Raw genomic sequence first — 68,636 nt, 5'->3', positions numbered from 1 at the left:
CACATATTTACATACTTTAAGCACAAGCAGAAACCCCAAACCTTCTTTTCATCTAACATTTTTTCTTCTTCAGGTTTGTCAAACACAAATTTTATTATTTTTCATACATATACTTTGATATATATATATATATATATATATATATATATATATATATATATATATATATATATATATATATATATATATTTCAACTACTTTCTTCCCTTTCAATCGATTTTTCTGTAATATCCTACTCGTCAGCTAATGGAATATTACCAGTCGAACGTGCCAGAGGATTAATGTTATGGAAAGTAATTATGATGGAAAATTTTTATTTATAACATCAGTCAAGCGCGAGTTAAGTATCAGTGTCGGTATAAACATGTTTAAGATGAAGGGTATTATGGTAACTTGGCCACAAAGGGGTATTTAAGTGAATTGGCCCAAAATTATTCATTTGTTATTGCTCTTTCTCTCTCTATGTTGAAAATTTTTAGAACTCTCTCCTCCTTCTCTCTACCCATCGATCTCTCCCTCTCCTTTGGCACCAAATCAACATTGCAAGGCAAATCAAGGTAGTACAAGCTTAAGGGTGGTGATGGTGATTGTAGGCTAGCAAGATCAAAGCATGGATGAAAGTTAAGACAAACAAGAAGCTAGGGTTTGGTTTGCTTGAGCTTGGAACTTGGAGCAATCACAAGAATCATGCTAGGTGAGTTCTTAGATAGTTTACCCACCTTTGGGTTGTGTGAATTTTTATGTAAGAAATCATGGTTTTGTTAAGTTATGAATTAGGGTTTATAGTACCCCCTTGTGCCATAGATTGTCCAAAACATGTTAATGATGTCATGCATTCCATTTCTAATTGTTTTTATGTGTTCTGTAAGTGCCAGGTACCTTATGATGCTTGAAATTGAGGTTTTTATGCAAAATCATGTTTTCTGCAAAATCATGTTGAGCTGGGGATCAGTGCTCTCTGGAGTAGCTCGCCATTAGCTTGCCATGGCGAGAAAACTGCTCGCCATGGCGAGAAGACAGTTGGCCAGGCCAAATTGACTGCACAGCATGTGTTATCAATTCGTTTTGTGGCCAGCATGGGCTATCCGAGGCCCGTTCTTGCAGTACCTTATTAAACTATGAAACCCCTCAATTCCAAGTGTTTAAAGTACAATTTCAAACAAGGTTTTAAACAAGTGAAAGGCATGACAAATCATTAACAATGGTTATTGATAAATGATACGCAAGAGTGATATGATATGCAATATGTCCGGGTAGTGATAAACTAAGGAATGGAATGAACATAGAGCCTTGACCTAGCTTGCCGAGAATTAGAATGCTAAGCATGAGTCTTAAGTAAGTTAAGACACGAAGTGTTAGTGTATTCTCTTCGCATATGAATAAGAACGACCATGCAAACATGTTAAGCCGTGATTAGATAAGTTAATCCCTACACTCTGTATGAATACGAATATGTAGGTAGTTTGCCGTTAAACGGGTAGATCACGGACCCGTGGTAACGAGCAAGTATGTATAGGATTAACCTTTTACGTATGTATGACTAAGACTATGATATATGTGTAGTTTATCACAATAGGATCGTTTAAGGATCCGTGGTAGATGAGTAAGTAAATGTAGGTGTCGTGAGAACAGGATAAGATCCCCAAGGGGAGGGCCCGCACGATATTGAGGGAGTCTGATGCTACCTTAGATAGGTCTTCATCGGTTATGTATGGGATTGTGCTCGGGATTACTCCACCCCAGAGCTCTCCGTAAAATGAATTAAGATAATATGTTTGTTCAACGCTAACATTTATGTATGATTATGATATGATGCTAGACGCGCATAAGTATACGGAATAGAGCAAGATATGAATGTTATGTCGATGACGATCTTAGGTTTCCTTAATCGTCTGGTTTAGGACCGTGTCATGAATATGTTAAGTTTAGGCCTCGAATGCATTTAGCGATTCTTGGCATAGCGGTATTAGGTTCCCTTTAACTTCCATGACACGTATGATGATAGTAAGACCTATGACAATAAGATGAATCTATGACGGCCCTAGTATGCATGACCGTCTAAGTATGCAAGTCCCCACACACGTATAATCAACCGCCAGGTTGTATTGTAGGCACGTGGTGACTGTAGGTTTCCCCGAGGTTACCTATAGCCTAGGGTTAGGTGAAACTCACTGAGACATTATGTCTCATCCCAATCCTTATTTGTTTCAGATAAACAGGTTGGTATGGCAAGCTAGTAGCTAGATGGACGTTCTAGCAAGTGCACGTTCGTACCCGCTGCAGGATGATATGGATTCAAGGATGCATTTATTATGTTTAGACAAGTTATGTTATACCTTTGTTGTACGAACGCTTATGGATGTATAATATATTCATTCGGAGTTTTATTGTTGTAAATCTTTAATGCATCCAGTATTAAAAGATAACGAACATGCTAAATGTAACGCCCGTTTCGATTATTTAATTATTTTAAATGAGTTTTAGAATATATTTATATGATTAGTGTGATTTATAAGATTTATGTGATTTATATGATTTTAGAGAAATTTATGAGACATTGTGACTTATTTTATTGTTTAATAAAATAAGATTCGAAAATAAAATAAATATTAAGTTGTGGGGTTATTTTGTGTAGAAATATATTTGTTATTTGATGTAGAGATATATTTGTTATTTTGTGTAGAAATATATTTGTTATTTGATGTAAAGATATATTTGTTATTTTGTGTAGAAATATATATGTTATTTGGTGTAGAAATATATTTGTTATTTTGTGTAGAAATATATATTTTATTTAGTGTAGAAATATATTTGTTATTTTGTGTGGAAATATATCTGGTGTAGAAATATATTTGTTATTCAGTGAAGAGGTATATTTGTTATTTGCTGTATTAATATTATTAAGTGGGAGAGATATATATTTAATTTAGAAATAAATAAGATTATGAGGAAAAAAGTAATTTTGAGGTGTAAGAGAAATTAGATGATGGGTTATAAATAAGAGAAGTTAGGTTTAGAAAGACATAGAACGTACGATCAGTTTTTGGAGAAAACAAGGTTTAGAGAGTAATTTTGAGGTGTAAGAGAAATTAGATGATGGGTTATAAATAAGAGAAGTTAGGTTTAGAAAGACACAGAACGTACGATCAGTTTTTGGAGAAAACAAGGTTTAGAGAGGAGAGAAGAGAAGAGAAGAGAAGACAAAGAGAAGAGAGAAGGGCTGCCAATCGATAATTCTAAGGTAAGGGTGAGAATAACTTTCAGTGATATTAAGTCTATAATTCTGATAATTAGATTTAACATGTTGTAGGTTGAGTTTATGAGAATTTGAGAATTAGGGTTTTGAGAGAGATTTGATGATTAGATGATGAAAACTTGTTTAATTGATGTATAAATTGTGTACAGACCTTAGATAATCCATAGGATGAATATTGGAAGTAGTTTTGAGGTTAAAACCATGAGATTAGGTGAAACTTGGAGAAAATCTACATTCTGCCCGAATTTTGATATTAAAACTGGTATTGATCGGTGCGGAATTGGTCTTAAGTGTAAACACGAAAGTTGTAGGTATGGATGTTAGCTTTCTAATGCCGTTGGTCTCACGTCAAAACGGTTTATAGAACTTGAATTATGGTCAAATTACTGCACGTAGGTCACAGTGAATTTTTATGGACTCTCAGCACAACTTTTCCGAATTTAAAATGAAAACTGGTATTGATCGGTACAAATTTGGTCTTAGGCGTAAACATGAAAGTTTTAGAGAATTTTGTTAGCTTTCTAGTGGCTTTGGTTTGACGTGAAAATGATGTTTGGTCTTTGAGTTATGATGAAAATACTACAGGGAGGTCTCAGCGAAATTGCACAGTGACATCATTCTCTGTTTCATGTTTTTGCGTTTTGTTCATATGTTTCTGTTTTGAATTAATCTTTGTTGTAAACATGAAAGTTGTTGATATTTGTGATACATTTCCAGTAGCTTTGGTTTGACATGAAAATATGTTGTGGATAATTTATTATGTTTTTACAAAGATACATAGTGAATTATTGTTGATGTTTAAATACGATGTTATATGATGTTGCTTATGATTGATGAATATGATGTTTTAAGATGTTGTTTATTATCATTTGATATTGTTATATTATGATATGACATGAATTATTTATGTGATTCATATGTTGTCAAGATGCTAAGATGTTAAGATGTTAAGACGTTAAGATGATAAGAGTTGTTAAGTCGTCGAGTCGTTATGAAGTCATCAAGTCGTTAAGATGTTATGTTGTCAAGATGTTAAGATGTCATAGATGTTCATGAAGTTTCTAAGACGTAAGATGTTGAGTCCATGCATTCTCATTTAAAGATGAGGGCTTATGCCCTGGAGCTTTTGCTCAACCACGACGATGGAGCCTTTGCTCAACCACGACGATGAGGGCTTATGCCCTAGGAGTATATTTATGCTCAACCACAACGATGAGGGCTTATGCCCTAGAATGGTACCACATGCATTTGCATTTGTCAAGATGATTTGAGAAGTTGAAGTTGCATAGTCGAGTCGAAGTTGTTAAGATGTTAAGATGTCAAGTTGTCGAGTTGTTAAGATGTTAAGATGTCAAGTTGTCGAGTTGTTAAGATGTTAAGACGTCAAGTTGATGAGCTATTAATGAAGTGCTTATGATGCTTATGATGATTGATTATGAAGTTGTTTATGATAAGATGCTATGTGATTTATGATATGATGCTATGTGATTTATGATAAGATGCTACATGTTTACTAATGATGATATGTGATGATGTTCGTGATATTTATGAGGATATATATGAAGTTATGATTAAGGTGATATATGATGTCATGATTAAGATGATATATGATGTTTATGATTATTTATTATGATAATATAAGATGAAGTTTATGACTAATGTAGTAAGATTAATGATAATAGTTAATGAAGTTTAAGTTGTTAAATGTGATTGATGAATTATATGCTTAATATTGTTGTTGATGAAATCTCACCCCTTTGCTTGAAAATGTTGATCTTCGTATAGGTAACTTGCAGGTAACCAAGATTAGTTGCGGTCGTGAGTGGACTCCTCACAAGTATGTCTTAGGTGCTCTGATACGTAACAGGATGAGATTATGTCTTTACTCTGTTCCTTACGTATTACTTTATGAATCTTTCAAGAATTGATGTTGAACTAAGTTTTATGAGATTTTATATTGAGGCCCTTGGGCCAAAGATTATTTAAGTTGTTGAAATTATTCCGCTGCGAAGTTTAAAATAATATGATATTGGATTTTGAGGGATAAATATTTATTTATTCAGTTTATGTTTTTAGAAAAAGAATGTGACATTCCGTTTAAGTTGAATTACTCTGATTTTTATTATGAAATTTTTATGTTGGGAAAACAGGGTGTTACAATTGGTATCAGAGCAGGTCGGTCCGTCCCGCCAGTCGTTGTGTTTTCTATTTAATGGTTATGTTTTATTATGTGATCATGTTTGACTGACTAAACTTAATGTGGTTTTTGTGTAATGTTTGAAGTTACTATTTTGTTTAAGATATTTAAGAAATAATTAAATTCATTTTTCTCTTGTGCTTTGAATTTCGAGGACGAAATTCTTTTAAGGGGGTAGAGTTGTCACGCCCGTTTCAATTATTTAATTATTTTAAATGAGTTTTAGAATATATTTATATGATTAGTGTGATTTAAATAAGGATAATAATGTAATGAAACAATAACGATGTAATCGATAACAACGTTATGTAAACGATGGAATAATGGATTAGTAATAAGGTTATTACAAGTAGTGAAAAAAGTTGTTACAAGGAAAAGTTGTTAATAATTGTTAGTAATATGGAATAAAAGTTGGTTATAAGGATAATAATAATAATAATAATAATAATAATAATAATAATAATAATAATAATAATAATAAATATTGTTATAAGGATAATATTGAAATTTTAAATTAATCTAAGAATAATTTTGGCAGTGCAATAAAGTTTGCTCCACTCCTCTTCCCTTCTAAATATTGAAACAAACACTTCAAATTAAAAATATTTCATCCCCTCCCCCCTCCCCTCCAAAACTCTCGAACCAAACAGACCTTTAAACCCACAACACATGTACTGAAAACCACGCTGTCAAAACCATTCAAGTTGTGGAGTTTTTGAACTTTTCTTTCTTCCATGTCCACAACTCTGGCGGTTATGCATTCACATTTAACAACTTGTCGTTGAAATTAACAGCGACGAAAGGTTATCTGATTGTGACATTGTCGTCAAACTCTGAAAACTCCGGTGAGCTTGTTTGTGTTGTGACGTTAGAGATCGCCACCCCCAAACTGTTGGTTTCCTCTGCGGTTTAATCCCTGCTCCCATCGAAAAATCTTTCCACTTTTTTCATTCTTGTCTTCTCCCAAACTTGCCAACGTCCCTCTCTCTCAATATTCAATTAATTTGTTTTTTATTCGTATTCTAGGTTTTGAAATTGTTACAAAGATTGAAATGGGTAGAGGTGGTTGTGTGTTGTGTCACGGTTGAAACAATTTGTGACTGCTAAAATCCAGATCCGACTATGGTGGTTTTCACCCTTTATATTTTCACTCTTTATTACTCTGTAGTGGGTTTTAAGCGGAAAAGTTAGAGAATGATGAATCTGCACCGTTGATTAGGTCAGATGGCTATCTATTGCTTGACTGTGTGACTTTGTCAATTTTCTGACTGCAGTGAATCACAATCCCAAATCTAAAAATATGACTGGTTAAAATCCGGATCCGAATTTTAATTGGTTTGAATATCCAACCCGTTTAAAATGGGTTGGTTGGTAACCATTTACAAAAAAATCCATATATTTTAAAGTGGATCTGGATATGGTTATGGGCTTACGTCTCAAACTGGTTATTATGCACACCCCTAAAAGTGACTAATGTTGAGAAGATTATAACTCACATGCAAATCAAGTAAGTAAAACATGAAAACAATGAGATGAATCCTCCATGCTAATTATATGAACAAATAAGGAATAATACAGAATGTTAAAATAAACATAGTAATAATCATACATAATAGGAAGAAAAATGGAAGAAAAAAATATTAATCGGAGAAATCGATGAAAGAAAGGAGACCTGATTGTTGATTGGATAGGATGATTTGGAAGAGAGAGGTGATTGTTAGGTCATAAAATAAGCGAAAGAATGTGAGAGATAAGCGTTTAAGGTTTTCTGATAATAGAATAATGAAGTTCTCTATGAGTTTGTGTTATGTTGCATGAATGAAATCGAGTGACAAGTGAAAACAATGTTGTGTTCCATTTGCTCCCTCGTGCATCGTAGGTTTGTTTAGGATGTACACGGGTGTGGGTCGACCCACGAACCAAGTCACTCAAACCGATCCAAACTAACTCTTATCTGCAGGGTAAAAGATCCTCTCATTTATAAAAATAAATGGAAGATGCAATTTGAAAAGAGATAAACACAAAAAATAAGTGGTGGGTCATATTACTAAGTGACCCCACCATCATTAATTAATTTTTACTTTTTATGTGTCTTTATCTTTTCAAATGGAACAAATGGAGAAATTTATAAATGGAGATGATCTTAACACCCACCCCAAAACACTAAGGTGTTACAAGCTACACCCACTTATATTTTACTAAAACACCATTTTATTTCTATTCTAATTAATTAATTTTAAATAAAATGGAAGTTTTGTAACTAGCTTAAGGAAATAAATGTTTTCCTATTTTTTCGGCTGAATTTCCGTGACTTCCAATTACCCATGTGTTTTTTTTTTGACAAAACTTGGATAAAGTTCCATACCTGATATTCCTATTGTTATCCAATTAAAACATAACACGTCATAATTTTTTTTACACGTTGATGTGTTAACACGTGAAAACACTGCATTTTCCTGTCTCTTCTTCGATGAAAACAACTTATTTTCAGGGACCATCATCTTGCCACCACCACTGCCCATGGTTTTTTTGTCCTTTACTCCGGTGAAAACACAAGCTTTATCGGCGAAAAACCACTCCTCTCGTCAGCCTAGTCCTTAAAACAGCACGCAACGTGAGTTAACCCATACAAATTTAAAACTAGCGTGAGTCAACTCACGCAGGGACATCTTAGTCTTTTCAGTTAGGAGCGAGTAAAACGTGTTGGGTAAAGAGCATAATTCTTTTGTTGAAATTACAAGCCAAACCCATATCAAATCGACAAAACCCATAAACTATTCCAAAAAGCCCAACACTTCAAACTATACATTGCTTTTTCAACATTGACAAAAACACCCTTTGTGATAATTTATTTCAAAATCAATTGCATTCATTAAATCAATATATATGTTAAAAACATAGAAACTTAGAGGGTCACTTAACCTACTAATCTCAACCATTGAAAATCTTCAAATTACATCCAATGGTTCACATCCCTTTTGCAACAAAAAAAAAAAAATTCAGGTCATATGCACTGGTAGGACACTCGTAGCCTTTACCTTGTTTGTGATTCAATTGGGTTTAGAATTGTGTAAAGAGGGGGCGTTGAAGTATTTTAAATTGAATTATACCATTGGTTCAAAGAACATTTGAAAACTTAATTTTAAAATTCTGTCAAAAAAAAACTTAATTTTAAAATCTTATTTATGAAACACACTAGAGCTGTCGAAACGGGAGGCCCGTCCCGTTTAGGGCCGGCCCTGACGGGCTTCAGGCTTTATCGGGCCGGGCCAAAAAGTCCGGTTGGAAATATACTACCCGAGCCCGGCCCTACACGGGCCGCGAGCTAAACGGGCTGGCCCGTATTAAAAATTACATTTTTTTATTTTAAAAAAGTACTATAAAAACTCCTATAAATATTTTTATAAATAATATTTTTAATATGTTTATATAATGCCTAACACAAAAATAAATTGTAAACATTTTTGTACAAACGTCGTAAACTAAAATGGCGAGGAAAGCAATTTTAAATAAATTAGATATGTTATGGTTATAGATATTTATATATTCGATCTTTAAAATTATAAATAACAAAACAAGCAAATATAATTTTATATTACATTTATATTTGTGTTAATTCATTGAATTTTCACTTTTATTTTTTACTTTGATAATCAACTAAGTAAAGAATTATTTGAAAAATATATATAATTTATAGAATTTTTTTTGTTATGCGGGCTAACAGCTACCTGCGGCCCGTTCGGGCTAGCCCTAACGGGTACCGGGCTTTTCAAGCCGGGTTAAAAAACCTATTAAAATTTGGGCTCAATATTTAAGGCCCAACCCCTATAATTATTCGGGCTAAATGCGCCGGCCCATGCGGCCCGACCCATTTTGACAGCTCTAAAATACACACACTCTTTTAATTTTTTTTTTTTTGATTTTGTCCTCAAATATTAATCGAAGATGATTTTATTTGTCAAAATTCACAATAAATAGTCAACTTCTTCTTTTTTTTGAGCAAAATAAATAGTCAACATTCCTAATCCATATCCATTAACATTAACAACACGAAGTAATCCACTAAGCTACTTAATTTTGTGTAATTGCTATTGCATAATAAGTTACTCTTTACTACATAAATAATACTCCAGTGACAACCTAGTACATAGCATTAAATTTGTTTCATAGAACTTGATATATACTCTTGGTAAAATCAAGTATTGAGATGATTGAAAAATGAAAGAACAGAATTATACACCATGTCTTTTGCATTGAACCCCATAATGTAATCAGCACGAGCATAGTCTTTGACAAATTGAATACTTCTATTAATTATCAACATCATTGAACTTAAGCCTATCAAGTAAATTTTCAACGTCACGATCATCAGAAAGTGAATCTGGTCTTACATAATTGATTTTTGCTAGAACCCCACGTCTAACAAGTAACAACTGCATAGTTAAAAAAAATATCACAATAAAAGCTTCCTTAGTCAGTAATACCAATAATAGAATTTGAGTCTTAACTATTACAATTACTATGCAACTTTGATCTTATGCTCTAATTGCTTGAATTGAGAATCCAAATATCTCAAATGTTAGTACCATCAATACCTTCTTTTCCTTCCAATCGGTTGAATTTTTGTGGAGGGAGTTAGGACATATCGATTGGTTTGAACCGATTGAAAGAAAAAACACCAACATATAGAGACCCAATTGTGATTGGAATATTTAAAGGATGTAGTCTTTTTGTTTTGGTAGTGTTGAAAGGATTTAGTCTATATACATAGTAAGTATAAAGAGTTTTTACAAGTAAATGTAAAGTGTTTTTACACTATCAATTATAATCGTTAGATCATCACTAATATTTGACTCTTATTATAATCACTAGGTATATAACCCGTGTGTTGCACGAGTTTGATTATTAAAATAGCACTTACAATGTATATTTTTACAAATGAGAAAATCAAATTGTGATAAGTATGATCATATACAATTCAATGATTTATAATATTTTTGAAATATAGTGATATTTTTATGGTTAATACTAATTTATAATAAATATAAATGTTGTTTCAACATAAGAGAATTTGTATTGATTTATATATCATGTTTATGTAAATATTTTAAGGACAATGAATATAGTTTTTGGTTGATCTTATAATAATTGATAAGTTTAGAGACATATGTCATAACCATGCTTGTTGTCAATATTGCTCATAAAAAAACGTTGAAATAGTCATGGTTGTCCTGGGCTTTTCATCTTTTGATCATGTTCTTGGAAAATAGGCAATGTAACCACTTACTTTTACTTTCTTATATTTTATTTAAGTTCTCTCATAATTATTAAAATAACAATTCGTATGTTGATAAATTAGCATCTTTTAAAGTTTTCTATCAAATCTCCACTGTTTGAATTCTACTCCAACTTTTATTGGTTCGGATATATTTAGTCAACGGTTTGGCTGGCTTACTTGTGACTTTGCGTAATTTTTATTTTTATTTTACATTTGCATTCGATAACCATATACATAAAGACCAACATAACCCACTCATCTTATTATTAAATAAAATCAGAGTATATCTGATCTTCCAATTCCAACATTGGATGTGAATGGTAAATTATATGTACATAAAGACCAACATAACCCGCTCATCTTATCTTAGTGTTATATATTCAAGACCTTTAAATTTTGAAACTATTTAGATAGAATAAGAAATAGTGAGAAGTGTTTTTTTAAGTGTACCACATCAACACAACGTTTGACAAAGAATCATTTTAGGTTTAGTGCCACGTAAGCATAATGCATGCACATGGTTAACTCAATTTACTTTAGATATAGAATATAGATCACAATGTTTGACAAAGAATGACCTAAGTTTAGTGCCATTTAAGCATAATGCATGCATACGGTTAAGTGTAAGTTTATTTTAGATATAGAATATAGATAGATAGATATTGATATAGATAGGTTTAGATACAATTGAAAGTTACACCGTTGGTTCCGATTTCATCGAGCATGAAGTCCCAAACACCAATCTAACGGATTAAAAGTACATCTCTTGTGCATAAAAAGTACACGGACATGCAAATGCTAACATTACATATTAAAAGTAGTAGACAACTACAACTACTTTAAAGCAAAATAGATTATGAAGGGTAAATTGTAGTAGATCATGAAATCTATATTTCTATTGAGAAGTTATATTTCTGAAGGCACTCTACTTATTATAATAGATTTGAGTGGAAAACACATTGTCCTATCAAGAGGTTGATAAATAGGAGAATGAGGATACAAAATAGGTAGTTGTGAAATGCGGGTCTTACATAAAATGCTTCATATTTATATTGGTATCGTATTTTTACTCCTATCTTGTAACTGGCAAATTAAGGTGGTTTTAACTGCGGTACTTAAAAGAGATATGGAATATGAGAAGTTGGCAAGATTTCAAGAGAGTTTAATACTTTTTTTAATGACTCCACATTATCACAATTTCCTTAAGATATAAACTCAAATTTGGTGTGTGCAAATAATTTTTAAAGGTATCACATCATTAAAATGTTAGCTAAAGTGTATTTTAAGTTTAGTTTACAATAAATAAATAATAAAATTTGTCAAAAAAATAAATAATAACAATAATAATAATAATAATTCTTTCAAAATAATAATAATAATAATAATAATAATAATAATAATAATAATAATAATAATAATAATAATAATAATAATAATAATAATAATAATAATAATAATAATAATATAGAACTTTGATCCACTTTTTTTCTCTCTATTAGTACCTACCATTATTTTTTAATAAAAACAAATCACGTACCTTGCTTGATTTTCATTTTCTCATCTTCTTAGAAGTAGAAGGAATTTAAGTTTAAGCATTTTGTCTAGAAATTTTGGAGTAGTTATTAAATGAAATTGTTATAGTTGAGAAAACTCATGAATTTGAGATTTATTAATTTAATTTAATTGTTATTGTTATAGTAAGATAGAAAGCCAAATTGTTAATACTATGAGAAGCTTTTTTTAGAAGTGCCACATAGGCACAAGCATTAGAATGAAGCAGTTTCTAATTCAAAGATATATAAAATATATTGATAGATAGATAGATAGATACAGACTCTTGAAGTCACATTTTTTTTTTTTTGGTTACAAAAAGTTTAGGTGGGTTCGGCTCCGGTCACCACCAGGGTCAGGGCACGCCTCCGGGCCCAAAGGGCATTTATAGAGGTACTTACAGATCACCCACCAACACTGCCCTCACATCGGCAGAGGGAATCGAACACACAACCTTCTGCAAGGAAGTGGCCCGTTCCTTACCAACTAAGCCAACGTGTGTTGGTGAAGTCACATTATTTGTGACATGCTAACAGTTTTTACATTAAACTCGTATTTAATAAACTCAATTTGTGCTAATTAATAAAAGTTTTTATTTGTACAAATTTGGGCAAATGAAACTTAAGAAACCAAAATTACACAATTCTAATATTTGAGAATTAACATAGCAAAACAATAATCACGAAATGAATAAGGGATAGGGCTGGAAATGAGTTGAGTCGAACTCATCTGAGCACGACTCGATAAGAATTGATTCGGCTCGAAACTCGACTCGAGTTCGATATAAATTATTTTTTTGACTCGAGTTCGACTCAATTAAAGTTCACGAACAACTCGGTTCGGCTTGATAGATTCATCTCGTTTGCTCGAGCAACATAATTCAAAAGTTAGGGCTGGAAATGAGTTGAGTCGAACTCATCTGAGCTTGACTCGATAAGAATTGATTCGGCTCGAAACTTGACTCAAGTTCGATACGAACTATTTTTTTGACTCAAGTTCGACTCGATTAAAGTTCACGAACAACTCGGTTTGGATTGATAGATTCAGCTCGTTTGCTCGAGCAACATAATTCAAAAGTTAGGGCTGGAAATGAGTTGAGTCGAACTCATCTGATCTCAACTCGATAAGAATTGATTCGGCTCGAAACTCGACTCGAGTTCGATACGGACTATTTTTTTGACTCAAGTTCGACCTCGATTAAAGTTCACGAACAACTCGGTTCGGCTTGATAGATTCAGCTCGTTTGCTCGAGCAACATATTTCAAAAGTTTTTGTTTCTTTTCTATTTTTGTCAAAAAATTATATCTTGACCTTTTAATTTATTTTTTTAGAAAAACAAAAATTAAACAAATATAAAAATGTGGACCATGTTGGTCTTAGGACTACTATGTAAAAAAGTAGTACTACTTATAATTTATAATACTATAATGTAGGGAACTTAGTATACATGAGCTCTCTTTTATAATGATTCCTCCTCTCTAATGTGTTTAAAGTAACCGATGTGGGACTAATTTTGTTACACTTGGTTAAAAAGCGTACACAACTATGTTATTAGTTTTTTTTTCCTTCCTTCTTTCTCTTTTCTATTATAATTATTGTTAATTAAAATAGATAAGTCCTCTAAAACCAAGTACATAAATACTAGAGGAAGCTTGTAGTAAATTACATATTTTATCTTTTAATATTTAAGATTGTGTACTTTATTAGTTATTACTAATCTATATATATATATATATATATATATATATATATATATATATATATATATTATCGAGTCTGCTCATGAATCAACCGAGTCGAATTATATACAACTCATGTTCGGCTCATTTATTTAACGAACTTAATTTTCAGCTCAAGTTCGGCTCATTTTGGTTCATGAACCAAGTTCAACGAGTTAATTGTCGAATCGAGTTCCAAACTATTGTCGAGTTGGTTAGGTTCATTGACAACCCTAGTTGATGGAAGGAAACCCAGTTTTGACCTCCATTAATAAGCTTCTTAATTCTACTTGATTCACTGGCAGTTTTATTATGGCAATAAAAATCGCAGCCTAAGGCCAAAACATATTTATTGACTTAATTCAACTTTAACTCTTGTGTTTAGAAATCTTAGTTTAATTACTAGTTAGAGAGGCAGTGGAGAAATTTGTCCAGTTGTGGAGAGAGAATGAAAAACAATGGCATGGTACATGGACAATGAGGGATAAAGGCACGATCATCAACCCTCAATTCTTGACAAAACAATTTCATTTGTTTTCTAGTTTGTGATAAGTAAGTACCATGTTTAAAAACAAATTTTTGCTGCTAAAATAGCTACTGCCATGAATAAAGATGTCGTTGTATGTGGATCTGGAGAAGTATTTGGGTAGTAAATTGAGTGTCATCAACTGCCAAATTATGAATGACGTGCTTTTGGTTTACAGCAGTATTATCGAAATTGTAATTATGCTTTTACAAAAAAGTTATGTCATTTGTTTTTTTTAACGGATAAACTAACAGTATTAATTAAGAAGATGTCTGTCTATTTGATAAGATATTAGGGGAGGTTAGCATATAATTTAAAATTAGAAGGGGTGTTTGTGTCATTTAAAGAGACCTCAAGGGAGGTAAGTGTAATTTTCCCTTAATAGTAATAAGGAGAAAATAATTAGTTTGAAAATTATGTAAACTTTGTACAATTACTTAAACCTAACTAGTTTTTAAATTAATGTCCTCCGGTGTTAATACCATAGGTACACATAATCTACTAAGAAAGATCAATTTATTACTTTTTGAAGGGTGTTTCTGATGTTTTCCAATTTTAATAAACTTTCTTGGAGACGTCATTGTTTTCCAATAACCCTCGAAATTAGGCCACTATAATCTCAAAAACAGGATACTATTTTCGTGTGCATGATGAAATACGGGATTAAAAGGGAAATTAAGTTCAACATATTAATTATATTTTTTTATGTTGACGTACTAGTTCGTAACCGTGTCGATAGACTTTATTATTTCAGTTACATACATTTCTTTCATTTTACTGTTTATTTTCGTGTAGTGTATGTGAAAGTGAATTCATAGTATTGAATCAAACAAATTCAAAGTTAGATACTGACATTACCGATGTGTTTGTTGCGTAAATATTTTACACCGTCTCATCATCTTTGAACTCCTTATAAATGTGTGGCAAAGGTCGACATCTCTCTCTGTCTCTCTCTCTCTTATATGCTTTATTATTTTACTCATATATCTTTCTATTTCACTCTTAATTTTATGAAGCGTAATGAGAAAATGACCTCATAGTATTGAATTCAACAAAAATTTGTGTTACATACTTATGAGAGAACTTTATTATTGCGTAAATACTTGACACCATCCCCTCATCTTTGATCCCATGATAAATGTATGGTTTCATTCATGTTTACAATACACTAGCAAAGGTCGGCACCACTTTACATAAACTACCACCTCTCTCTCTCTCTCTCTCTCTCTCTCTCTCTCTCTCTCTCTCTCTCTATATATATATATATATATATATATATATATATATATATATATATATATATATATATATACAACTCTCTACGGATTATAGGCCATCCTTCTTCACCATATCCAAGTAACAGTGCAATCGCCCTAAATCCACAATTTCCATCAGGAGAAACATTGACTATGTCATCTACATATGGATGAATATGTTCGGGAAATTGTCTTAATAACCTATCAAATTCTTGTTGTTTTTGGGAGGGCTGAGACAACTGAGAGGGTAGTTTCTGTGATGGTTGTTGTTTAGATGGTAGCTTTTGAGATGGTTGAGATGACTGTTTCTGAGAAGGTAGCTTCAGTGACGGCTGAGATGGCTGTTTTTGAGATGATTGCTTTTGAGAGGGTTGGGATGATTGTGTACATAACCTCTTTGATGATCCTTGAGAGTCATAATATTCATTGTCAACATGCTCCCAATATGAAGGATCACGATACACATCATATCCCTTTGGTACCTTTCCTTTATCCTTCTTCACTCCTCCTTTGGTTTTAACTTTGTCGGGAGGTGGGCACATTGAACTCGTAGCTAGATAAGCAAGTTCAAGAACCTTACTTTTCAATGCTCGTTTTCCAATAATGTCAAGTGAACGAAACCTTTTCATGTCTAGCTCAGATCCAGTTTCCGTGTCTTCCTCTTGTTGACCTTCCATGCTTAATTTCTTCCACTGAATATGAATTGACTCTAATGGTATATGCATACCACTAATTTTATATCTTCCTAACTCACAAGCATAAGCAATCCATATGTTGTTATGAGTCTGCAACCACATGTCGATTCGTCGATTTCCATATATCTAACTCTTTTAAACTCAACAACAATGCGTCTCAAAGCAGCTCTAGAAACAAATCCACACAATTTTTTCATAAAATGGACTTGTGTGTGCGTGCTCAACTTCATAAAAACTTTTCTGAAATGAAACTATGAGTTTTCCTAATTGCAACTTCATGTTATCATGCATGCCCTTCCAACATTTGCACAAGTCACCTTTACTGTTTTCCAACATTTGCTTCAGTTTCCAATGAGCAAACTCTACGCTAATATGAAACAAAATATCACATATAAGTCAATCCAATGCTATTAAAAAAAATGTTCAAATTAAAAATTAAAATATATAAAATAAAATTTCAATTTAATCATACCTATTAGTCGTTTGGTTGCCCAAATGCATCACTTTGTCTACCTATGCTCCGACAAATTTTTGTCTATGAGGAGTTAACCAAGTATCTTTCACGTAATCGACAAACGTTTTGCTACCAACACATGTTTGCTCAAACTGTTGCAATCGTTGCTGATACTCAACCTCATTAGGCAATTGTACGAGATCTTTCCACAGTTTGATCACAACCTTTTGCATATATCGTTTGGAATATATTTCTTGCATTTTGCTCCAACATTTTTGTCTATGTGAAACTGGCAATGCAAATTAACACTATTTGGAAATACAATTTCAATGGCGTTCATCAAAGCAAGATCCCTATCAGTCAAAATGACTTGAGGAAATAAGCTTTCCTTAATAATCATACCTTTCAGCTTCTCTAATACTCAACAAAAGTTTTCTTTTCGCTCAGATTCCATCTAAGCAAATGCAACTGCAAATGTGCTTCTCTAATACTCAACGACAATCTATATTTATTAGTTTTGTATGTTCTATCCATAATCAACTTAATTGGAAACCGACTCAACAACTTGACTAAATCTGGATGCGCCCACATTATATCTTTCATTACATCTAAGTCATCTCTTCTTCTACTCCAACTGACATAATTTTCATCATCTGTCAACGTTAGCAACTGTTGTATATCTGTTCTATTACCTCTCACCTTTTTGTCTAGCGTACTCTTCTTCTTATATATTTGTGTGATTCGAGTGACATTCTCTGGGTCTCTCTCTTGCAATAATAGAAGTATGTGTCTTGGTGGAACACGACGTTTTGCCAAATCTTCAACATGTTTATGTTCATCTGCATTTAGACGTCCCACAAATGCATGACCTTCCAATCTATCAGGTAACTCGTGGTTTTGAAATCCACATTTTACCTCAACTTTCCACCCGAGACCATCTTTCAACGGTGTTGATATAATTTTGAATGGACACCCGCATATTTTCGTGGCACTTTGTGTTGAACTTACAACTTGCTTGTACCTTCCACCCTTGTCACAACCCAAGATTAATTTACTACTTCTTCCTCTCTTTACGGTTTCTGTATTTGATCTAGTAATGGTAACAGCCACTTTATTTCTAATTGCTATCTCCCAAGCCCAACTTACTAAAGCTTCTCTTGTATCAAACCTTTGTGTAGTTGTGAATGTAGTAGTGGTGTCTACACATGATTGATTTTTTAATTTTTTTTGACAAGGCATATGATTGATCTTTATCACATAATTGATATATCTCTGTAACTATTTAAAAATGATATAAAAAAAATAGAACTTTAGAAAAAGTGAAAAACTAAAATATAGTTTTTTTTAACAAGAAACTAATACTAGAATGAGCATTAAAAAAATAAATATAAGCAAGTAATAACATCAAGAATGAAGTATTTAAGTAAGCAAGTTGGAATTTAAAAAAATAAAAAATAACTGCACTGAAAACTAGCATATGCGATTCCGGTTCCTTGTTTTCTAGATTGAAATTACTTGGTATTGTATAAGTAGCATGAACCAGAAAGCTAGTTATGTGTTCTCCGGTATATATATTCGGAACGCAAGCATTCAAGTATTTCGAATTATTTTCGGAAATGTTTACATGAGTGTCCCGAAATTTTTTCGGAAACAATTATAAGAGTATTCCAAAAAAATTTCGAAAACGTTTTAGAGAAGAACAAAAAACGGAAATACGTACCTGGAGGTGGGGATGAACTCATACTGAATTAGGTGATGTTGAAAATGAGGGTGAAAAATTTATGTTTAAAAGGGGAAAAATTGGGATTTTCAAAAATTTGTAGGGGTGAAAGTACATGTGTTGGGGTATAGGGTAAAATTTCCTTGTTAAACGGGTAAAGAAGTCCAAATCGAAAATAGATTGATAGAGTGGGCCTAGCCCAATACCCTACTATAAAACAAAATAACCAAACCCTAGTTTTCTCCTCTTTATATTCTAACAATACACAACTGCCGCCAACACCACCATCCAATCTGAATTCCAGATCTGTGACTCTACAATCCTTCTTATATAACCATTTTATTTCATTTCTTCTCATTCTTCTTTCATTTATTCTTCTCGATCGTGAAAAAGGATGAAGCTGCTCCAACCTCCGATCCAGCTGTTCCGACCTCCGACGGTACGATTTTGACCCAAAAAATGGTTTTAAGTGAATATCGGCCGCTTTGACCTGCTTTTGGTCCTCCCCGAACGTGAAACCTGTTTTCTCCAAACGCTCCACCTCGGAGCGCTGCAACACGATTGGGTGTTTTTGGCCGCTCTGCGCCATGATAGCGTCGGTAGCGGCTGCTATTGACAACATATATATATATATATATATATATATATATATATGATTTTTCAAAGAGATCTAAAACGGGAGTCTTTCGCTATTAATCAATCAACCATCCATACATCAGATCTGTTTCTTAAATGAATCGATCATGATGAGATCGCATGTTATTTATCTCGTTCTATCAGTAATTTCATTTTTATTTGGCATACTTTTCTCCTTTTTAATATAATGATCTTTTATCTTATTTAGATTTCTGGGAGAGAAGACAAAACTCAAGTCATGGATTATAATTTTAGTCCTTATCCAAAGGAGATTATTAATGTTATCTCATATATGTGCTGCTTTTGTGTTGTGCTTTGCTCTATTATTTGTGTTTGGAATGCTCAACCTAAATCTCCAACAAGTGTGATTTCTTTGATTAAATATGATACAAGAATGATAAAGGTAACATCATAAATTAATGTGTCATTTTCTTTATATTTACTTTTATAGTTTAATTTGAGGATTACCATATATTTTGAGCTTTACTTACAACAAATATGAGCTTTACTATAGAAGTGATCTTAATGATGTAGTCCTCTGCAACAAAATATAAGCAAAATGAATCCAAAATGTAAAATGTGTTTGGTCAAGAAACATTTGATTATTTAGATCTCATTTGCTTATATATATTGTGTTACAGGTCAAGATATTTTCCTGGGCCATGAATTCTATCCTTCTCAATGACCTCATGCGTTCATTGATATCAGAAAGTTCAAGCTTCATTGAAGCAAAATTGTAAAAAACGGAAGAACCTTGTGGCATATCAGTAGGTGTTGTTGAAGATGAAGCGCTCACGTTGTTTTCCTCTGTGCAGTTCCTCATTGTCACTCACTCAACAATCACTCTCACGCAACCTTTTGTCAAACAATGAGGCGTAAGACACAAAACAGTTTTTTTTATTTTTCATTTGATGGGTTATAACAAAAACCTCTGAATGAGGGCGTGTGTGTAAATTGTGATAAGCACAAATGGAAAACAATTATTAGTTATTCTATTACATTCTAATTTTCCATAAACTGAACAATGTAATTAAAATATGCAAAGAAATTGTTATCAGTCTTGAAGCCAACAAGAAGGCCTTTGTGAAATTGTAAAAAACGGAAGAACCTTGTGGCATCTCAGTAGGTGTTGTTGAAGATGCATCTCAGTAGGTGTTGTTGAAGATGAAGCGCTAACAATCACTCTCACGCAACCTTTTGTCAAACAATGAGGCGTAAGACACAAAACAATTGTTTTTTTTTTTCATTTGATGGGTTATAACAAAAACCTCTGACTGAGGGTGTGCGTGTAAATTGTGATAAGCACAAATGGAAAACAATTATTAGTTATTCTATTACATTCTAATTTCCATAAACTGAACAATGTAATTAAAATATGCTAAGAAATTGTTATCAGTCTTGAAGCCAACAAGAAGGCCTTTGTGAAATAGTATTGACTTCAAAGGAAACAATTACTTGTATAGATGAATTACACTTGGAACACATTCATTGGTCGAATTTACACTAAAGTTTTTGCAAATTTGAGTAGCAGACAAATAATAATAACTTCAAAAACCCTGAATTATGGCTTTAATGGGCTAAACATTGTTGAATGAACTAAACCAATTTACGCAATAGTTTATATATACTTTTGCATAATGTAAGCCAAAAAGGTTTTGTTGTGTTTTGTTTCCCTGGCCTAGGGGAAAAGCAGAAATTAAAGAAGCATGGAAATAAGAAAAGCCATGATTTTGTTTGTTCAAAAAAAAAAAGCCATGATTCAAGCTCAAAGGGAAGATGGAAACAAAAAAGTGAAGTAGCAAGAGGGAGAGAAAAACAAATACCAAAAAATGAAGAAATTGAACAATGTGATCTTAATCTTAATTTATGTTAGAAATTAGTTTTCTAATATAACATTCTTTTTTTTTGTCTTAAATGAAGTGGTAATCCACTGAAAATGATGAAGTGGTAATCCACTGAAAATAAACTTATACACAACTATGAGGTTCCAGGTTCGAATTCGGGTCACGACGTTCGGCTTTGCAATTTCGACATTTGCCAGTTGAACTAGAACTTCTGGACAACATTCTATTTATTTTATTTTTGTGTATTGAAAAAGAAACTATTCCAAAAAAATGTCCAATTTTTTTTTTGTTTAACATTTTTTATTATATTCTTTGCTGTTAAAAATTTTGTTTGCACTTTCATTTCTAGCGGTTGTGATCCGTTATTACTTAACAAAATTTTCTGTTAAATGATAATATCCAAGTGCTAGCTGTGACCATATGATATTTTAGACAATTTGTCTTTCTAACTTTTAATTAATTTGATTCAGAGGCACGGTATAGATGCTTGGTGTGTTCTTGGTGATTTCAACGCCGTTTGTTCTTGTGAAGAGAGGAGAAGTCGTTCAACGATCAGTGGTAATGATGATTTCGCACCTTTCAACAACTTCATTGACGATCATTATCTTATCGATTTGCCTCTCTGTGGTCGTAACTTTACTTGGTATCGCGGAGATGGTTTATCAATGAGCCGTCTAGATCGTTTTTTATTATCAGAAGTCTGGATTTCAGTTTTTCCTGATTGTATCCAAGCGGCTCTTCCGCGAGGATTGTCAGATCATTGTCCTATCATTTTAACAATTGATGATCAAAATTGGGGACCAAAACCTCTTAGAATTTTAAAGTGTTGGGCGGATATTCTCGGTTATTTTGAATTTGTAAAAGAATTTTGGCAGTCTACTCATGTTTATGGTTGGAGCGGCTACGTTATTAAGGAAAAATTAAAGATGTTAAAGGAGCAGTTGAGGAATTGGCCTTTGAACCATACTTCGAATACTGATAGTAAAATTCGAGACGCTAATAATAGGTTGGCGGCTCTAGATGTTATTGGGGAGGGCCACAACTTGTTGTTTGAGGAGGATGCCGAGTTTCATTGTTTATCGGCTGACATCATGGTATTCTCAAAGTTGCAAGCAAGTATGTTGTGGCAGAAGTCGCGAGTTAATTGGTTGAAAGAAGGAGATGCAAACTATAAATTTTTCCATGGTATTATGTCCTCTCGCAGGCGCTCTAACGCTCTAATTTCTTTAAATATTAATGGGGTTCCAATTGAAGGATTGACAGAGGTGCGACACACTGTCTTTCAACATTTTAAAATCATTTTAAAATCCTTTAAAATCATTTCAGACATTGGTGGGTTTGTGTTCAAATCGTTATCTGTAGCGGAAGGGTCTGATCTCATTAAACCTTTTCTACTAGAAGAAATTAAAGCTGCTATATAGGACTGTGATAGCTTCAAATGTCCGGGACCAGATGGCATTAATTTGGGTTTCTTTAACGATTTTTGGGATGTGTTGAAGATTGATTTGTTGAATTTTTTTGCCGATTTTTACCGTAATGGTAAGCTTACTAAGGGCCTTAATCAACCTTTATAGCTTTGATCCCAAAGGTCGACAGTTCGCAACGAGTGGCTGATTTTTGTCCAATCTCTTTGGTGAGTAGCGTTTATAAAATTCTTTCCAAAGTGTTGGCCAACAGATTGCGGAAGGTAGTTGGTAAAGTTGTGTGGACAAATCAGTCGACTTTTATTAAAGGTAGGCAAATTTTGGATGGAATCTTGATAGCGAATGAAATTGTCGGTGATGCTAAGCAAGCTAACAAAGAGCTTCTCCTGTTTAAAGTTGATTTTGAAAAGGCGTATGATTCAGTGGACTAGGGTTACCTTGATGAGGTGATGTTTAAAATGATTTTTTCTATGTTATGGCGATCATGGATTATGGAGTGTGTTACGACAGCAACAACATCAATGTTGGTTAACGGGAGTCCGACATATGAGTTTTGTTTTGAGCGAGGTCTGTGGAAAGGGGATTCTCTCTCCCCTTTCCTGTTTTTATTGGCGGCCGAAGGGCTTAATGTTATGATGTCGGCATTGGTGTCCAATAATATTTTCTCTCTTACAGTATAGGGGCGCAAATCACTGTGTCTGTTTCTCATCTTCAGTTTTCTGGTGATACCTTGTTGGTTGGGGTAAAGTTGGGCTAATGTTTGAGCTCTAAATGTGGTTTTGTTGTTATTTGAATCGATCTCAGGCCTGAATTCAATTTTCACAAAAGTATGTTGTTTGGTGTCAATGTCAATGATTATTGGCTTCATGAGGCTGCCTCGGTTTCACATTCCATTTCATAATCTGGGGTTACCTATCGGTGGAGATCCTCGGAAGCTTCAGTTTTGGTATTCGTTGGTTGATAGGATCCGTAGTCGGTTGTCTAGGTGGAAGTGTAAGAATTTATCATTGGGTGGTCGGTTGGTTCTGCTTAAATCCGTTCTTTCTGCTATTCCGATTTATTTCTTTCCCTTCTTCAAAGTTCCCTCGGGTATTATTTCTTCCCTTGATTCTATATTTTGCAATTTTTTTTTTTTTGGGGGGGGGGGGGGGGGGGGGGGGGGGGGGCTGGTGGTGGTGAGGATGTTAGGAAAATATCTTGGATTAAACGGGAAACCATTTGTTTACAAACGGAGAATGGAGGACTGGGGGTGAAAAGGTTGAAGGAATTTAATATTTCTTTGTTAGGAAAATAGGTGTGGAGGTTGTTGGATGAGAGGGAGACTCTGTGGAATATAGTTCTCCACACCAAGTATAGTGAGGAGGGGGGAGGGTGCGGTTTGGTGATGTTGGTGGATCGATTTGATGGCACCCTATGAACCAAATTCGATCGGGGGTGGGAATTGTTGATAATAGGTGGTTAGAAGATAACATTATTAGAAGGGTGGGGGATGGCAGAGCTACGTTGTTTTGGATGGATTCGTGGTTGGATGATTGTCCGTTAGCAAGGTCTTTTACTAGGCTATATCATCTTGCGGACAATAAACTAGCTACGATGTCGGAGATGTGTGAGTTAGGGTGGGGGGTTGGAGGTGAGGCGTGGAAATGGCGAAGGAGGTTATTTGCGTGGGAGGAGGAGTAACTCATGGAGTGTGTGGAGCGATTGCCTTCTTGTGTTTTGCAGGTTGGAACGATTGACAGGTGGGTATGGAAACTCCATGTGTCGCAGTGTTACACAGTTAAATCAACATATTCTTCTTTAACGACGATGGATACCAATGTTAATGACGGGTTTGATAGCTTTTTGTGGCTTAAAGCGGTCCCGTTGATGGTGAATATCTTTATATGGCGACTCTTCTTAAATAGGCTGCCTACTAAAGACAATATGCTTAGGAGAGGAGTTATTGATGCTTCCCTGCTTCCTTGTGCGGCCCTGTGTGGAGAATAAGAAGACAATAATGATTTGCTCTTTCGGTGTGACTTTTATGGTCGGTTATGGCCTCTGGTTTCAAAGTGGTTGGGGTTCGATTCAGCTCTTCATGTCAACACTCGTACTCATGCTCATCAGTTTCGTGGTCTTGGAGGTTTTTCCAAAAACTCTAGGAATGCGTTTACCATTATTTGGATTTCGGTTCTCTTTGTTATCTGGAAAGACCACAACAGAAGGATTTTCCACAACAAGTCGGACCAGCTTGAGACTCTTGCAGAAAAGGTCAAACTCCAAACATTTTGGTGGTTGAAATCGTACTACGTCTTTATTTTCCTTTTTCTGGATGGTTGTGGTTTGACATTTGTGTAACTTTAACTTTGCAGCTCTCTTAAGCACTCTTTGTGCTTGAGGAGTTGTCTGTTGCTTTAATATAATTTTTCTTAGTTTCTTTAATAAAAATGAGATTTTTTTTGAAAGAAGGTTTTAAAAGTAGCCTAGCGGCTAGAGAAATTTACGTGAATAACTGGAGTGTCCAGGATTCGAACCCCGGCCCCTACATATATATGCATTATCCTTCACCATGTGAGCTAAGCTCACGGGAACTGTCGGGGTTTTAATGAGATTTTTTTTGAACGGAGGTTTTAAAGAGATTATTATTTAATTGAAAGCAAATATTGGCTATGTAGCCTTACACATAGAAAACTAAACCACAGCATTAACAAACCCATGTTTTACATGGCCTACAATGTGGAATGAATAATTAATCAAAGAGAAATTATAAGCCCTATTTACACAATCCGCTTCCTTAAAGAATTTTAGGACTTTATTGAAAGATAAATGACTCTAAGTATAACAAATTTCATATTTTACTTTTCTAAATTTTTGTTCAATTTATTTTTTTAGTAATATTACCCCTCATGGATCATCATACTATATATAAAAGTTGCCCCAAGCTTCTGTTGTCGCCCTAATTTTTGTGATGCCCTAATGATATTAATTACTGTTTTACCCTATTCCAAACTTTGATTATGGAAAATAAAAAGAAAAATTAAAAGAAAAATACGGATAAACATTAGAGGTTCACAATTTTCTATTTTCTTGCAAGTAAACTTGGTGCACAATTCTTCCAAAATCACAACAGATAAACATGAGAAAATAGAAAACAGATAAACAGATAAACAGATAAACATGGGAAAATATAAAAACACATAAACAGATAAACACGCAAATAGACTTGCTTAATTGTTGTTCTGGCTCAAAGTTGTTGCGCTACAAACATGGGCTTTTCATCTGTTTGCGCTACAAACATGGGTGTTTCCACAAAACCCTAACTGTTTCCACCTAATCCAAATTTTAATTCTGTCTTCGTGTGAGATTTTCATCTGTGCACAATACTTCCAAAATCACAACAGATAAACATGAGAAAATAGAAAACAGATAAACAGATAAACAGATAAACATGGGAAAATATAAAACAGATAAACAGATAAACACGCAAATAGACTTGCTTAATTGTTGTTCTGGCTCAAAGTTGTTTCCTATCACACATAAACCGCAAATCAAACAAAAGACTTGCTTCCTATATTGTTTCCAACCCTAACATAAATTCGTTCTCCTTTTCTTCACCTATGGCTGGAAGAAACATGGAAACTCTCCTCTCCTATCACTGCCTAACTGGTATTATTTTTGCTGTTTTATGTAACGATTTTTTGCTAATGTTTATATTATTTTTGTTTCCTTGCAATTTATGCATAACCAATATTTCACTCTCCTTCATTGACAGGTCCTCTATTAACAAACCCAATTTCAGATTATGACAAGGCAATCAACAAGCTACAACTCAAATATAGAACATACATCGTCGACTATGACGTTGAAACTGTGAGTATACTTTCCTCATTGTTCAACTATCCTTTTCCTTGATTTTTATAATGTTCTGTGCTTATAATTAAACTTTTGTACTTCTGTGTTTTTGGTCTCTTATTTAATTTTTTCTGTGCTTCATTATAATATACATATAAGTATATGTAACTCTAATTTTAATTAAACTTTTGTGCTTCTGTGTTTTTGGTCTCTTATTTAATTTTTTCTGTGCTTCATTATAATATACATATAAGTATATGTAACTCTAATTTTAGTCACCTCAAATACACTATTTGTTGTTTTTGTTTTAATTTTAATGGATACCTATATAAAAACTTTTTTTTTTGTCATTGTACCATTTTGATTTTACACTTTCATTTTTGGTTTTGTTTCATGCAAAACTTGACCCTCTAATTCATAGTGTTCTTCACTTATTATTTTCCATCATTATTTGCTTATTATTTGTTTGTTTGCACTTCTATATAATGTTCTATTTGATGATTTTCCTTATTATTTTTGTGCTTCCGTACATATATATATTTGTCTTCCTAATTTAAACAATTTCGCCCTATAATGTTCCATCATTATAATATAAACAATTTTGCACTTCTATACAATGTTCTATTTGATGATTTTCCTTATTATTTTTGTGCTTCCGTACATATATATTTTTGTGCTTCCATCATTATTATTTGTTTGTTTGCACTTCTATATAATGTTCTGCCAAGCAAACAAAAAGAAAACAATTTCGCCCTATAAGTATATGTTCCATACACTATTTGTTGTTTTTGTTTTAATGGATACCTATATAAAAACTTTTTTTTTTTTTTTTGTTATACCATTTTGTTTTTAGACTTTCATTTTTGGTTTTGTTGCATGCAGAACTTGACCCTCTAATTAATCTTTGCAATATTTCTGTGAGATCATCATGACCGAGTGCATAATGTTATTCACTCATTATTTTTGCTCATTTTTATTTGCTTATTATTTTTTTTGTTTGCACTTCTATATAATATTCTAATTTTCGATTTTGCTTATTATTTTTGTGCTTCCTTACATATGTATATTTGTCTTCCTAATTTAAGACTACCATCTGCCTGCTTCCTTATGATTTTGTTGTTTTCATCAGGCTGTCGTATGCTTGCCGAGAATGTTTGGCGGTGATTTTGGAGATCAGATTGGACGCTTTGCAACATTAACTGATCCAAAGGGAAATCAATTTGAGGTCTTGGTCGATGCCATCAATGGTAACTTTTTTCTAACAAAGGGATGGAAAGCAATTCGCGATTTTTATGGTCTTGGTCTAGGTGCGTGGGTTAAACTGATTTTTCTTGGTGGTGGACGATTTGATATAAAGCTGACTGATAGGTTTCACAAGACTATCACCTATCCCGTTTTTGATCCCCCCATGAATTTCCTTATTGACAAAACTAATGTCCAACCAACTTTCAACCCCCATCTGCAACCAAGAACATCTCTTCTCTGTTATAGTCACAATATTAGTAATATGACTATAAGTTTCGAAAAAAAATTATCCCACCATGATGTGAGAAAGGGTGATTTGGTACGATGCACTTTTCCTATAAACTTAATTTTGTCGTTAGTTTTTCATGAACTATGTGTAAATTGCTTCCATCTTGGTTTTTGCAGATACTCATTTACACTGAAACTATTGCTCAGATGCTGGATACTTCTCAAACCAATGTGAGGATTGTGGATGACTGCGGTAACATATGGGACTTTGACTTGATTTTTGGTACTCTTCCTTGCGAACACTGCAGGATTGGTGGGCATTGGAAGAGGTTTGTGGAGGCTCGCAGGCTGCGTGAAGGTGTCAAGATCAGATTGGGAGCTCTGAAGGCAGGAATGAATGAGTGCATTTATCTCGATGTTGTTTACAATTAGAGAACGTTTATTTAATTTCTTGAGAACCTTGCAAACTATTTCTTTTAGCAGATCCACCATGTTATTTTAATTTCTTCGGAACCTTGCAATCATTTGCTTCAATCAGATCCTTCTATTTTTTAGATTTAAATTTTTGAAGTCTTTTTCTCATAATTTTGATTGTTGCCACTGTATTATGTTGCATGGAGTAATGTTGTCACAACACAATGTGTTTTTTTAGATGTTGTCACAAAATCAATTGCTATACTAGGAGGAGTCATTGAAGATTCTGGTCCTACTCCTTATACATAGGCACATTCAATTAATATTTCAAATAGATTAAAATATCGTTTTTGATTGAGTAATGAGTCATTGTAATAGTGGGAAATATATGATTCTTTACCAAATAAAATAACTGTTATGGAGAGTTTGCCTTTATATTATGGAACACATTTTGTTTCTTTAAAAAACATTTTGGACGCTACTACGCGAGTGAATATCACACCACATCGCGTTCCCTTTAATCACAAAATACCCTTGGTTATGTTAATATACATTAATGCATTGATATTATGGAGAAACTGAAAGTTATAAAAATGATCTCTGAACATGAGAGGCTAAGTCCAACAAACTTCAAAGTTAAGTGGTATAAGAATGGATGACAGTAAATAGGTAAGAGAAACACTTCTAATTTAGCATTTGATTTGTACAACTATTTTCCATGCTTTCTGTTAAACATGGTGAAAAAAAAAGGAAATCATAATCTCTGAATAATCCGTACCTTAATATTATTTACGCACTTTCTGTATAACAATCCATTATTTCTTCTATATATTTGATTTGTTTAGTATAGTTGAATAATCCATTCTTATGTGTGTGCTTTCTGTTAAACATGGTGAAAAAAAAAAAAAACTATTTTCCATGCTTATCAATACCAGGATCCAATGTCAACCTTTATCAAACAGATTGTTCTATTTTTCATGATTATCAATATCTCAATCTTTAATGAACAGACTGCCCTATTTTTATAGTGCTTATCAACATGTCAATATTTCCTGAACAGATTATCCTATTTTTTCTGCAAAGAACTGAACAGCACGTACCTAACAGAATAAGCTATTTTGACTGCAACATCAATTCACAAATCGTTTTCCACAGTCATTATAGTCTCCTACGAGCTTATCATCCTTTTGTTCTTTAAATACTTCTCCACCTAACACAGATATAATCTCATTATAAACAACCAACTCCTTTCTTGACAAATACCAAGTAACAATGTCTAGCATATACACCCCAGTGTCTGCTATTGCTGGAGGAAAGAAGAACCTGAAGATGTGTGTTCGTGTTGCTCATATTTGGTTAATTCCAGAGAAGAAAAATCCGACTAACATCATTTTCATGAACATGCTGCTGGTTGATGCAAAGGTTTGTGCAATTTTTCAATGTTACTTTTTAGAATTAACCACATATATTTATTTCTGGTTTACCTTTCAATTCTCAAAATATCTGTTGATTACTTTGAAAAAAGCTTGCATAGTAAGTATGCGTTCTCAGGCTAGGTAAAAGTCTCTAAAACATGGATTTATAAATTTGTTGCCCTTAAATTTATATCTTTGCATACGTGCGTATAATTAAAAGCATAAGTATATTATGCCTACCTGCATATAAATATATGGATTTGTTGATGTTTTCCTACTTAAATTTATGATGTTGTCATTATTTCTGGTTTCCCTTGCTTACTTTTAATTAAAAGTAAATTATGCCTACCTGTCAATATACAGAAACAAAATTTATATTATCAAGTTTGGTAGTCAACGATTTTGGAAAGGATTAGAAGTGTTGAATACTTGATTATAAAGACATTGATTATAATGAACTTCTGGTCTCTTAATTAACAGCAAAAAATAATGAAATGGAAAAAAAATACCTGAATAGAGTATTAAAAGAGCATGCTTCCGATGTTAAACACAACAGAAAAAAAATTCGATAATGTATAGGTTGAAAGAAGAGTATAAGGTTAATTACTAATAATGCAATAAGGTCGATGTCCTTGCTGTTTTGTTCTGCTTTGGTGTCATTGAACAGATGAAGAGAGTATTAAAAGACCATGCTTCGTAGAATAGATATATAGGTAATAGTAGAATTCTTAATTAACAGCAGAAAATAATGAAATGGAAAAAAATACCTGAAGAAAGTATTAAAAGACCGTGGTTCGGATGTTAAACACAGCAGAAAAAAAAAATTCGATCATGTATAGGTTGAAAGAAGAGTATAAGGTTGTGTAATAATGCAATAAGGTCGATATCCTTACTGTTTTGTTCTGCTTTGGTGTCATTGAACAGATGAAGAGAGTATTAAAATACCATGCTTCATAGAATAGATATATAGCTAATAGTAGAATATAAGGTTGTGTAATAATGCAATAAGGTTCTTATGTGAATTAACCTGTGGTCTTAGGGTTCAGACTTATGAAAAGAGAAAGCCAATAACGCCAGGCCAGGAAATTGTCACACAAATTATCCTTCTTTATGTTTAGTTGCAATCCAATAGTATACCACAATTCATTGCAAGCCAAGACAGTTTTGTGATGTCAAACATTTGTTTACTAAACCTTTGTTTACCTCAATTTTGCATGCATCCTTAATTGTAAAATTAAAAATACCTTTGTGTACCTCATTTTATCTGCAAACACTTTCTCAAATACCAACATGTTAGATTGCCACGCAATTGTCACACAAATAGGAAGAAAAAAAATAGAGATACTAACACCAGGCCAGGAAATTGTGCAATAGCGCAGTAAGTTTCTTTATGTAAATTATCCTTATTATCTAACACAAATTAGCACCAATTAGTTGGTTATTTATTTGTTATCCTATTTAAGAAGGAATTGTCAACGTGCCTATTTTAAATTAGTTTATTATTTTAATTAACCACCTACTTAATACTTTTGTTGCCATCTATAGGGTGGACGTATCCACGCCACAGTCAGAAAGGAATTGGTGGCAAAGTTCAGGTCATTGGTTGAGGTAGGGGGTACATATGAGCTTCACAATGCAATCGTCGGTTTTAATGAAGGTCCATATAAGCTAACTTCCCACAAACACAAACTTAGTATGCTGCACAACTCAAATTTTATCAAAAAAGACTTGCCTACTATTCCTAACAATGTTTTTGAGTTCGTGTCATTCAATGAAATTCTCTCTTCAAATGTCCAGGACACATCTGCTGGTGAGACTTCGATTATGAATGTGTGTTGTTCATTACTTATGACTTTCTGGACTCCTTAAGACAACACTAACATTTGTTTTTCTTTTCTATACGTTAAATCAGATGTTATTGGTCATGTAATTGAAAAGGGTGATCTAAGGGAAACTGAATTCGAGGGCAGGAAGAGCAAAGTGATAGATCTCACTTTGCAAGATCAGGAGTGAGCTTTATCTTTTTATTCATACCTCTTTCATGTAATACAATTTTGATAAACATTGTGTGGATGAATTGACTATTACCTAATATTTGATTGTAGAAACAACCGTTTGCATTGCTCTCTTTGGGCTGAACATGCTGACAAAATTGTCAGCTTTTTTGTTAACCATGACAACTCTTCGCCTGTTATATTGATAGTTCAGTTTTGCAGGACACGCAAATATAAGGGTATTTGATAGTTTTTGGTTTCTGCTTTCTACTAATATCCACACATGAAATGGAAGATAATGTTCACTTGCTGGTCAATTTGGTAAAATTAGGTGCAATGGGAATTGCTAATGCATTTTTTGGGACTAAGCTCATAGTTAATGGCGATTTACCTGAAGTTGCTGCTTACATGGAAGCGTAAGCATTTAAGTTTTTAAATAGGATATAAACTAAAAATTTATGATTCGTATGAACGTTGTTGTATCAATGAAACCTTTTGCTGGTTGAGTAAAATTCTTTTAATGACGTTGTTGTACTTTTATCAGCATGAAAAATGCATCGGTCCAATTGACCCAAAGTGTTAGCCAAATTTCCTCAAGCGGCTCTGCATCTCTGTCAGATGAGTTGCTCAACACCGAGAGAATGACAATCGAAAGTATGATCGAGTCAACTCAGGTAGTTGTCTGTTTTAGTAAATTATAAATATTGGTTTGGATTACTCATTCACATTTATGTTCGAGATTTATATGTAAAAGGCGGTGAAATTTTTACAGGTGTGTCAAGGTTCGGTACTTGCCACTATATGTGAGATCGAAACTGGAGTTGAGTGGTACTTTCGGTCATGCACCGAGTGTGCTTCACTGGTCACTGTTGAGAATGGAATGCTCCGTTGTCGTAGGTGCAAAAAATGCAAGGGCGCTGTGCCTAGGTATCTGAGTCTTATCCGAATATAATTTTTGATTTTATTATACATGGTAGTCTATTGATACCGTTAATAATTTCATGGTAGTCTATTGATACCGTTAATAATTTGTTAGGTACAAGCTGCATGTCATTGTGATGGACGATACAGGGTCCACTACCTTTGTCCTTTTTGATCGCCAGGTAACACAATTTATAGGGCGTACAGTGGAAGACTTAATCAAAGAACATGATAAGGTATTGGATAGATCCATGTACTACATATGAGCATTTGTTTTCCACGTAATTCTCAACTCACATCTTCTGATCTTTCGACAGGGAGGTGCCAGTGATTATCCTACTGATTTTGATGTGCTCCTTGACAAGCAAATACTTTTCAAGGTTGAGGTTGGTGAAGGAAATATCATGAAGAAGTATAGGAATTATACCGTTAAAAAGGCATCTGATGATGTTGGTGTCATTGAACAATTCATGTCTAAGTATAATTTAGAGGTAGTTCATAATTGATATTACAATCTAATAATTTTTTTAAATTAATGTTTATAAGGAAATCATCCTATGACATTCTATGACTGATTTGTTCTTTTGTTGGTGTATGTATGATAGAAACCCAACGATGGATCTGGTGAGGAGCCAAGTGTGGATGGTGTTGCTCCAAACAATGATAATGTCCAGATGGTACTTGATTGATCACTTACTAATGAAATGCATAAAATTTAATCTGTAATAAATTTAAACAAAATTTTTTATGCAAATGTCTACAGGATGTGCAGGAGGTTCAAGACTCATGCAGCAATACCTCCATGATTGGCACACCAACCAGCAAGACAAGTCTTAAGAGGTCCTCTGACAGCATTGACTCTGTGGCTGTTGAACATGGTGAAGCTGGTCAGGCATCAGTTACAAAACCTAACAGGTCTGTTCGTGTCAAGATTGAGCCTAAGGACACTTAAGCTGTTTGACTTGCTCGAATGTTGGAACTACCTGCTTTGTTATTTACTGTCTTCAATGTTCATGAATCAGACCTTTAAGAATCCGTGTTTTCCCTTTCTGTTTATACAATTTGGTCAATAATTTTCATCGTATTATTGTGTTGGTTGTACTTGCTTAGCTCTACAAACTTTCAGCAGTACACCTAAATAAAGTTTTGGTTTAAGCATTAAGTGCTTTAATTAGTGTGTTATTTATTATATATCTATTTGATTTTGGTTTCTTTGACACACTCTTATAGTGTTAATAGGAGTTTGTTTGCAAATAGCACGCTAAATGTGTTTTGGCATTCATAGACCATACTTAATGTTTACCTGTATATCCAGATCAATCAATTATTATACATTTTTCTGTGTTAATTATTATTCATTTTAGGATATAAGTAAAATGCACTACTCAACGTGTTCTTAAAAACCTCACTAGGAATGCGACTGTGAGGGGTTTAATTTGGTTTAGTTTGAAAATGTCCATGATCCTATTCAATTTGATGATGGAACAGAATATGTGAGATCATTCACTTTGGATGGATATGTAAAAGAAAAGTACAATAATAGTGGCTATTAGTTTAATCTCTTAGGAGTTTAATTGGTTCATTTATTATACGCCTGTAAACTAAAATTTAGTACATCGGAACTCGCTGGCGTGAGATATATTATCAAACGGTTGTGAAAGAAACCAACTATAGGCCTGTCGTAATTCGTAAATCGTAACAACTACTGTTGCAGCTTATGTAAGTGCATCCAGTGACTTGGATAATGATAATATTGATTCCAAGCTATGATACCATATAAAAAAACAAAGCCTAATATATTTCTGCTATATGTTTTACACACGGCTGTACAAGGCTTTATAGCTGTCCAAACTTTACAAGTAATCAAATGCATTTACATGATAATTAAATGCATTGAATTGGAATTACAGTAGAGGAAAACAATTGCGCATGAATAAGGTAAGTCAACTGTACAGACTAATCACAGTTGATCCTAAACAATAATAGTTATACATGAATTAATGTAAGTCAACAATGATGATGATGTCATAGGCAACAATCAAGAAGGAATGCTCTCAGTACACCTATACTTCAAACTTCAGTAGCTGATGCACAAGCTGCCAGTATATGAGCTGCTAAATGCGACAAAGCTATTCAAAATGAAAAATCAAAGTTAGATCCCAAACCAATCTATACTCGAAACAATGAGATGTTGTTACTAAGTGTGATTTCTGTTTTAGCCAAACCTTTTCAGAAGGTAGTTACCTGTAATTGGGCAAACCAATCGTATTCCTAATAACATCATGTCTAATGCTATTTGGGGCATCATACCACCATCTAAAACCAGTATTGTATAATCCTATGTTATCCAATCCATCTGCACAGACATTTCCTTCACTAAGGATATGAGTCACTGCAAAATGCATTCCTTTGGAGAATTTCATGCAATTAAGCCACCTATTCCTTACTTCCCTCAAGGATCGAAGCACTTGATCGATCCTTGAGAGATGTTCTAAAGACCGTAGATGAGAGAAACAAGGACTTACCGTTTGGTGGTAAGGTTGTTGTCTTAGGTGGAGATTTCAGGCAGATATTACCGGTCATGCCCAAAGCTACCAGGCCAGAGATTGTCTATGGTACAGTTAACTCATCTAATTTATGGAGGTACTGTGAAGTTCTTACGCTTACAAAAAATATGAGGGTTCTAAGCGGAGCATCTGAAGCAGACATTGAAGAGAGGAAGTTGTTTTCTGACTGGGTTTTAAGCATTGGGGATGGTACAACTGGGCTAATCAATGATGTCGACATATCCGTCAAAATCCCGTCCGACTTGCTTATTCCAAGTTCAGGTAATCCTATTGCATCTATTGTTGAAAGCACTTACCCAAATTTGTTAGAAAACATTGGTAAAGCAGAATATTTTCAAAGTAGAGCAATATTGGCACCAAAGAATACAATTGTTGATCAGGTTAATGATTATGTGTTAGACTTGATTCCTGGTGAGGAGAAAATTTATTTGAGTTATGATACACCTTATCATAAAAACCTAGGCGGTGACGCACTGGACGACATCCACACACCTGAATTTCTCAACACCATTGTTGCCTCCGGATTGCCAAACCATAGGATTCGATTGAAAGTAGGAGTACCTGTGATGTTATTGAGGACCATAGATCAAAATTTGGGTTTATGTAACGGTACAAGATTGATTATTACAAAAATGGGTAAATTTGTGCTCGAGGCAGAAATAATATCTGGGTCTAATATAGGTGAAAAGGTGTTTATTCCAAGGTTATCGTTACAACCGTCTGATACTAGAATTCCATTCAAGTTTAAACGAAGGCAATTTCCGTTGTCCGTCTCATTTGCAATGACTATTAACAAGAGTCAGGGTCAGTCTTTGAAAAATGTTGGTGTCTATCTACCGTCTCCTGTTTTTTCACATGGACAATTGTACGTCGCAGTATCGAGGGTTACTTCGAGGGATGGTTTAAAGATGTTGATCAATGACGAGGACGGTCAGGATACTGATGTGACATCAAATGTGGTCTACAAAGAAGTTTTCCGTAATGTGTAGCACTTGGTTTTGTAGTAATGATTTTATTGCATTTGGGTACTATTTTTATGTTTACAGACGTTGGATTTTCTTTTTTCAATAAACTATGTCATTAAATTTATATGTCATGTTACTGTAACAGGGTTGATGTCGTGGAGATTGTTTAATATGGTGCGTTACAAAGGTTTCTGACAATTTATTTTATAAATTAAATTATACTGTTTTTTGGTTTCAAGTAAAATGATCCCTTTTACATCTGCGCTATAATTTTTTTTTGTATGACCCGTGCGGAAGCACGGGTCAATGGTCTAGTTCCTAATAAAATCCATCTCAGAACTGTTCCTAGGGCGGGCCCCATCCACATAGTCAAGATTGTAAAGTATACAAACCATTAGCATTGAAGAGAGGAAAGGTAACAATGGCCCAAAGATCCAAAGTTGAAGTGTAATTGCTGTATAGAAAAGCCTATTTCCAACCATGTTCAATAGCATAGCCTTTCCAAGATGTTGGGTCAAATATTCTGGGGTCACCATGGACTTAACATTTTGTGGAATGCAAATTAGCATATTCACTTGATTGATAAATGCTGTAGATAAAGTAAGACAAACAAATGAGAATGATAACATTGTTAGTACTATGGCATATTTTAATACCACAACAAAGTCACCATGTGCTCCAAAAACTGATTCTTTAATTGGCTTTTTAACACTATAAGTGCTACTTATAATTGCTCCTAGGCCAGCACATAGAAGAATAGATGTTGTTGACATTAGATTTGTTCCCATTATTAAGTTACGAAGAGTTTGGACTGCAACGACATTCTTGTTGTCAATATCCTGCAAGTTGATTTGGTATTTTAGTAAGTATACAGTGGAAACTCTTTAATTTAATACTCGATAAATTAATAAACTCTCTAAAATAATAAATTTGTCCGGTCCCGACTTGGGCCAATGTAAAAAATTGAAAAACTCGATAAAATAATAAGATAATAATTTTTTGGGAGACCCCTTTATAATTTTCGGTTCCAAGAAAATCATAAATTAATAATTCATAGAAACTAAAAAAAAATATATTAAGAATACATTGAACACATTTGTTCCTCTTGTTTACATTTACTGTACTTCAAAAGTCATTATTGATTTCCAATGCATATGAACACAGTAGTTACTAATTTACGTTGAGTCCCAAGGTTCGCTGCAACGTAATTCTAAGAGGCATAGACTAATTTGCCTTTTTGTTTGGTATGTACGGTATAATTACTTAAAAACTCTTTAAATTAATAATTATTAATTTATCGATAAATTAATAACTCTCTAAATTAATAAATTTATCCGGTCCTGACATTATTAATTTATAGAGTTTTAACTGTAATTTGGATGAAATAATGAAAGGATACTTATTGTATAATCTTATACACTATTTTCCCGTAAAATAAAAATAAAAAAATCTTATACACTACACAAAGGTTGTTTATACAAATATATAAAATAATTTTTGTTTCTTTTTAATAAAACTATTTGTCTTTTGTGCTCCAAAAAAAAATGTTTGTCTTTTAATGTAGATGTTGATTGTTTTGATTCAAAGATCTTAGGTTATTTGATAGTGTGTTTACAAGTTTCATCAATGGGAGGTTTTGGAGTATTAGGCTCAACACTTTTTCGGTAACCGTTTCTGACTGTCATGGTGACAGTTAGGTTCTCGATTTTGTTAGGCACAAACGTTATAGCTAGCTTGAGCTATAAGTTATCATATATAATTCATGGAATCTATCTACAAAAATTCAGTTTCAAGGCTAAGAAACACGTAGAAGGAGAGTCATGGCAATGTCTTAAAGGAGTTGAGGAGTTAAAGGCTCACGATTCAACTTCTATCAATTAACCTACTAATATTTGTCATTAAAAAAGACATAGAGGAGAGTCAATGGTCAAGTGTGAATTATGGTGAGCTTGTTAAGATTTTGAGTCCCAGGATTTGTGATTTATGCTGGTGAAAACTTTAGAGACCAAAACATTTTTTGTTTAAACTTAATAATTGTATCATGGATATTTAATTATAAGAAAAAAATATTTTTTTAATATATTTATTTTAAAATAATAAAGTCCATAGAATAATTAGTCTGATTAATGAAACATTAAGTGTCTCTGAATCACGCGGCCACCTTAATTATAAGGACACTATTCTTAAAGTATTTGTAGTCATGCTTTAATGTGAAATGGGAAAACAGTAATTCATAGAGACTATTATGTGAATTACTAATGATCATATCTCGTGGGTCATGAATATGACATATAATGTCTTCACATAAGTATGAATATTAGGAGTATACCAAATTGACCCACCATGATAATACTACATAGTGAGTTATGTAGAGTCATGAAATATTCTCATATTAATAGTGGTGTTGCTACCTTCGACATGAAACCACTATGATTCCTAGATGTGGAGTATAGTGCTTTGTTGTCGTCTCAAACATTGTATGTAAAAAGATGATTATAAAGGAAATTGATGGGCACTCCACGAATCATGGTGAATGGGATATTGAACTGGATAATGATTACATAGTCTATCTCGTGTGTTCAATAATGGCATAAGGGTAATATGACATTCTTGTCACTTGGATAACAGTGATGAGTTGCTTGATACAGCCCATTGTTTATAATATTATTACCAACAAGGTCACACACATAAGGACAAATGAATGAGACGTTAAATAAATAAGTAGAACTTTTTTATTATTCGTCAGTACGATCTTACGATGCACCAGCGCAATTTAGTGAAATATGGTACATCATAAGATACAATGTGTTTAAATGATTTTGTGGTACAATGTAAGGTACGGTCCGCACAAATGGATCTATATATACAACCCCTATGATGAAGCAAAATAGCAAATGACTCAATTTTAACAATCAAAAACCCTAGTTGTCTGAAACCTAAAGTCGCACTCTGTTTCTAAGCTTCCATTCAACCTAGCTAGCATTGTGAGTTGCAGGATTCTATTCATGTGGACGGAGAAGAGGCGTTGATGTTCGTGCGACGCTCGTGATCAACCATCTCAATTCTGCTACAATGGTACTACTCTACAAGAGGTGATCACTCTATCGTTGATTCATAATCATTCGTAATGATTCATCCAAGGAAAAAAATTATATATTTTGTTGAGTTTATTGATTGTTTTTATTAAAGAAAATATAATTGAATAAATTTGAAGAGAACTTTATATTAGAGATATGGATTTCAAGCAGTATATGTGCCCTATCAAATAAAAAAGGCTAAAAAAACATATTGATAATTATTATATCATATAATACTCCTATAAAGTCAAATTTATTTCATGAATATCCCTATATTAAGTACTCTTAATTCTACAAACCTACTTATTTTAAATATTCTCTCATAATAAATAAGAACACAAATGAAAAGAATAATTGTGATAACCCTCCAATTCTCAATGAAAATGATCTCTCATAATTTGAAGCGAAATCAAAAGATAAGTAAAATGTGGTCAAGATTTGTTTCATCTAAAATGGAACTAAGGTTCTCCTCAATATTTTATCTTTGATAAAGCTCATTAATTATTTGAGCTCAATTACTTGGTTGATAACGGCGAAGCTAGTCAATTTTGTTTTGGGTGGCCAAATATAAGATTTTTTTCTTAAATTAATATATTAAATTTGATTCATAAGAGAAAAAAATCACAATCATTTTACTTATATAAAATGTAGATTAAAGTAACACACACAAAAAGCTGACAATAGTCATTTATTTTAAAAAAATGAGTTCACCAACACTTCAAGAGTCAAATTCATCTATTTCACTTTGTCTATATTTACAATCTAAAAAACTAAGTAATTTTCATTGCTAATAATATTCTCTTATTAGTTGCTTAAGATATCGAAAACATCAAAATAAAACAAAATAAATCTTTTAAACAAATGATAATCTTTTGAGTATTTTATTTCTCTTAGCTTTACAAAAACAAACATAATTCAAGTAAATAAATATATTTTGTTGGGGTAGCTAAAGCTACCCCTCTCTACAACATAGCTTCCCGATCCTCTTGACAAAAATGAAATTTAACATCTGATATATTTAAAAATTGTCTAATATTTCTTATAAAAAGGAACCGGAGCCTAGTGGGAGTAATAAGGATCTTACATATCGACACAATCAACATATTGATGATCGTTTGATCAAGATCATGTGGATAAGATTTCAATATTTGATATTCTTATTTTTTTAAATTAAATATATATTAAAATATAAATTGTCTGATCTTGATATGCGAAAGCGTCCAAATCCCTCAAAACACATAGGTAAGAAACTAATTGTAAAAATGTCATATGTTAACAGAAATATATTTTAAGGGCATGCATATAGTCTTGTGTGTTACCTTCATAATGGCCGGAACCCAATGTTTTCGTCCATCTGCGTCTCTTCCAAAAGTTGTATTCATTGGCTGAGTTCGAGTAATGTTCCATAACCAGAAATGATATAAAACAAGGATGAGAAACCCACATGGTACAAACATTATATCCATATAATATTTTTGCCACTCCATATGTAAAGAAACTTTATCTAATCGTTACCAAAAAGTAAAATACTTTCTCTTATTACTATTACTTTTCCCTTTTAGCTGAATGCATACACACTGATATCTTTTGTGCATATATATATATATATATATATATATATATATATATATATATATATATATATATAAACACACACATACACACACATATATAACATATTTTTCACTGAGTGTGGCTACACTGAAAACCTAATGGTTACATTGAAATATTATTGTTTTCTTTTTTAATTTTTTTTGGTACAAAAATATTCTTGTTTTCTATTCATGAAAGGAATGGGATGACAATGGCTAAAACATATGTTCAAATGACACGCTCTCTTTTTATTTCGCTGTCATTTTAAAATAATAGATATATATATCATATACTTTGTAAAAAAAAAAGAAGATATATATCATATACTATATGCATACAAAAATAAGCATTTGGCTTTATCAAAAGTTGACTTCTTATTTCTTTTGTTAATTCTCTGATTTTTAGGGGAAGAAAGCTCTTGTAATATGAAATTATGTTGGGAAGTAAGTAAAATCTGGCCAAGAGTTATTTCACCCAGTAATAGATTTTGGTGTCTCCGGAACAATTCATCTTTTAATGGAGTTATGATACACTTCCCAAATAAGTTTTTTTGTTGTTTAAAATTAAACACTAGCCAAATATATAAGTTATTTTTTTGACAAACTAGTTACAAACCCGTGCTTCGCACGGGTTCAATAACGTATTCGATAAAAAAATTCTTCGAAAGAAGAGATGTTAAAATGACGGAACATTGTGATTCATCATAAAATATGTATGAGCTGATTAAAAGAGCATATAATCAGTTTATGAGAGTAGGAATTGACATGATATTTAGGATGAAAATAATTGAAACCAATAAAGGAACCAATGATGTGTGAATTATGATTACATATTATCCAAAATTATAAAAAGTAGTGTTGTTGTTATAGAGTACCAAAAAAGGATTGACACCCATATTTACATCAGATGAAATCAACCAAAGAAGTAGCATCGGTGAGTGAAGATAATATAGTCTACGATTCGAGTTAAGGTGATTTGTTGAAAGTGCGGATCATGAACACCAAATCTTTATTTGGGAACGAATTGAACATGCATATTTTTAGGTCGCTTCTCGAGATCAAAAATTAGGTTATCACCTACCTCTAACATATGTTCTCGACAAAAGTTGAACCACTGGCCGCCTAAGTATTTTTCGTAACTTGCTCTCTTTGGTGTTATCAAGCGACACTTATACCTTTTTGAACTTGTTTGTCGATGAGTGTGATTGTTTTTCGTGTATTATAAAGATTTGCTGTAGGAAAAGAGCATGTTCTATTTTGTTTAAGAGATTAGGAAAACAACATTATAATTAACATGATACTAATTGGAACCAATGAAGGAACCAACAATGTGCAGATTAACGTTACATAATAGTTAGGTTTATAAAAGAGACTGCAAGTGTCATAAACTAACCAAAAAGGGATTTGAGCCAATATTTACATCAGACAAAATGAAAAGAACAAATGACATCCCAAAGTCAAGATAGTTTACGATTACAGTCCAAAGCGATACGTCAAAATAGTAAAAGTTCAAATAGTTCAGCAGCAAAGATCTACTTTGGAACAACTCGAACGTGCAAGTTCTTCGGTGGCTTTTCGAGATCAAAGATGAGCTTACCACCTTCTTCCATCACACGTTCTCTGCAGAAATTGAACCAATGCCCACCAAAGTATTTTTCATAGCTTTCTCTTTCGGCGGTAATGAGGCGACACTTATACTTTCTTTGTGTCTGGTCATCAATGAGAGTGATTGTTTTGCACTTTCCTTTCAGAATTGTTCTTGACACCTCGTTTGGGAAATGCTAAATAGGGAAATAACTGCAATATTAGTGTAATGCATATTAACATGGATAAGATAGTTACATATAATTTATAAAATAAAGGTAGTATAACTTGTCATACTTCTGCACGTTTGTACCAGAACCAAAAACAACCTTAAAGGGACTAAATGCAATGTCATTATCAAACACATGACAATTATACAAAGTATAAGTCTTTTTTTTTTAAGGACTACAAAGTATAGGTCTTGTTTTTCTCGATCAAAGCCTTTCAATGCTTCAATTCTCTATATCGAGTTATTACATGAACTCGATCACCCTAAATCCGAGAAAGAAACCAAAAAATATAAATAAATCAAATTGTACACTAATAAGTAACATTGATAAATCATAAAGGAAATTACAACAAATCTTAAATAACTCATCTAACCTTTGCATCACAAATAATGAGCTTCATATGTTGATTCTCATTACTACCAGTCACAATCCAAGAATCCATAACTCCAAATCCTATTTTCCAAATGTCCAAATAATTTTTGAGATCTTTAATGTAGTCATAATCTCTTGACATGGAAAGTCCTATATAGAAATACAATAATACATCATTTAATTTTATTCTCTTTGTTCATTCTGATATCGAAAGAAACTAACATATTTCTATGTGATCAATTTTTGTATCATCAAATCAACCTGATCTTAAATGCACAAATTTCTATAACATCAACTTTCTGGACCTCAATGATATGACCAAAATAAATTTACACCAATCAACTTTCGTACGACTCAATGATATTGGAAAGAATAAACCAAATATGAAAACTGTTACAGCTTTAGGATTACTCACCAAAACTAAAATAACCCACATGCATCAATTTTTTTTCAACTACAGTACCAGAAGCTAAAATAATAATTGTGTCAAAACCTTACCATGAGTTAAAATTTAATCATCATGACCTCTACTATACTCCACATAACAAAGGAAGATTTTTCTACAGCCATGCAACATAACAATTTCTGGTACATAATCCACTAACAATTGAAAAAAAAAACAAAAAAAAAATTCTTAAAATGCATAATGGTGAAAAAAGGAAGAAAACCACCTATGAAGAAGCAAAAACTAAAACAATGTCGAAAAATGAACCCCTCAAGCCATAAAAATAAGTCAACTCAAGTCATGCATGGTCTCAAAACCATGAAAAAAGGAAGAAAATGACCTCTTATGAAGAAGAAATTGAAACAATATTCCCAGCTGAAGTTAGATACCGTTTGGCCAAGGTTTTTTACGGTTTAAAAGTTACTTCAAAACAAAGTTAAAATAAAGACTTTTAAGAAAGAAGCTAAAGTTGTTTGGTTTCTTTGTTTTTTTTAGTTTTAAAGCTATTTTTAAGTTAAATGTTGTTTGAGAAAATATTGTACAAACTTTTACATTGTGATTCATCATAATATTTACGCATTGTTCCTATCATCTGAGCTAAACTCACGAGGACAAAACTTTGAATTTATTATGAATGAACATAATAAATAAATAAATGTTTAAAATATTTTCTGAAGGCTAAAGATGTTAAAAAATAAAAGATATTTTTTTTACAAATGCTATATTTACTCAATAACGTTTATTTTGTGTAACATGAATACAAATTTGTATCATCATATAAATGACTTGTTAAATATTTGAATAGGATAAACAATTTAAGGAGCCTGAAATAATAACATAAATAATATCAAAATAGTTGTTTTTTTTCTATTTCAGTTATACTCTATAAGAATACCATATTTTTGGTGTCTTTCAAAAAGATAAGAATTTATATTATATGATATTATATTTGTTACATTGTTGGCGTCATAGAAACAGATGTGTTTAGTTTTTTTGAATAAGAAAAAGATATGCATAGTTTGTTCCAATATAAAGGTGCATGCAATATATATATATATATATATATATATATATATATATATATATATATATATATATATATATAAGAATAATTTTTTTAGGCATCTATACCTTTTTTGAAGAAAAGACATCTACAACTTTACTTTAAATTAAAATCACAATTTTAAATAATCATACGCATTATGCAACGCCAAAAAAAATTATACGCATTAGCGTAACAAAAAAACAGACACACATAAAGTATTACTCTAAACGCTAATGTGTGTGTATATATTTGCGAGATTGAAGAAAGAAAATAAAAATATTTGGTATCATTAAATGACAATGTGAATAAAAATATATTTGCGATATTGACATTAAATATATAAGTGATAAAAAGATAATAAAATTCCTTTGAAAAAAAGGTAATAAAATTAAATGGAACCTCCTTAAAAAAAATTAAATGGAACGGTTAAAAAAAATTAAATGGAAGAAAAAAAAACATATTGAAAATATAATATTAAAAAATAAAAGAAAATATTTCCAACGTGAATTGAAGAGAGATGCTTGTGAAATAAATTGTCGAGAAGTTGTTTTTTGAAGTAGCATTCAACAACTTTTGGCCAAAACTCGTTCCATTCAATTTTATGCATTAAAAAAAGTACATTTTTTTTTAGTAATTACTTAATTGATATTGTATTTGGCCTAACTTCTCCTTAAAAATGTAGAGAAGTTGAAAAAAAGTCGGGTCAAACGATACCTTCATCTCCCACAACGGCAATGTAGAAGCAACTGAATTTGGGAGAAAAAATTGAAAAATAGTTAAAAATATAAAAATTGAAAAATAGTTAAAAGTTATTAAAAATATAAAAATTAGAAAATAATTAAAAAAAATGGTGAGGGGCAATATGGGAATTATGGCCAAGAAACATGTGAGGTGGCAACAAATGGATTCCATCAATTAGACAATTACAAAAATGCCCCTCATAGGGGCAAAATGGGAAATTTATAATGCTTCAATTTTAATAGATAGTATATAGATAGAAAATATATAAGTTATAGTTTTCAGCTAAAACTAGTTACAAACCCGTGCTTCGCACGGGGTGGATTGCTTTTTTTCGAAAAATATGTGTTGGCAAACACATATTTGTTAATACGCTTAAAAGTAAACTGATTCGAAATTTAGATATTACATGCATATAAATATAAAAAACCATGATCCATAACATATCGAATCCTAGATAGGTCTACCATAAACGAAACCAAAACAGAAGTTATACAACATAGATTCTAAAGTAGTTGTGTTTGATGGATTACAAAGTTAAATTTCCAAAATGGCCCCATCATCTTCAATTCCAAAAGTAACCACTACCTTTTGTTGAATAACGTGTTTTTTGAAAAAAAAATTGCTCTAAAGGAGAAATGATCAAATTACAGAAAATAGCTACATCTTTCTAAGAAATTACTGCCCTTTATAAATGTGGAAATCAAGCAAGTTAGAATATTGTGTTTCTGAAATTCCTTATTATTTGTTTGAATAAGTTATAATTTAGAAAATTTGTTTATTAGTAAAACCGATTAGTAGTTGCGCTCAGGCTTCGACTCTTTTTAATAATGTTGATGCAATTTATCTAAGAACATAGATGTAAATGTTGCTGATTCATAATTCTAAGTTACACATTTATAAACTAAAAAGGATTACTGCATTGATAAAAAAAATGACCAAGTTAAGGGAAATAATAATCACACAAAAAATTTCACATCAACTCAACCACTGTTCTTAATGTTCCTAAATGTGAATTCAAGAACATCTCCATCGACAAATACATTACCAATACAAAATTTTCTCCAGCATTGTGTCAACTCAATTCCTCCCCTACATGACCTTTGTTGCTTATTCATGTCAATTCCCCTCCATTTTCTTCTTAAACCTTCAATTTAATCATACCTTAAAGGTTAAAATAATTTCTTGCCATAACTTAACATTGAAAGTGCATATTAACCTCTTGGAATAATTTAAAAGGATCGACATAAACATAGAAGATTAAAGATAAATTTATAACTTTAAACTAATTTTAAAAAAAAAATTACTAAGTTTGACTAAGATCTTACAAAAAAAAATTCCTTAGATGCCTAGAACTTGAAAATATCTACTTTCTTACTTTTATTCAGATTCAATACTACACATAGGGGCTATACTCGGAAAATAAACTAAAATAAATGTGTCTAGTAATTTGTAACATGACTTATATTTAGAGACACTTTTTTTCTTCTTCCGAATGAGACTTATATGTATGGACAGAGGTTATATTGATGTTGCTGTTTTGTTTGGGTGTTTATGTCTAGTTCTTGCGTCGTTGCTAGAAACTGCAGTATAGTCCTTATCTAGTGCACATTGTATGGCTGAGATTAATGTTTAAACCGGTAAAATCAAACTGTAAATACTGTATGTGTCATGATAGAATTGGACTTGAGGAAAAGTTGTTTTGAGTTAAATTTGCGTTGATTTGGAGCAGTGGGAGCATGAATTGTTGCTTGCTTTGACTCTCTGGAGTGGATATATGGCAGGTTATTATTGATTCACAACCTTTGACAGTGGTTGTACTTGCGGCTGTGCTATTTGGTGAGTCCATTGGAATTGTTGGAGCTGCCGGGCTTGTACTTGGTGTCATAGGACTTGTGTTACTCGAGGTAGATTAATTTTGGTCTCATACTCTTTATGCACAGCCCAAAGTTAGCTTATTCTTATAATTGGAAGGATATCAAGGATATATTTTGCTATAGTTAGAACTGTCCACAACCAAAAAATACATTACCGAGTTGATTTTTTAATTTTGAGATGTACAATTTCTCTTGGCCTGTCCAATACCTTCTATTATGTAATATTCAGTAATGCAACACTACTTGTTTACTGCAGTTACCTTCCCTATCAATTGATGGGAGCAACTTCTCGCTATGGGGGGAAGTGGGGAGATGTGGATGCTTCTTGCATTGTGACCAAAAACGAATGGTTTTTTACTAACCATGAACTGTTAGAATATCAAAAAGGATGAAAAAGGCTTGAATGCTTGACAGAATGCAAAAAAATTATTTATTCATAACTCCATAATTAGTACAGAATTTGTCCTGTTTCTAGACCGAATCCGAATTGTCTACTGTCAAAATACTCTTCATTTACAGTATTCATAGATCTCGAATGTTGGATTAAGATTAGATGACTCATATTCCGATTTCCGACACAACCAAGTCATAATTTAAATACAAATTTGAAATATGAACTGTCCGATCTCAACCCAGAAGTTGAAATTTGCCGATTGCAATGACGGCGGACTACTTTCACTGCAGCTAAACCCAATCCTTCTAAGCCTTGCCTTTTGAAGAACATCTAATGCCAAATTCCCAAAATGACCGAGACAATGAAAAGCAGCAGAAGTGTCACATTTCCTCCTTGAATGAAAGTTGGCCTGCAAAATCATTCATTACAATTCGATATCAGTAACCACAACCTTTTCCTTCACAAATTCTAAGGGACTGAAAAATTGATTAATTGAAAGTAAGTTTATATGTATAACTTGTTTGCACTGCAATGAAGCACTAACACAGACATCGAACACAACACGAATACTGACACGTCGACAGTGGTAGAAATTTGAGAAAATGGAATAATCCACATGTGACAGTGTCATGTCAGTTGGACATGCCATCAATATGAAGGGCAGTAATGCATAGGTACATTGTGCCTTTCTTTTGAATGCTTAATTTTGTTATGTAAAACTCTGCAACACAAACATTTTGAAACATGTTGTCAGACACATCACAGTGCCCAACACTGGCACGACACTGACACATGTGACTACATTCAACAAATTCATTTTCTTAAATTATTATCGGAGTCGATGTGTTAGTGTCGTGTTTGGTATTCGTACCTGTGTCAGTACTTTACATCGTGAAATGTATAACTCTAATTAGCATCACTTGGAAAACACAAACCATACCTGATTTTTCCCTTCTTGGATTGTTGATGAATATAAGTCATGACAGGAGGAATAATCCCAAACAGAAAGCAATTTGCATAAACACCAGCAAAATAAGAGCTCTTGAAAAAGTAGACCTGAAATACGAATCTATCAACACCGAAAAACAAAGTACTAACAATGTTACAAACAATTTAATTCCGCGGCTGGTAACATAAGGTGGCACGGGGGTTGCACTTTCGTATCTAGCCGCAACATAAAATGTACCAGTAGACTACATGCAAATATGAACATTGTTCAAAATACAAAATTGAAACAAAACAAAAAATTGTGGAGATTCTATCAAGGGACCTATTGCTTACCTCAAAAAGAGAAACAAAAGAAGCAGCTATCATAGCAAAAGTTTCCCCATAGTTGAAGAAAAAATCATCTCTTTCTATTAACACAGTTTATGTAGGTTTTTATAGGAAATAGATAAATTGCAAAGGTTGTGTTAACTATCCTTCTAAACATATATTAAAAACCACAACAATCGAAATAAAATAACTAACCCTTTCTTCAACTCAGCAGCCTCTGATATATCCGGATTGATCGTAATTCGGGTAGTATTCATTACATTTTGCAGGGATGCATTCTCTACAAAAATTCAACCAATGACAAAACTGATAATAATATTCATACATTAAAATTTCAATTGCTTATCTCCGCTTCATATCAAATTCCACAATCTCTGATACTTCAATAGGTTATTTATCTTCACATGGTTTAGTAGTAATTGGCCAATGGATCAAAATGAGGTCTAAATATTCTAGTTGAAGAGTCCTGCAAAAACAAACATGGATACATTCAAATCAATATCCACAATTTATGAGAAAAACTAAAAATATAGCTAACTATTGAGAAGAAAAAAAAATTAATCACCTTAGAGATTCTGCAGAGCAGGAACAATGATCTCAGGATGATTATCAGTAACCCATAATTTAGAAGTACACCATATGCAGCAGCAACATCAAAATGTCTATAACCTTGTCTGATTGCTTCAAGGACATCATCTTTTCTAGTAAACTTACTGGTTGCTTCCGACCGTACCGAGGCCCATCACCGGCATTTTCCGTTATCCGGTGGAGGAGGGGAGGACTACTCCAGGGACTGTACGTGCATCAGCCATTTTGTTTGTTCTGTTAGGTTTATGTGATAAAAAGACTGTTGAATTGGATGTTGTGAAATAAAGGGTGGCTGAAGCTTCTGTTTATAATAGAATTTTAGGAATATTTAAACATGGAATGGCTATATAAAGCAATAAACAATTAAATGTATTTAATAGCACCCCTTTAGTTTTGTTTTTCATTTATCAGCTTAATCTTGTTTGCCTTTTCAATATATTTGATGAGAATTGTTTAAAGAAAAGTGTGGGAGAAAAGAAAACTACAAAACATTGAATCATATCATTCATGTTGTGATACTTTAGCAGTGGTTCATACATTAATGGCACTAACTAACATCGTGTACATATTTATACATTAATCTGTAGGAATAACGATTAGGCAAAGAGTAAAATTGAATGAACAAAGCATATCATACAAAATGGCTAAACAGAAACATCGAAAGCAGACCTGAATTTGAAGTAGTCGAGGAAAAAAACTTACATAAACAAAACACATAATACAACATAACACACACCGACAGCCACGGAGAAAAAACTCCCTCACAAACGATTAAAGATCTAACAAAGCACATCCAAATTTGAATATTCTAGTTTCTTCTATAGAAAAATAGATGAGAAAGAAACAAATAAAAGTGGAAGAAGAAACTTTACCCATAAGAACCTTTCTCCGTCAAATTCAAGCTCAAACAAAATCAGCTTCTCAAATTTCTCCTTCTCATTTTGCACATGATTTGAGTTTCCCCTCCCCTGCCTCAAATTCTGAAAAAGAAAAACCTAACAAAAAATATATACACATCAAAATGAGACAAAATGCTCTCAAACAACATCAGAACAACAAAAAAGGAAAGAGTAAAAAGTGAAATACCTGGAGCAGAAAGAAACCTGTCAAAGCATTACCTTCCCATCAATGTCTCACTCTCCACCATCTTCAACATATGAACACAAACCTAGCCACACCATCCTTCTAATCAAAGGGATATTCCTACCCCATTTTCAGTCCCCTCCGCTATTCTTTTTTGTGCAAAATTATATTGAAGTGATCACGACCTACATCTAAAAACAGCTAATAAAGCATGATGCAACTTGACAGTAATTGCAATTACACTTCATTGTATTTTCTCTATTTTATATCTTTGTCCATTGACAATTGAAACATAAATGAAACTTGTTTGTCACAAAATGTTAAAACTAAAAAACTAAACATGCACTGAGATTGCAGATCATGTCAATTCGAAAATTGTTATGACATTGTGGGTTCAAGACACAATATATCTAGCTAACCAATTAAAGTCCAACAAAGGATGAAAAATATAGTAAAATAACTATGACTAAAACTTGGCAACTATAAGGGAGGACAATGTTTGGTTTTGTTTTAGTGTCTCACCTGATATTTGGTTGAATGGGTGGGAAAGAAATAGCTGAGAATAAACTGCAGAAAAAGAGAGATATTAGTGTAAGAACATAGATGAGAATACGACAAAAAGTTGAGAAAAAGTATCTTAAGAACGTCTACCGCAACAAAACTTGCCAACTGCTGCAATCAAACATAAAATGGCATTCAAAACATGAGCCAAAGCAGACATAGAAACTACAGGGGGAGAACTCTTATCACCAACAATGCAATGAAAGGCGTAGAAACAGACATGAAATTTTTTTGTCGATGCACTGTGAATCCGCCTTCACATATCAGAGCACACAACATGACCAAATCAAAGCGCTTAATTACCAAAACAAATCTTTCTTTTAACTATCAAATACCAAAACGAAAACCTCTTATGCTTACAAACCAATATTCAAAATATATGATGAATATCAAATAAAACAATAAGAAACACATACCATTTGTTCTTTCTTTTGTCGTCAAGATATCTTGAGAATGAATGATTCAACCCATAGCTCCTGCAATACACTTGTAAAGAACACAAAAATGGAATTCTTCAAATATATAGCAAAATTAAAACACAAAAATGAACAGAATAAGATCAACAACACAAATCCAAAACAAAATCAATTACCACCTCAAAGCTATAGATTCAGCCAAAGTAGGAAAGTGAAGCTGCAAAACTCACTCCACCATTGTTTTTCCTTCCTGAAAAGAATCAAAAGTAACATTGAACTAAAGAATGTGATGTATAAATAAAATCATAAGTGAGTTGTCAAAAAAATCGAAGATATCAATACTTTGATGTACTCTATCGAAACATGAAATTCAGAGAAACTCATCAACAATTATGTATTGTGTCATTCTTACACAGACAGATTGACCTCAAAAGCCTTCTCAAAGGTGTCACCTAGCTGATTGAGGGAAGTAGTAATTGCATCCAAGCCCTTCCGAATCGAAGGATTGTCCATTCTTTTATTATAGTCAGAAGGCTGATATAATGGCTTGAATAACCATACAAAAGCAAAATCACACAGAAATAAGTTGATTCCCATTCAACTAATAATGTAAATGACAAACATATTTTTTGCAACATTATGTTATATCATGTATCATATCCATGCATTGCATTGAACATAATAAATGGTAATCACCTGAGTTGAAAAAGGACTTGTAAAGGTATTAAATGAGTGTGATTTGAGTGTTTAGGCATGGTGTCTTGTTGTTGCGGAGCTGGATTGTTTTCATCCAGCATTGATTTGGCTTTATGAGCCAAAACACCCCAGAAACCTATAAATTACATAAAAACATATCAAATCATAACAAAATTACTATTAACTTTGATTTGGTTCGGAATCGTTTGATTGCCAACAACTCAAAACACATTATAAGAAACCTATAAATAAGATAAAAACATATCAAATCATAATAAACTTACTATTAACTTTGATTTGGTTCAGAATTTTAATCCAGAGTTTATCGTTGTCCCATGTGTCGTTGCCGGCTCAAGATTCACATTTTAATTCAAATCATTTTGCTTATCGTAAATTCCCAAATCCACAACCTAACAACCGTGTTCCCTTTCCTTCTTCTCTTCTCACGACCATCGCCGTCGATAACAATCGGCGCTTATCAACATCGACGTCGCCGTTCCTTTACAATCTGCGCCTGTAACAACTGTGTTCCCTTTCGTCTTCGTTACTCTTCCTGTTTCGGCCGCCATACAAAACTGAAAATGGAGAATAGCAAACTCACCAAAAATAATATAGTCACCAACTGAAATTTTGTAGTCTCACAACAGATTACCATAACCCAAAATCAATAAACAAAACAAAATACTCAAACCCAGAAACAAACATAGAAAAACACAAATTCATAAACTCAGACAAAATTAAACCAAAGTCTCTAAATTAATTAAAACAAACACAACATACAAACCAAACAAACTCTCAATCGACTAAGCTACATGAAGAAGAGAGGTAAAGAAACATCAAAAACAACATAAAGAAGAAACATGCATGCAGAAAAAAAAGCAAGAAACCAAACTGAGATGATGATGGCGATCAACAGAACCGGACACAAACCTGCGATATGAAACAACCAGAGAGAATCATACATGCATGGCTTTAGATTGGAGACGACCGTCTCTCTCTTCCTCTTCCTCACCGGCGCCGCCGTTTTTCGCCGCAGTTGTGACGAAGGAGAATTGATTCTCCTCCCTTTCCCTTTCCCTTTCCCGTTCCCGTTCCCCCCTTCTTTCTCCCGTTCCCGTTTATCTCTCCCTTTTTTTTTTCTTTTTTTCTTTTCACATATATAGGCAAGGGGAGTCCAATTTGTATTTTACCAAAATGCCCCTCAGAAGGGCAAAATGGTAATTTCAACGGACATTATTTTTCTAATTTAGTTTAGTAGATTATGTATGATTAATCACTGACGGCCAATCACAATGTGTTAATTTATCTATCAATTTTCCTTAAAGAAAATTAATCAATCTATTTGCTTAAAAAAACTAATCCATCTATTAAAATTTAGTTTGTGTTATCCGAAGTTTAAAGAATGCTCATAAATATGGACCAAAAATTGGTACAATTAAAATGTAGACTTGTACAATATTTAGTAAAACTAGAACATCGACCCGTGCGACGCACGGGTCCAACCAACGAAGAAAAGCGACGAATAAGTTATATCGTCTAATTGGGTTGTAATTTAATAGTTCCATAAGGAATATGATGTATTACATAATTAGTATTAAGTTGACATCGTTAGAGTATGACATCATTAAAGTACAAAAGAGACATGAACAATTTATGCAAACACGTTCTTGGATTTACATGGACAATTTACAAAGCAAATTTTTACTACATTAGAATATATAACTATTTTTGATTTTTATAAACTCTAAATGGGAATGAAGATAGTGGAGGTCAGATGTTTGAGACATGCTAACCTCTAAGGCTTAAGAGAGGTTACACGTTCATTCAACATTATGTTACTTAAAATAAATGGTTTCAAACATATACATTCAATCATAGTCAGGTGTACTTTACCATATGACCAACTAACTTACATTAAAAAAGGATAACTAATGATAGAAAAGTATCTTGGCCATTTTCGAATTGAAATTCCATATGAATGCATGTTAAAATCATAAAATAAGTTGAACTTTTTAAAACTTGATCGTATTATTAATGTATCTAAACTGAGTTGAACTTGTTCAAATTTGAGTATTTTAGATCCTCTAAATTTATATGTAGGTGACCTGCTTAAACTATATATTATGTGATGTCCGATAATTGATAACCTGTAGCTTTGCTTCTATCTCAGCTTGTTTGATGTCTTATAACTTTGCTTCTATCTCTTAAAATCATAAAATAAGTTGAACTTATTTAAATTTGAGTATTAACGATGTATCCAAACTTTGTTTAACTTATTTAAATTTTGTTTACGCTATGTCTGCGCATAAATTTTTTTGTCTTTTATATTTTCTTCTAACACTATATCAGATGGAATAATTTGCAAATACACTATATTATACTAAATCAAAATAAAGGTGGACATATAACTTAACGCAAAAAAGACATATTCATTAGATTTTCTGAGGATAAGGAAACATCTTACACGTTACTGAAAACATAAAACAAAAATACATCTCTAAATCATCATTGGTAAGTCTGAGATTAAAAACAGAAACAACTTAAAAACATATAAGAAAAATACATAGAACTAACCACATTTTAATCTCGTGTAATACAATTAAAATTCGATTTTATCTACAACTTGAAAAACCCCAATTAGAATTTTCTAAAACATGGATTGACTCAAAGAAAATATGGTGTATCTAAAATACCTCAAAAAAAAAAAAACACACACACACACACATTTCCTTGACTATGCTGACCCGTGAGAGGGTGAAGATGATTTTTGCTGAGGGGGTTAAGCTTTAATAATAAGAGATAAACGTGAGCATATGAATGACATTCATTGCGTGACAAAAAGGTTAGAAGGTCAAATGTTAGACTTTATTGTGTGGTAAAAGAGTATTTAAAAGATTGATCTTAAAGAAGAAGGTCAAACAATTGCATTTAAATGAGGAGAATTTTTTTGGATTTGATGTGAATGAAATTCATTGCGTGACAAAGGGGTGAGAAGGTCAAATGATAGAATTTATTGTGTGGTAAAGGAGCATTTAAAAGATTGATCTTAAAGAAGAATGTCAAACAATTGCATTTATATGAATGGTAAAAGTGCATTTAATGAATGGCAAAGGAGTGAGAATGTCAAATGTGAGAATTCGAAATGCTTTAAGGACATTTAAATGAGAAATTCAAACAATTGAATTTGAAATGAATGACATTTATTGCATGACAAAGGGGTGAGGAGGTCAAATCTGCGAATTTATTGCCTTGAAATGGGAGGGAAAAAGCTAGGTAAAAATTAGGGTTAGGGATTGCTTGACTAGACAAGCTTTAGAAAAAAAATATCGTTTATTTTTTTAAAAAATTATTTAACGCATTTCTTTTATTTGAACTGTGTTTATTTTTTTGAAACCATATTATTGAAAATTTGCAACCATATTATCTTATTTTCCAACCGTGTTCTATTATTGAAATGTTGCAACCATATTATTTTATTTTCTAAACAACTGTGTCCTTAAATGAAATGAATTGCAAAACAACCTGAATTTAAATGAATTTATGGCGTGTATTAAGGGTTTAAATGAAATGAATTGCTAAACAACCTGGATTTAAATGTATTTATGGCGTGTATTAAGGGTGAGGAGGTCAAACCTGGAATTAATGCGTTAGAAATGGGAGGAAAAATGCTAGGTTAATTTTATGGTCAGGGTTAGTTTGACCCGACAAGCTTTAGTAAGTAAGATTGTGGATTTATATTCAACATGGGATGCATTGTGGCATTTTACTCAAAATGGATTCAGGACCCACATTAATTTGGACACTTTTTTTTAAACAATATTAGAAGCATCCTTCTTTAGGATAATATTTTTTATTTTAGATAAGATAATTTTGGAGTGTTTGATTTCTTCAAGGGTTTCCTCTTCCATAGGGTTTGTCTGATTGTATTCATGGATCCATCTTTTAATGCATCACCTCAAACAAAAATGTTTCCTCAAGCTCTTTAAAACATTTGTAACATACCATTTTGTCAACTACCAAAACCTTGCTTTGAAAGGCAAGGCTCTTGCAAACAATGCAAAAGTAGCCTTCATGGTAGGTTGGTTCTGGCGGAAGGAGACACCCTCATACACTGACTTGCACGACTAGCTAATCAAGTTTTGGTCTCTAGTGGAGAATGGCATCCCTTAGTATGAAATTTTGAGTTCTTTCTTCAAAATCAATATGATATGTGACCAGTTAGGTTTGTTAGAACATGGAATTTGAAATAATAATATCTTCTTTGTGCTTTTTCTTTGACAACAAATGTAAAGCCGAATGATTTTAGAACAAAAACATCTAATGTAGGATATCCATGACTTGCCTCACAAGTATTGGAAGCCTAAAACTCTATTTTTTTTTATAAGCAACAAGATTTAATTGAAATGAGTAAAAGGGGTACTCAAACCCACTACAACACAAAAGATCACGCTAAACATAGGGTAACCCCTGATTTAAACCCCCTTTTTTCTAAAACTCTATTTTCTATTGCCTCAAGCATTGAAACTTCTTTGTCCTTGGATGAGAATACTCGAATCTGAACCACCGGACATCTTTCTTGATTTATGGTTGATGTTGACCTATATAATCATTTGCATGATCACATTCTTGTAAAAAGATAAGGATGCACATTCTTTGATGATGATGAGTATGAAAGATTACCATTGTCAAAATATAGGGCATTCAGTGGAAACATTTAGAAGATTGAAACCTCATGTATCCCATAAACATAAACATGATAATCAAAGGAAGAAAGTCATGATATATAGGCCTAAAACCCTGAGAATAAGGAAGGAGCCAAAGAACAGCATGATCAGAATCGAGACAACAAAGAGAAATTCAGAAGTCCTAAAGAGATTGTGAACATAGAAGACTTTCAATATGATGCATCTCATGAACTAGGGGTTTTGAATATTGGGGGAGTGATTGTATAGGAATTGAAGAACTAGGGTAGTTTCAAGGAATTCTTGTAATCAAACATTCGAATTCTAGTGGATGTCCTTGGTGGAGGCATTTTGCATCAAGAAGAGTAGACGTAGCCCGAAGCGAAGACGAAAGGGTGAACTACTATAAATCTCGGCGTTCTCTCTCTTCTCTATCCTCTTTAATTTTGATTAATTGTGTATTTGAAGCTTTAAAAATTGAAAGTGTAGAAATTAAGTGTGATCTAGGTTTAATCCTTTAAACTTGATTTTGATTTGTCTCACATTACTATAAGATCACACCTACACAATTGTGTTAATTAGTATCATTGATTAATTGTTTTTAGGTTTGGTTTGAGTTGTGCTTGTTTTGTATCTTTTGTGAATTGTGTTAATATTGGATTGTGTTAAGATTACTTAGAATCTCTCAATTCAAACTTGATCTTAGTTTGAATATAGTCTTGTTATTTATTATCATGGTTATTAAACCTTGCATAATCCGATAAGTCGTAATTTGCCTTTACTGAAAACGCTTTCGCTACAAACTCGATGTAAATTTTAAAATGCTATTCACCCCCTATAGCGCGTATTACATTGCCAACCCACCAACAAGTGGCATCAAGAGCCAGGTCTCTTCGCTAACGGTTTATCACCGGAAGAGTCAATATGGCAAGTACGGAGCCAAAATGGGCGTATAATAGAGCACCAATTTTTGACGGCGAAAATTACGACTATTGGAAAGAATTCATGAGCATTCATATCCAATCGGTGGACATGGATGTGTGGGATCCTGTAACCAATGGGCGGTTTCAACTGCAAATTGTTGCTAATGGTGTCACACAAGACAAACCAAAAGCCGATTGGAGTGACGATGACAAAAAGAAGGTCCAATACCATTTGAAGGGGATAAACATACTCATATCCTCTCTTAAGGTGAATGAGTATCATTCCGTCTCTCATTGTAAAACCGCTAAGGCTATGTGGGTCGTGTTGGAAACTCTTCAAGAGAGAACTGACGACGTTAAGCAATCTAAAATTAATACTCTCATTCAACAATATGAACTTTTCGCATGGAGGATGGTGAATCCATCTCCTCTATGCAAATGAGGTTCACTGATATTGTTAACAAGTTACAAAACCTAGGAAAGGACATCTTAAACCAAGATTGCACTAATAAAATCTTGAGATGTATGACTAAGGATTGGCAACCTAAAGTGACGGCTATTAAGGAATTACAAAACCTTAATACCCTTAGCATTACCACTCTCTATGGAAAACTCAAGGAACATGAGCATGAGATTATAAGATTGAAGTCTAGTGAGGAAGACCTTAAGAAAAAAGAAAAGAAACCAGTTGTTCTAAAAGCCTCCTCGTCTAAACATCGAGATTGTGACCCCGGAAGTGAATCACCTAGTGATGAAGAAATGGGGTAGTTTGTTAGACGCTTTAATCATTACATCCAAAAGAATGGGTTAAAGCGTAGTGACAAGAACCTTGGGAACTCTGAGAAGACTCTCCTTCAAGAGGATGAAAAGGGTCCAAATTTCTATGGATGTGGAAAATCCGGTCACCTAAAGAGTGAATGTCCCGAACTGCTTAAAACAAAAGGCAAATCTAACTCATCTGATATGTCAAAAGGGAGAAGAGCTTAAATAGCATGGGAAGATGAACAAATTTTCCTCTACACGAAGTGACTCTAATAACGATGAAGTTGCTAATCTATGGTTCATGGGACAACAAAGACAAAAGAATAAGCTTCTTGAGGTTAGTGATTTGGATTCCGACAATAATCCTTCATATAATGAATTGCAAAATGTTGTTATAGAAATGCATGGAGATGTTATGAATGCCTATAAAAAATAGGCTCTCAAAAGAGAACCATTCTCAAGTTAGAGGCTGAAATTTTAAAAATGAAAGAAGATTTTGAACTTTTTAAAAGGAGTATGCATCTCTATAGAACAAGAAATTTGCAATTTCCATAAAAAGAGTCACCTAAGTCAATTGTATCAATAACACCTAAGTCTAAACCTAAGGATATTGATACATGTGAAGCTTGTCCTAAGTTAGAATAAGAGATCACATCTCTAAAGAGTAAAATAGAACAAGCCTCAAATGTTCCCATGGCCTTTGCTATAAAATCTATTGACAACAACTGTCATTTTAAAAACTCCTCTAAGATGATTCGCTGCAATTTTCTTGTTGAGGAATAATTGGGTGTTGACTGAGGTTTGACTTTTGGCTAGGGCACAAATTTTGGCTATTGTGGGGTTGTGTTGCCGCTTCCGACACAGTTTGGGTGAGGGGGCAATTCCAACCAAGGTGGCCATAACAACCACAATTTATGCAAATAAGGTGGATGCCTTCATATTGGACCTTATACGAGTGTCCATTGACCCAAATTTTTCCTACAACAAGTACAGTGAGGTCCACTTCGACACAGACTTTAGAAAATCTACCTCTTTCAATTTTCAAAGTATTGGTGTCTACTTTAATTGGTCTTCCTATTGCTGAAGCCATTGCCAACAGGAAACTTTCATCATAATAAACTAAGTTCAGACTAGGAAAACGTACTGAGGAGTCAACCTTTGCATTAGAGGATGCAAACTAAGGAGATCAGTGAGAAACTCCTAAGCTGTGATAAAAAATCAGCCATGGCCCTCCGGTGATATTTTTTTCTTTGTCTACAGCTTGGTCGATTTTCACCATGTAGAATCCATTATTATTATCCATGATTTCAAATCCTCCTTGCAATTTCCAAACTTTTTGGAGACAATCCTTCATAGTGTTGTAACCGAGAGTTTTCCCCAAGAGTTTCACAACAAGAGCATCATTCCAATTACAATTTGATAACGCTTGATAGTCAAAATGCTCGTATAAATATAAATATACATAATTATACAATGAAATAGACAATACAAATATTATCTAACATATATACAAACATGTTTTCCTTTAAGAACACACAAAGGGTACAATATATAAGAAATAGGAATTAAACATTTCAATATCACTGTTAAAAAAATAGGATTAACCACTCTAATTAGAAATGGAAAAATTATTAAATTTGTTTTGAATTTCGCTTAACATAAAAGTACGAATTTCATATTTTTCTTTTCTATAATTTCTTCTATAACTTAATTTTTTTTTTTTTTAGTAATGTCTATCAAGGATCATTCCCAATAAACTCCATCTCCACATTCCTAGGGCGGTCCCCACCAACAAAGTCAAGATTGTAAAGTATACAAACCATTAGCATTGAAGATAGGAAAGGTAACAAAGGTCCAAATATCCAAAGTTGAAGTGTGATTGCTGTATAAAAAAGCCTAATTCCAACAACATTCAATAACATAGCCTTTCCAAGATGTTGGGTTAAATATTCTGGTGTCACCATAGACTTAACACTTTGTGGAGTTGATATTAACATATTTACTTGATTGATAAATGCTGCAGATAGAGTGTGACAAATAAATGAGAATGATAACATTGTTAGTACTATGGCAAATTTTAGTACCACAACAAATTCACCATGTGCTCCAAAAACTGATTCTTTGATAGGCTTTTTAACACTATATGTGCTGCTTATAATTGCTCCTAAGCCAGCACATAGGAGAATGGATGTTGTTGACATTAGGGTTGTTCCCATTATTAGGTTTCGAAGGCTTTGCACTGCAACCAAGTTTTTGTTGTCAATATCCTGCATATTTTTACAAGTAACATTATTATTTTTATTTTTATGTATGATAAAAAATGAAATAATGGATAATCGTACATAAATCCTTCCAAAAGCATAGTAATGTACAGCAGCAATCTTATGGCTCTAGTTTAATATTTTAAATACCATTCGTAACATCCTTAAAAAAAATGTCTTATTTGTAACAGTATAGAGTCAAAGGATTAATGTTTCTTTTTGGTGGCTAATTAAGCTTATATCATAATATTCTTCTTGATTCAATGTTTGAAGTGTTACTTTTGCCCAATTAATATAAAACAAAGAGTCACATTTTTAAATTGATAAAGTTACCTCTTCAATAAATTTTTGTTGTATAATGTCTTTCTTTAAAACGCTGTTGCTTTTTTTATGGCAATAAAAAATGTTAATCTTTATTTTTAATCCGTAAAAATACTGTTATTTAGAAATTTGAGACATCATGAATCTAGCTTCGTATCATCCACAATGAAGATATCCACTTTTGAATACCTAAGTGGATCTAATATGTACAAATTACTCATTTATAATTTTTTAATAATAGTCCATAATAAACACTCAATCTTACATTTTGTAAAAAAAAAAAAAAACACCCTCAATCTTACATCTATAAATAAATTTAAATAAATTCCAGCAATAAAAAGTTGTTGGACCCATGGAGAAAGAGTGCTTAGTTGAACTCTCCTACTCCACATGCATCTTTCATATTTTCTTCCACGATGGCATACATATTAGCTACACCATACTTAATGAGCTAAGCCTCCTCCATTGAGGATGGTCTCATAATAGGGTTCTTAAGGCAAATATCACTCATTTGAGGATTTGATGTGGACCAACCAGATATCAATAAAATATTTTTTTTTATAGGGGGAATAAAATAAAATATTGTTTATGCCATCCACTTTTTATCATTGTAAAATGTTTTTTTATTAAAAATGACGAAGGACCACTCTTAGACTATTTTTCAGAGGTTTATTTTTTTTTAAGAGGCCAAAAAGAAACCGAAATATTAACAGTCAAAATACAATTCAGATGATTTTTTTTTCAGAGGTTTATTAATAGACAAATCTCGCTCCTTTTTATATTTTAAACTTTTATTTGAAGAATTTTATATTTTCAACTTAAGCTTTAACATCCTTAATTTTTTTTGCTTCACACTTCCTATATATTGGATATAATAATGTTGGTGATAATTGTTGATTAGTGATTATGTTGGTTTCATAGATACAACATTACACCATTTGTTTATAAGTTTTCTTATGGCTCTTGCTCACCAATCTACGTATTTGGTACAACCATTTATATAACGACTACCTCTATTGTTAAATGTACACAATTTCTCTTTCAAACAAAAATGTACAGGATTTCATTGACTAAATCACATGAAATTAAAATTGATAATAATATATAATTTACTAGTATTTTTTTCTTTCTTTCTAATTTACCCTTTTGGATAGGAGAATTCTTTTATCTTCCTCAATATTTATTCATTACTTATTAGTTTTTATTATTTAACTTCATTTTTTCAGGGGACTCAGCTTGCTTCTTAGTTAGTACAATAGGATATAAAATAATTAGAAATATTGATGTAAACAAATAATGAAGGTAGTTGCAAATAAACTTTAAAAGTGCCTAAGAAAAAATAACAATAAAATGTTTTATGATATTTTTTTTGTTTTAGTGGTGGACAGAGTTTGAACCCCAAACCTTGCATATATTTATACATTGTCCTTACTAGCTGAGTTAAGTTTACGAGAACAAAATGTTTTATGATATTCTATAATTAAGGACGGAGGTAGAAAATCACATAATTCATCTCTCAAACCTAACACATAAGCTAGCTCCACATAGAAATGTAGTACTTACATCAAATAGTATTACCAAGAAGAAATGGATTCAAAGATGGAAAGTTGGTGTCTTTGGTATTTTACTATTTCTCCTAAACAATTAATTTCTCTCTATTGGATATTTCTCCTATTTGGAGAGCTCTTTCTTTTAAATTTATTTTACGCATAATTAAAGTCTTTTAAACAAGCCAACAAATTGCAACACCAATTTGAATAAACACATTTAAATTAAGTCCCCTAAAAACACATAGCTGAGTTATTGAAGATAAATTATTTTTTTTTTTAAAAAAATGAAGATAAATTATTTGACATTGGACTAGCTTGTAGAAGAAGAAATTAACATATTATTAATTGTAAAAATTCAATGATTTAGGGATTTGGTGGAGGGGTGGGTAATTATTTTTATTTGATGGGTCGAATACTCCATATACTTAATTCCGGTTTGTGGGTAACAATTTTTTTTTTTTATCAAAAACATAATTTATATTAATTCCACTTATAGAAATTTTCATTTGCAGTACAAAAATGAAATTAAATTTAAAGGTTTGTGGGTAATGAAATTTTCATTTGCAGTACAAAAACATAATTTATATTAATTCCACTTATAGTTTTGTGTGTGTTACCTTCATCATGACAGGAACCCAATGTCTTCGACCATCTGCATCTCTTCCAAACGTTGTGGTGTATGGCTGTGATCGAGTCATATGCCATAACCAATAATGATAGAAAACGAGGATGAGAAACCCGCATGGTACAAGCAGCATATCCATATAATATTTTTGCCACTCCATATTCTTTATCTGTATGAATCGAATTCGATAATCAAGGTTTTAAACTCTCACGTACGCATCAACCACTTGTGCTAGATCTTGATTTTGTTTTCCTTTAGGTACGTAATTACTGTTACTATTACTTTCACCTTGGCTGAATGCACACCCACAGTTATATGTTTGTGTACATCTATATATAACATATTTTTTGGTTACTAGCTACTTTGAAAACCTAATAGTTTTACTTTTAATATTCTTATCCTCTTCTATTCATGAACGGAACGAGACGAAAACATAAACGAATAATAAATTTTCTTTCTTTTAATTATTTTTTCCTTTAAAAAACTTTAGATACAAGCAAAAAGACATGTTTGGTGTTCACCAGAATTTAACATTTAATAATTTAAGAGTGCTTAGATAAGATAACACGGGTCTCTTCTAATTTATCAAGTTTCTGAGTTAGAATTCAACTTTAGGGTTGCAACATCGTTAAAACTCAGGAAAAATTTGTCGTCCATTTGATGTCTCACAAGACTCGAGATATTAGTTTCCGCAACTGCACATGTGGAGGACACCTGATTTACACCAAAGAAGAATTTGACATTTAATAAAATTGCGATTTGCCTTAAAACTCCCCATGTAAGTTTATGTTTGCAACTAGAATTATAATTATTCATCAATGGGACAATAAAAAATTATTAGTATATGTTTTAAATTTTAGGTTTTGTTTATTTCTAGTTTTTAAATACTTATACACTAATACTCTTTCACTAATTTAATATATATTCTTTTAAACAATCAATTTTATATTTTTTTAAGATCTGTATAATATGGACCTCTCAAAAATGGTACAATAGAAACCCTTATCATTTTTTTTTGAAGAAACTAAAATTGAATGCATTGAACAACAAGCAACTGATTTTTTTAGCACAAGGTGTGCTTAGACGAAACCATCAAAAGGAGTATCAAATTACAACTAAGATTACCCATTATCACCATATTTATTCATATTGGTGGCTGAGGGCCTCTCGACTCTAATACATAAGGCAGTTAATAGAGGTGATATTCATGGGTACAAGTATGTCGCGGCGCACCAGTAGTTTGCCATTTGTTGTTTGCAGACGATTGTTTCTTGTTTTGCAGGGCCAATGTGGTGGAAGCACAACGTTTACTCACTATTCTTGAAACTTATGAGGCAACATCTGGGCAAGAAATTAACTTATCAAACCATGAGGTGTTTTTCAGTCGCAATATGAGTGGGGCAGCGTAGGAGGATTTGTCACGCATTAGTGGCGTCCGACATGTGATGGGTACTGGAAAGTATTAGGGATTACCTTCGATGATTGGTAGAGATAAGAGGTCCGTTTTTTCTTTTATCAAGGATCGTATATGGAGACGAATAAATGCGTGGAGGGGACGAGCATTATCGAAGGCGGGAAAGGAAGTTATCATCAAATCTGTGTTACAATCTATTCCTCCATATATAATGAGTATTTATCTTTTGCCAAATTCAGTTATAGATGATATTGAGAAGATGATCAATGCGTTTTGGTGGGGAGGAAGGAGTAACAACAGAGGGATTAAATGGATGGCTTGGGAACTTGTGGCATGCCCCCAAAGAGTTTGGTGGAATGGGGTTTCGGAATTTCAAAGCTTTTAATCTCGCTATGGTAGCTAAGCAAGGATGGAGTTTTCTGTCTAAACCTGATTCTCTAGTTGCTAGAGTTTTTAAATCGGGGTACTTTCCACGGTCTTCATTTTTGGGTGCTAAACTCGGTAATAACCCGAGCTTTGCTTGGCGGAGTATTTGGAATTTGCGTCAATTACTTTTATATGGCTGTAGATGGACGATTGGACATGGGCAACAGGTCAGCGTGATGAATGATTCGTGGGTTCAATGTGTTCACGGTAGCTGGATTCAATCCCCACAAAGCCAAGATGAGCATAGTTTGCGTGTGTCTGATCTGATAGCTGACGAGGAACGAGTATGGGACATTGATAAGATTGAATTTTTGTTTTCAGATGATATGGTGCAAGCTATTCTCGACACAGCACTGTTTGCAGAAGTTTAGAATGATAGAATAGCGTGGATGATGGAACGTAGCGGGAGGCATACTGCTAAGACTGGTTATAAACTAGCTATGATGGAGTTGTTACACACTGACCTGTTCCATGTTGAGGGAGAGTGGCATAGAATCCGGAAGGTGAATTCCCCTCATAAAGCACGTAATTTGTTATGGAGGATTTATAGGGGGTGTGGTCCTACTCGTCTCCGACTTCGATCATGACATGTACAATGTAGGTGATCTGCTCCTGGTGTGATACGGCTGTTGAGGATGATTGATGTAACACCCCGTTTTCCCATCATAAAAATTTCAATAATAAATCAGAGTATTCAACTTAAAACAGGATGTCACACTTTTTTCAAAATTCAAATAGAATAAAATTACTATTTATTCAGAGTATTCAATTACTTTGCAGCGGAAAATAAAACATCTTAATTAATTCATCATAATGGCACTATGGCCTCAACATCATTCAACTTATTAAAATCCAAATCAAAGGTTCTTCAACATAATTCATGATCAAACATAGTTCTTGACAAATAACATAGTTCATGATAAAATAACATCGTTCATGGCAAATACGTAACACATGGAAACAAGCAATATCCCCATCCCGTTATGTATCGGAGCAACCTAAGACGACACGGCGGAGACTACTCAAGACTGCAACTATTCTTGGTCACCTGCAAGTTACCCATGTAAGGCAACAATTTCCAAGCAGAAGGGGTGAGATTTCACATTCAATAATTTTTTTTTTTGAAGAAGCTAAATTAGCCCATCCAAATTGACACGTGTGAGAATCGAACCTGAGACCTCGAGGAGGAGCACACTCCCAGGCCCCAAGCCAATACCACTAGGCCAACCCAAATGGGTTCCACATTCAATAATAATAAGCATATAATTCATCAGCAGAATTTAACAACATAAATAACACTTATTTAACTATGTTACTTCATCATAATACTTCTTAATTCAACTCCTTAATTTATTGATAACTTGGCAACAACGACAATAGATCAACTACGACATCCACAACTTCGACTAGACATCAAGGACGATGCAACAACAACTCTTTAACTTCGACAATGCAACAACAACTAAGACATCATGCATGTGGTACCATTCAGGGCATAAGCCCTCGTCTCTATTGAGCATAAAAGGCTCCCAGGGCTTGAGCCCTCGTCACTTTTGAGCACAAGGCTCCAGGGCTTGAGCCCTCGTCGCTATTGAGCACAAGGCTCCAGGGCTTGAGCCCTCGTCGCTATTGAGCAAAATGCTCCAGGGCTTAAGCCCTCATCGTTTGTATGAATAGACTCAACAACTTGACGTCTTAACATCCTAACATCTTAACAACTCAACAACTTGACATCTTAACATCTTAACAACTCAACAACTAAGACATCATATAGCATCGTATTCAAACATCAACAGTTCATCATGCATCTTTGTAAAAACATAATAAATTATACATAACATATTTTCATGTCAAACCAAGGCTACTAGAAAGATATCGCAATTATCAACAACTTTCATGTTTATACCAAAGACCAATTCAAAACAGAAACATATGAACAAAACGCAAAAACATGAAACAGAGAATGTTGTCACTGTGCAATTTTGTTGTGACCTATGTGCAGTAATTTAACCATAACTCAAGTTCTATAAATCTTTTTGACGTCAGATCAACGGCATTAGAAAGCTAACATCCATACCTACAACTTTCGTGTTTACACTTAAGACCAATTCCGCACTAATCAATACCAGTTTTCATATCAAAATTCGGGAAAAGTTGTGCTGAAATTCATAGAAGTTCACTGTGACCTACGTGCAGTAATTTGACCATGACTTAAGTTCTATAAATCTTTTTGACGTCAGACCAACGGCATTAGAAAGCTAACATCCATACCTACAACTTTCGTGTTTACACCTAAGACCAATTCCGCACCGATCAATACCAGTTTTCATATCAAAATTCGGGAAAAGTTGTGCTGAAATTCATAAAAGTTCACTGTGACCTACGTGCAGTAATTTGACCATGACTTAAGTTCTATAAATCTTTTTGACGTCAGACCAACGGCATTAGAAAGCTAACATCCATACCTACAACTTTCGTGTTTACACCTAAGACCAATTCCGCACCGATCAATACCAGTTTTCATATCAAAATTCGGGAAAAGTTGAAAATGATCAGAAAAATCAACTTATATTATTCAAACTTCACATTCATTCAAAATCATCACAATCAACAACAACAACTCAACATAATTCATACCCAATTCATAATATGACATTAACAACAACAATCATCAACAACCACAACTCATAATCATGAATCCAACCACAAATCAACAACAACATAACATAAATCATCAACTGAGCATAATTCATCAATTAAATTGCAATTCAAAACCCTATCTTCTTTTCAAACTCTAACTTCTTTAATCGTCAAAATAAAACAACAACAAACATGTTAAACCCTATTTCAGAACCATATACTTATGATTAAAGAAGTTTAGTCCCACCCTTACCATAGATTGATTAGCAGTAAGGTCTACAGACTTCTCCTTTTCCTCTTCTCTTCTCTTCTCTTCTCTTCTCTCCTCTCTTCTTCTCTTCTCTTCTCTTCTCTCTAAACCTTGTTTTCTCCAAATCCTTGTTTTTGCATATATTAATCTTTCAACCTAATCTCTCCTCTATTTATCTTACTAATTACTCTTCTTAAATCTGATTAGGCCCAATAACTCTCTTCTTTCTATTTCAGCCCCCAAATCTACTTATTCTAATAATTATATATCTCCACTAAATATATTCTTCCACTAAATATATTCTAATAAATAATAAAATAAAGCCACCCAGTAAAATATCAACATATCACATAATTTAAATAAATCATATAATTCGACTCTATCTCAAGAAAAATAATTAAATAACAAAGAGGGCGTTACAATTGACATGCTTTTGTGGGTTGTACGATAGCGCATGAAAGTTGATATTGGGCTGGACTTTCAACTGTGCTGCAAACGCGAGTTGGAACTGAGAGCAGTTTGGCAGCTTTTGTTTTTGACATTTGTTGTTCTGAAAGCCGAGACATTGCTCGTCAGGTGGCTTTACTTCTTTGGCAAATTTGGGTTGCACGTAATGATGTCATTTGGAATGACCTTCATCATAGTTCAACAATCATTGGAAGGACAACATTAGA

The 68,636-nt window shown here is 32.9% G+C and overlaps 6 protein-coding genes, 3 long non-coding RNA genes and 1 pseudogene across 32 annotated transcripts; 5 read left to right on the top strand and 5 right to left on the bottom strand.

The window, feature by feature from the left end:
- Window positions 1-9,763: 9,763 nt before the first annotated feature.
- Window positions 9,764-18,170, bottom strand: LOC146917077 (uncharacterized; annotated as a pseudogene).
- Window positions 18,171-18,893: 723 nt separating this feature from the next.
- On the top strand, window positions 18,894-20,337 carry LOC146917076 (uncharacterized). Its single transcript, XR_015014112.1, has 3 exons — window positions 18,894-19,090; window positions 19,496-19,690; window positions 19,929-20,337. It is a non-coding gene; the product is annotated as an uncharacterized LOC146917076 (long non-coding RNA).
- Window positions 20,338-21,266: 929 nt separating this feature from the next.
- Window positions 21,267-22,986, top strand: LOC146917075 (uncharacterized). The gene is made up of 3 exons (XM_085721814.1): window positions 21,267-21,278; window positions 21,602-22,247; window positions 22,706-22,986. Exons 1-3 carry the CDS (start codon window positions 21,267-21,269, stop codon window positions 22,984-22,986), a joined length of 939 nt encoding a protein of 312 aa, XP_085577940.1.
- A 2,475-nt stretch (window positions 22,987-25,461) lies between these two features.
- On the top strand, window positions 25,462-28,399 carry LOC146917074 (uncharacterized). Its single transcript, XM_085718888.1, has 3 exons — window positions 25,462-26,404; window positions 27,516-27,950; window positions 28,037-28,399. Exons 2-3 carry the CDS (start codon window positions 27,537-27,539, stop codon window positions 28,289-28,291), a joined length of 669 nt encoding a protein of 222 aa, XP_085575014.1. The 5' UTR covers window positions 25,462-26,404; window positions 27,516-27,536; the 3' UTR covers window positions 28,292-28,399.
- Window positions 28,400-29,176: 777 nt separating this feature from the next.
- LOC146917073 (replication protein A 70 kDa DNA-binding subunit B-like) lies at window positions 29,177-33,662 on the top strand. The gene is made up of 11 exons (XM_085718886.1): window positions 29,177-29,695; window positions 31,234-31,498; window positions 31,601-31,697; window positions 31,794-31,921; window positions 32,014-32,098; window positions 32,227-32,356; window positions 32,455-32,609; window positions 32,719-32,839; window positions 32,921-33,094; window positions 33,209-33,280; window positions 33,367-33,662. The coding sequence occupies exons 1-11, from the start codon at window positions 29,546-29,548 to the stop codon at window positions 33,553-33,555; spliced, it is 1,566 nt and encodes a 521-aa protein (XP_085575012.1). The 5' UTR covers window positions 29,177-29,545; the 3' UTR covers window positions 33,556-33,662.
- Window positions 33,663-34,430: 768 nt separating this feature from the next.
- Window positions 34,431-36,286, top strand: LOC146917072 (uncharacterized). The gene has a single exon (XM_085718887.1). The coding sequence runs from the start codon at window positions 35,185-35,187 to the stop codon at window positions 36,157-36,159; it is 975 nt and encodes a 324-aa protein (XP_085575013.1). The 5' UTR covers window positions 34,431-35,184; the 3' UTR covers window positions 36,160-36,286.
- A 160-nt stretch (window positions 36,287-36,446) lies between these two features.
- LOC146917071 (uncharacterized) lies at window positions 36,447-40,798 on the bottom strand. Its single transcript, XM_085721812.1, has 3 exons — window positions 40,532-40,798; window positions 36,806-36,974; window positions 36,447-36,724 (listed from the first exon to the last, which is right to left on the bottom strand). Exons 1-3 carry the CDS (start codon window positions 40,697-40,699, stop codon window positions 36,447-36,449), a joined length of 615 nt encoding a protein of 204 aa, XP_085577938.1. The 5' UTR covers window positions 40,700-40,798.
- Window positions 40,799-47,502: 6,704 nt separating this feature from the next.
- On the bottom strand, window positions 47,503-51,643 carry LOC146917070 (uncharacterized). 24 transcript variants are annotated; one of them, XR_015015444.1, is made up of 10 exons: window positions 51,592-51,622; window positions 51,413-51,472; window positions 51,087-51,107; window positions 50,958-51,002; window positions 50,439-50,626; window positions 50,225-50,347; window positions 49,330-49,557; window positions 48,960-49,230; window positions 48,430-48,545; window positions 47,503-47,898 (listed from the first exon to the last, which is right to left on the bottom strand). It is a non-coding gene; the product is annotated as an uncharacterized LOC146917070 (long non-coding RNA). The 24 variants fall into 24 exon arrangements; XR_015015443.1 differs by having other exon boundaries at window positions 51,413-51,482; window positions 51,592-51,606; XR_015015432.1 differs by lacking the exon at window positions 51,087-51,107 and having other exon boundaries at window positions 51,413-51,482; window positions 51,592-51,643.
- On the bottom strand, window positions 51,642-53,305 carry LOC146917069 (uncharacterized). The gene is made up of 5 exons (XR_015015453.1): window positions 53,039-53,305; window positions 52,393-52,683; window positions 52,109-52,244; window positions 51,825-51,958; window positions 51,642-51,662 (listed from the first exon to the last, which is right to left on the bottom strand). It is a non-coding gene; the product is annotated as an uncharacterized LOC146917069 (long non-coding RNA).
- Window positions 53,306-59,954: 6,649 nt separating this feature from the next.
- LOC146917068 (uncharacterized) lies at window positions 59,955-63,564 on the bottom strand. The gene is made up of 2 exons (XM_085718883.1): window positions 63,225-63,564; window positions 59,955-60,742 (listed from the first exon to the last, which is right to left on the bottom strand). The coding sequence occupies exons 1-2, from the start codon at window positions 63,390-63,392 to the stop codon at window positions 60,212-60,214; spliced, it is 699 nt and encodes a 232-aa protein (XP_085575009.1). The 5' UTR covers window positions 63,393-63,564; the 3' UTR covers window positions 59,955-60,211.
- Window positions 63,565-68,636: the final 5,072 nt, after the last annotated feature.

The sequence above is a fragment of the Medicago sativa genome, chromosome 6, assembly GCF_051527215.1.
Source record: "Medicago sativa cultivar Bolivia chromosome 6, Bolivia_mono, whole genome shotgun sequence".
Classification (NCBI taxonomy): domain Eukaryota; kingdom Viridiplantae; phylum Streptophyta; class Magnoliopsida; order Fabales; family Fabaceae; genus Medicago; species Medicago sativa.
The sequence above is the reverse complement of the archived record's forward strand: the minus strand, read 5'-3'. Positions and strand labels throughout refer to the sequence as shown.

Excerpts from the sequence above, each read along its gene's own strand:
- LOC146917073 (XM_085718886.1), top strand. The coding sequence starts at position 29,546 with ATGTCTAGCATATACACCCCAGTGTCTGCTATTGCTGGAGGAAAGAAG. Across the intron at positions 29,696-31,233 it reads TGCTGCTGGTTGATGCAAAG|GGTGGACGTATCCACGCCAC; the intron begins GTTTGTGCAATT and ends TGCCATCTATAG. Across the intron at positions 32,099-32,226 it reads GTTGCTGCTTACATGGAAGC|CATGAAAAATGCATCGGTCC; the intron begins GTAAGCATTTAA and ends TACTTTTATCAG.
- LOC146917074 (XM_085718888.1), top strand. The coding sequence starts at position 27,537 with ATGTTTGGCGGTGATTTTGGAGATCAGATTGGACGCTTTGCAACATTA. Across the intron at positions 27,951-28,036 it reads ATGTGAGAAAGGGTGATTTG|ATACTCATTTACACTGAAAC; the intron begins GTACGATGCACT and ends TGGTTTTTGCAG.
- LOC146917075 (XM_085721814.1), top strand. Across the intron at positions 22,248-22,705 it reads ATTCTCAAAGTTGCAAGCAA|CTTTGATCCCAAAGGTCGAC; the intron begins GTATGTTGTGGC and ends CAACCTTTATAG.
- LOC146917071 (XM_085721812.1), bottom strand. The coding sequence starts at position 40,699 with ATGGAGTGGCAAAAATATTATATGGATATAATGTTTGTACCATGTGGG. Across the intron at positions 36,975-40,531 it reads GGGTTCCGGCCATTATGAAG|GATATTGACAACAAGAATGT; the intron begins GTAACACACAAG and ends ATCAACTTGCAG. Across the intron at positions 36,725-36,805 it reads ATCAGTTTTTGGAGCACATG|CATTTATCAATCAAGTGAAT; the intron begins GTGACTTTGTTG and ends CTTTATCTACAG.
- LOC146917068 (XM_085718883.1), bottom strand. The coding sequence starts at position 63,392 with ATGGAGTGGCAAAAATATTATATGGATATGCTGCTTGTACCATGCGGG. Across the intron at positions 60,743-63,224 it reads GGGTTCCTGTCATGATGAAG|GATATTGACAACAAAAACTT; the intron begins GTAACACACACA and ends AAAAATATGCAG.
- LOC146917072 (XM_085718887.1), top strand. The coding sequence starts at position 35,185 with ATGCCCAAAGCTACCAGGCCAGAGATTGTCTATGGTACAGTTAACTCA.